At 43.2% G+C, this 72,089-nt stretch overlaps 3 protein-coding genes across 3 annotated transcripts; all 3 read right to left on the bottom strand.

The window, feature by feature from the left end:
* Window positions 1-29,341: 29,341 nt before the first annotated feature.
* Window positions 29,342-30,511, bottom strand: LOC115776717 (trace amine-associated receptor 13c-like). Its single transcript, XM_030724481.1, has 2 exons — window positions 30,339-30,511; window positions 29,342-30,158 (listed from the first exon to the last, which is right to left on the bottom strand). Exons 1-2 carry the CDS (start codon window positions 30,509-30,511, stop codon window positions 29,342-29,344), a joined length of 990 nt encoding a protein of 329 aa, XP_030580341.1.
* A 14,133-nt stretch (window positions 30,512-44,644) lies between these two features.
* LOC115776707 (trace amine-associated receptor 13c-like) lies at window positions 44,645-45,815 on the bottom strand. Its single transcript, XM_030724469.1, has 2 exons — window positions 45,643-45,815; window positions 44,645-45,455 (listed from the first exon to the last, which is right to left on the bottom strand). Exons 1-2 carry the CDS (start codon window positions 45,813-45,815, stop codon window positions 44,645-44,647), a joined length of 984 nt encoding a protein of 327 aa, XP_030580329.1.
* Window positions 45,816-59,193: 13,378 nt separating this feature from the next.
* LOC115776708 (trace amine-associated receptor 13c-like) lies at window positions 59,194-66,710 on the bottom strand (the record flags this gene model as incomplete). Its single annotated transcript, XM_030724470.1, has 3 exons — window positions 66,538-66,710; window positions 65,603-66,347; window positions 59,194-59,223 (listed from the first exon to the last, which is right to left on the bottom strand). Coding segments are annotated over exons 1-3 (948 nt in total), but the record flags the coding sequence as incomplete, so codon positions are not given.
* Window positions 66,711-72,089: the final 5,379 nt, after the last annotated feature.

Here is a 72,089-nt window from a genome sequence, read left to right as displayed (position 1 = left end):
GTAGCTCAGATAGTGCAGTGTTTGTGTCCGCCTGAGGTGGAATATAGACGGCGCTGAAGATGACCGAAGTAAACTCGCGGGGCAGGTAGTGGGGACGGCATTTCAGGGTTAGGAGCTCCAGGTTAGGTGAACATGATTGTTTCAGAAGGACAACATTCCTACTGTCACACCAGTTGTTATTAATCATTAGGCACACACCTCCTCCTCTTGATTTTCCAGACTCACTCGTTCTGTCCGTGCGATGAACACTGAAGAACTCCGACGGCTGTACGGCGTGGTCCGGTATGAGGGGAGTCAGCCATGTCTCCGTGAGACAGATGATGTTGGTATGGTATGGTGGACTGGAAAGAGAAAAAAAAAAAAAAAAGAGTATACCCTCTGTATACCCTCTGGGAGGAGGTATATGCCTGGAGAAAACGCCAGGCATCATGGACACTAAATTCAGACATAAGGGATTTGATGATTTTAGATGAGCGTGAGGGTGTGGGTATGTTGTTTAGGCGCAATCCAATTGCAGATCAAGCCAACAGTTAAAATCTCCACCCAATATTAAATGGTATGTGGACGGATAAGATAAGATAAGATAAGATAAGATAAGATAAAACTTTAATGATCCCACGATGGGCAAATTTGTGCATTACAGCAGCTCAGTACAGAAAACTAAAAATAGAACAGAATAAAATAGAAAAACACTATACACATATACATAAGCACTATATACAGAAAATATATAGTCAATACACACATGTACATATACACACATATACACACACATCAAAACACTATATACAGATATCAAAATATTATATACATTTGTAGCCGGTAAGGTACACAGCATACACGGTATGCATTATATGGGTGAGTGTAATAAATAAAATGTATCTGGACTGTAAGGATAAAGTGATGGCAGAGGAGGTAAAGTGTCCAAGTGACTCAAGACATTATGATGTGTTGTACAGTCTAACTGCTGTTGGGATGAATGACCTGCGAAAGCGCTCCTTCCTGCAGCGAGGATGTTTCAGTCTCTGACTGAAGGAGCTGCTCAGCTCACCCATGGTCTCATGCAGAGGGTGATGGGGGTTGTTCATGATGGATGTCAGCTTTGCTAACATCCTCCTCTCACCCATCACTATCACAGACTCCAGAGGACATCCCAACACAGAGCTAGACCTCCGCACCAGTTTGTCGATCCTGCTCCTGTCCCTTTCGGTGCATCCACCCCCCCAGCAGGCCACTGCATAGAAAAGGGCAGATGCTACCACTGAGTCATAAAAGGTCTTTGACAGAGGATCAGGGAGTAACTGAAAAATACACGTAAAAAAAGTTCGTCGTCACAGTTGGGAACATATATATTGGCCAATGCACCAGGAATATTGCAAATGGCACCAGTGATGATGACATATCTACCAAAAGAGTCAGAAATGGTGTGTGAGTGCACATAAGGGACCGATTTACTAATAAGAAGGACCACTCCTCTAGATTTACTGTTAAATGAGGAGTGATGAACCTGACTGACCCAGCTGCGCTTTAGTTTTACATGATTTACATTCTTCAGGTGTGTCTCTTATAGAAAAGCTATATGCGCCCCAGTCGTTACATGTGGTGTAGTACCTTACTATGCTTTATGGGATTGTTGCGCCCTTTGCAGGTAAAGCTGGTGAAACAGATCTCTTGTCCTACAGAGACAAAAAGACAAAGACAGCTAAACAACCAGAGGTGGCAAAAGTACTGACATTCTGTACTTAAGTAGAAGTACAAGTACTTATGTTAAAAAATACTTTAGTAAAAGTCGAAGTACTGGTTCAACTTCTCTACTTAAGTAAAAGTAAAAAAGTACAGGCTCTGAAATGTACTCAAAGTAAGAAAGTAAAAGTAGTTCTTTGGAGGATGTTTCTACCTGCTATTTTTGTGTAAAACAAACCGAACCTCATTATATATTATTGTAATAACATAAAATAATATTACATGAGAATACAAATGTTATTCCAATCTAAATTTTAATCCTAATGAATGCACTCAGCTTGAAACTGTTATGTAGGACACAAACTGTGAAAGTGAATTTAAACACAGCTCTGTTCTCTGTGTCCTCCATAGTAGAGGGTGACTGTGCCTCCACCTAAACACCAACATGAGGATACTCATGGGTTACAGTGGGATTCAGAAGGTGGAGGAACCCTAAGATCAGCTGTAGTGGCTCTGCATGGGGAGAAGAATCACAGCTTTCTATTGTGAGCTGCAGTAAATGATGTTGGTGTGCAGGCTGTGATCAGCTGACCTGCTGCTGCTGCTCTGAGGTTTACTGCTCTGTGTGGATGAACTGAAGTCACAAAGATGTAACCCAGTATTTCACAGCTATCTGCTGATCTCCATCCCCTACACTGACAGCATACAGGCTGTAGAAATGTTGGATTCAGTGATTGAATCTCAGCATCAGCAGCTTTGATTCAAACTCATCTCTGCTGCACTGATGTAACCTGTAACTCTGACCATGAACACAAACACTGTGCTCCAGTCCAACACAGAGCTTTACTGTAAATACAGTACAACAAGCTAACCTATTTATTACACACTAAACTGCGGCATTTTCATAGAATCTTTGAATTACACAAAGTCAGCATACTTCAGTTTGTTTTCAGTCCTTACCTTTAATTCTAACCTCTCTTCTTCCTCTCCTGTCCTCTTTCTCCATCTCTGAGTGAACTTCTCTCTCTTTGCTCTCCCTGAAATACAGCAGCTCTTCTTTTAGCTAGCAGACACACTGTGTGACAAACTGCACACACTTTGTGTGTTTGCTGATATTTGTTGAGCATTTAGAAACGTTGCATTTACCTGCCACACGTTACTCCCTTCATGCTCGCTCCTCTTCAGTAGCGCTAGCTAAGCTGTTTATGTGCCGCAGCGCAACTTACGGACTCGATTATAGCGCTATAAATGATACATTAATTATATGGGTTTGCGTATTTAATCCCTTTGTACGAGATCAGCCCCGATGATGGAGGATACGCCAGTACGATTGTCTCTTATGTGTTATTATTCCTCCATTTAGGCTCAGATCGCTTGATGACTGACGGCGCACTGACCGGAAATGCAAACTTCTCTCTGACGTGTTAAAAAGTAACGAGTCTGTTTGAAAATGTAAGAAGTAGAAAGTACCGATACTTGTGTAAAAATGTAGGGAGTAAAAGTAAAAAGTAGTCAGAAAAATAGATACTTAAGTAAAGTACAGATACCTGAAAAATCTACTTAAGTACAGTAACGAAGTATTTGTACTTCGTTACTTCCCACCTCTGTAAACAACACATACACACTCATACCATAACCCCATCTGAGAACCAACCCATTCACAGAAGCATCCCCCCAAATGGGATGCGTGAAACCCAATCAAAAAACAAAATGAAACACAAAGTCCAGCCTACTTGAGGCTAAGAGAGTAGTCTCTATTACTAACATATTCTCCTGGGAATATGATATATATATAAAAAATAAAAAATTGCACCACCTATAGAACAAGCAGTTTTGTAGGAACATGAAGGAAAGAACAAAAAGTATATATATATATTTTTTTTTTACATAGAATAAGTAAATAAATAAATAAGCAAACAAATTGCTAAACAGACTATGAGTTGTAGATATAAATATGAGGGAAAAGAGCTCACATGAAGAACATCTGCATATCAAATATAAACCCCTTAAAACCAGGGTTATAATAGTTTTGGATTTTACATTATAGTTTAGTTTTAGTTAGTTTTTACTTTTTTTTCTCTAATTCAGTTAGTTTTTAATTAGTTTTCAGAGTGGTTTTGGTCGTTTTTATTAGTTTTTATTTTTGGTTTCATGCTTAGTTTTAGTTAGTTTCAGTTAGTTTCAGTATTAGTTTTAGTATTTTTATACCTGATCAGGTGCAAGATTCAAGGCGCAAAAGTGACTATTGTGTAATGAAAACTTGACAAAAGATACCGTTTAAAGAAATATATTCAACAACCAGCTGTTCACAAGACATGCTAAATGTGTGTAATATTAAGGACACACATGAACATCAACAGGGAGAAACAAAGAAAAACATGAATTCCCAAACTCAATAAATTCTACAATAAACTCCACAATAAACTTCAGCATCAGTGCAGCAGATTAATAACAGCTACATGTGGTGTTAAACAAAAACAAACTCTTTGAAGGAGTCAAAGCTCAAATCCATCTGCATCCTGATGTTCTCACCACCTGAAGCTGCTTCTGTTTTGGAGCTAGCTTGGTTAGATGCTCGCTAATTAAACTTGCAGGGTCTTTGCGGCCTCTGTACACAACCTACAGAAGTTGCCGACCTCATGTCCGCATTTATGCTTGTGTAGCTGGATTGTGTGTGTTATTACCTTGTGGTCGTGTGCAGGTGTTTGTACTCAAAGAACCTCCATACGGGACTCTGCCGCTTTCTCGGCAGACCGCAGCAATTACTTTGCAGACCAGCGCGTTGAGCGCACGCACATGCGCACTCACACAGTTGTCCTGTGGCGCTCCCAGCTTAAACTCCGAGAGCGGAAACAATGATTTCATATCAATCCACAAGGCTTAAAATGAAAGTCAGTTTATCGATAATTTCAGTTAGTTTTAGTTAGTTTTGTAAACTCACAATTCAGTTTTAATTAGTTATCGTTTTTTCCTTTTAATTATAGTTTTTATTTATTTCAGTTAACGACAATGTTTTTTCAATTTCAGTTTTCGTTATTTCGTTCGTTTTCGTTAACTATAATAACCCTGCTTAAAACAGGAAAAAAAACTACTACACAGTAAGGCACATAAGGGCCATCTGGATTTTATCAACAAAATTACAAAATTACAAGAGCCAAATAAAGGACCACAATTGGAAACATGACCACTATATATCAACAAATTTCTCAAAGGGCACTTTCAGGGGTAGTAACTGAAGTACTGTATTAATTACACAATAGTGCCCAAACAAAATACTGTCCAGTCATTGTGTGGGTGGCAGCACCTTTTGAGTCAAACTGTAGCTGGATCAACCCAATTTTTTAAAAAGTTTTTCTCTACAAAGCAAGAACAGGGTCTTCAAATTTGCAGACTTGCCCATCATGAAGAGGGATCCATAGCGTTGCAGAGAACAGAAGACCAAACTTCACCTCAGGACAGAAGTGGAGTTCCTTCTTTACTTTCACAAAAGATGCACATTTTTTGGCAACTGAGGCTGTGTAATCAGGGAAAAAGAACACACGTTTTCCCTCGTAGAGCTAAGGAGATGACTCATGAGCCTTTCGCAGAATCTCATTCTGCACTTGGAACAGGTTGACACGGGAAATGAAAGGGCGCAGAGAGTCCTCCTCTGCCGGCCTGGCCCGCAATGTACGATGTGCCCGATCTAGGGCGGGTTTAGCATCATGGCCAAGCAAGTCCTGAAGCAGAATGGACACAAACTCAGTTAGCTGATGTCCCTCTGGCACCCCCACTAGACAGAAATTATTTAGTCTGGAGCGACCCTCCAAGTCTTCACACTTCTTGGATAACATGCTCACTTGTGCATTTAGCAAGTTAACTGAGGCCTCCAGGGTAGATAGCCTCCCATCCTGATCACTAGCAGCGTGCTCCAAGTCTTGAATAGCAATCCCAAACAAAGTGATTTTAGGCTCTAGTGGTGCCATGGCCGCTGCAGTCTCCTTCTTAACCACGTTCGAAACAATATTCTCAAACCTGCTGATGAGATCAGTGCGTGAATCATCCAGCATCTGCTGCATCTTGGTTAGCAAAATGCTTTTAGCATCTGGTTCAGCAGGAGCCACGTGGTCAGCTTTGCTGCGAGTAGCCTTGTTAGGGTCGTTTTTTCCCCATGTTTAGCACCAGTACTTGCAGGTTGCACAACAGTCCTGAAGTTACATTCACTGGTAGACCCGACGGTTCCCGAAAAATGTATTCAGTGGTGCAAAAATATATATAAAAGACATATCCCATCGGAGCTGTGGCAAAACACGTCCTACATAGTGAAGGAAATGATTTTTTATGATGTTTCATGAGGTTCATGGCAGGGTTATTATAGTTAACGAGAATGAACGAAATAACGAAAATTGAAAAAACATTGTCGTTAACTGAAATAAATAAAACATACAATTAAAATGAAAAAACGATAATTAACTTAAAACTGTATTGTGATTTTAAAAAACTAACTAAAATTGTAAATAGAATGACCTTCCTTTTCTTGTTTGTCATTTTATTTAAAAGCCTTGCGGATTGATCTTTTTTCCGCTCTCCGAGTTTAAGCTGGGAGCGCTGTCGGGCAGCTGTGTGCGCCCGTGCGCGTGCTCACCGCGCTGGTCCACAAAGTAATGGCAGCGGTCTGCCGAGAAAGCGGCAGAGTCCTGTATGGAGTTTCTTTGAGTCCAATAATACAGATAGAAGAGTGTCTTGTTGTGAATGATGAAAAATGGAACACGTCTCAGTGAGGAAAAAACAGCAACGTCAAAGTCCACCTGAGAAGCGCACACAAGGCAGCTACGGAAACTGCTCTGAACCGACGGAATCTGGCGTTCACCTCCAGAGAAATGTGACTACTCGGTTGCTGCCACGCAGCCGCAATGTTGTGATGAACCTGTTCCGTCCTTGTGCGTTTTCGGCCACTTTATCAGTGAGAGAATAACAATCAGGAACAATCAATATAAGGACTCACAAATGTCAGCAAATTCCTGGAGGGAGCTGCTAAAACTGTCGAAATGGACGCGAGGAAATGAAGCCAAAAAACTGAGCAGAAAGAGCGAGGACCAAAAGAAGTCCCAGCCGGCACCGCTTAAAAAACACCAGCTCACTACCACACACAATCCAGCTACACAAGCAGAAATGTGACATGAGGTCGGCCACATATCAGCATTTAACCAAGCTAGCTCCAAAACAGAAGCTGTTGTTAATCTGCTGCACTGACGCTAAACTTTATTGGGAGTTTATTTTAGCATTTATTGAGTTTGGGAGTTCATGTTTTTCTTTGTTTCTCCCTGTTGATGTTCATGTGTGTCCTTAATATTACACACATTTAGCATGTAGTGCTTCTGTCTTGTGAACAGTTGGTTGTTGAATATATTTCTTTAAACAGTTTCTTTATTTGAGTTTTTGTTAGTTACTCTTGTACCTTGAATCTTGCACCTGACAAAGTAAGAAAAACTAAAACTAATACTGAAACTAACGAAACTAAACTAAAACTAAGCAATAAACCCAAAGTAAAAACTAATAAAAATTAGCAAAACCGCTCTGAAAACTAATTAAAACTAACTGATTTAAAGAAAAAAAAAGTAAAAACTAACTAAAACTAAAAGATAATGTAAAATCCAAAACTGTTATAACCCTGGTTCATGGTATATGTTTGTCTTTACCAAATTTACACTTATTTCCTTGAGAAATTTGTCTGGAAAATAAACATAACTGATTAAAACTACAGAAGCTTATAATGTTTTGTGTCATCGGGAACTTTGTGTCTGACTGTACAACAAACCACACTGATGGAGACTACACAATGATAGAAATGGAGACTTCGAGGTCACCCTGCTGTTGAAATTCTCTGTTTTCCACATTCTGTTTTCTATAATAATGTAACCAAGACTGATAAGCTGTGACTATATAAAACTGTAAGCTGAATTAGAATCTGCTAGCACTTCATGTCATCCCCAATGGCATGCAGTCCTGAACCAGATTCATCTGTAAAACTGTTTGAAATGGCTTAATTAAATTTAATAATTGGACTCCTTATTCCGTTGCTTGGTGTTATTCCTGTTCGATAAACAAACATGCAGAAACCTAAAGGCTTAGACAGCACACACTCATGTTATTTAAATTCCTTCAATAGTCAGTGCTCAGCAGGATTTTTGCAGCTCATTAGCACCTGCAATTAGCATGCTAATAGGTTAGCTTTAGCCCATGTGTTGTATTAAACATTAGTTATTAACTTAGCATAAAGCGACTAACCAAGATGGTGTTTTTGCCTAATACAGTAAGGAAATTGTCATGCAGCATCTGTGTCCTCAGAAATTGGAAAATTATTACACTTTATAAGCAAAGTGGGTGGGTGAAACTTACCAACTTACATGACTGTTAAAACAGGATGTCAACTAAAAGAGAGGATCAAAAATGATTTCAAAAGAAGTGCTTTTCAAAATCAAATGTGTAAATTTAAACAAATCGAAAAAGAAAAGTTTTCACTACTGGGTTACACCCTCCCCTGTTACATCATGTTGCATCCAATGTGCATCCAAAAGTACTCAACCCCTGAAACAGATATTTTACTACAGTCACTAGGGGATTTTCTGATGATCAAGTTTTCTGGGTGGTTGTCTGTTTCACTCTCATCTTCTCAAAGGCTGAATTGAATAATTGGATCATCACTTTGTAATTCCTTAGATACGACATTGGGATGGTATTCTTGTTCCTCTCCTGTCATGGTGTTGTGTGGCAGGAGCGGGTAGACCCCAAAATGCAGGACTCAAGAGAGGGTGAACTTAAAGTGGTTTATTAAGAAATAAAACAGAAGACATAAACAAACCTACACTGGGAAGGAAGCTAAACCAAAAACCGGAGAAGAGCACGGAGACACAGAACAAGGGAACACTGAAGACAACGCGACAAAGGGCAGATGAAAACTGAGGGCTTAAATACACAATAGGTAATCAGGGCAAGAGGAAACAGCAGGGCACAGCAGGTGAAGCAAATGAGACTAACAACATAGAGGAAGCAAAACTAAACACAAAGCACAGGGAACACAAGACTTGCAAAATAAAACAGGAAGTGACTAACCAAGGTGCACGCAGAGTACATACAGGGGACTGGCACACAGACATGGGACAGAGACACAGACTAGTCACAACACTAGGAAAAACTCAACATGAAAACACAGGGGGTCAGGGTCAAGACAAAATGACAAAACAGACAAGACCATGGAAGCAGAGGAGACCGGGACAAAGGGAACAAAAGTATCAAAACAAACTGGGAAATAACAAAACTCAGGGAAAATAAAACTAAACACAAAACGCTGGGCAGACGGCCCAGGACCATGACACTCTCCTACCTCCTCAGGAGGTTTATTAGGTAAGGTACAGTTAAACACAGTAACCCATTTGTATGGATGAATGTGTCCAAACTTTTGACTGGTATTGTACCTGGTTCATCATTCACAGGTTTGTTAGGGGTTATTTGATTACCACCATCAATTCCAGTAGTCTCTCCATCTGGCAAGTTGTCTGAAGGTAAGTGATTTTCAAGTTCTTTAGGCTCAACATTTTCCTCTGAACCAGATAAATCTGATTCTTCAAAGTGGGATGAAAAACTCATCCATTTCATTAGATTCCTCAAGATCAGTGTTGGCAGTTTGATTAATCTGGGGACAATGAACAGATTTGGGCTCAGGTGTCTCCTCAGTTGAAACAGGGAGGAAACTACATTGGGTCTCTGTGTAGTCTGTGAGAGGGACCTTCTTTTGATTCTGGTGTTAAAGTCTTATGCACATTTGACTACAGCATGTATATCTGCCTGCCATTTATCTGCAAGTTTGCCATGTAGTCGCACTTTACAAACTCACACCCCATTTCTGGGTTCAAGGTCAGAAACTGACTTTGTGATCAGATTTGTTCTTGATTCTGTCTCCAACCTTTTGTACAACTTCTTGTCTGTGATTTTTTGTGTATTTTTCTGCAACTTGTGGTGGCTAGATTTCCTGTAGCCATTCAAAGAAAGTCCATAAGCAAGATCAACTGACAATCTGGGTTTCCTACCAAATATTAATTTGTAGGGAATGAAACCTGTCACATTACTGAGTGTGGAGTTATATGTACGCACTAAAGGGATAACAGTCATTCCAGTGTGATTGCAAATGTCGTAAAATGATCAATTACAAGTATGTCTCTCCTCCTGTCTGGTTCCAGACTGAGAAAGTCCATATGAAGTAGCTCTAATGGTCTTGAGGTGGTTATGTTGACCAGGCTTTTTTTTTCAGGAAGACAGGTCCATCTTGTGCAGCAATCACAATTTTTTACTCCCCCCCCCCTACACCTATAGGTATTTGAGGTCAATAAAATCTTGTCCTGACCAGGTCAAAGGTCACGTCTAAATGTAAGAGTTTACTGCATTTGAGATGACCAGTGTATACACCAGAGAGAAGTTATGCACATACAAATCACTGGATGCTTACAATTATGTTGTCTGTGGCCATGTAACAAATGTCAAATATGACATAGACTCTGAATTGAAGGCAGAAGTTCTTCAAGACAAGGAAATGTATGAGGCTTGGGTCATTGTGAACAAGTCGGAGAACTACATCCTCACAGCAAATTGTACCTTCATGGCATGGTGAGTACTTTGTCAAATTGATTTTTTTTAGCTTGCTATGAGTTAAATGTTGAAGTTATTGTGAAAAGATTGAATCCCATTTTAATGAACTACACACAGTGTCTAGTAGGTTCAAGCTGGTATCGGCAATACAGATACAATACCGATACTTTGTGCAAAAACACAAAAGTGGTGTAATTCAAATCTTGGCTTCATAAAGAAGACATCACTCTGATTTATTTATTTTAAACTCAGTACACGGTGGAACAGTGGTTAGCACAGCTGCCTCACAGTTAGAATAACATCTGGAAGGTCTGCATTTGATTCCACCTTGGCCCAGGCCTCTCCCTCTCTCTGTTTGGAGTTTGCATGTTCTCCCCGTGCTTGTATGGGTTTCCCTTTTTTTTTTCTTTTTTTGTTTTTCTTAAAGCCTGTCATGTCTGGCAATTTTTGCAATCAGAATGATGATCTGAATGCACTGTTGTACCAAACATATTTGCTTTTACAAGAAGAGCTCTTTTTGTTTTTTTTTTCTAAAGTCAATTCTTGTCAATGTTTGTATTTTTTTATTTTTATTTCATTTATTCAGGCCAGGTCTGAAAGGCAGGTAGGGAGGGGAAAGAAGATAAAGATAGACAGAGAATGGGAAAGGGATAGAACAAAAAAAAGGGGGGGGGGGGACAGAACCAAAAAAAAAAATACACACACACACACACACATATATATATATATATATATATATATATATATATATATTTATATATATATATATATATATATATACACACACGCACACACACACACATACATACACACACACACACACATACACACACACAGTCATGCTGTAGTTTGTAGCAATGTGTATGTGTCTCTCTAATTGAACATACTCACTAATGAGGGCAAGAAGCCGCAACCACCCCCCTGGAATCCAGAGGCAACCAGGGAAAGACCTAAGGGACCCGGGCCACCCACGGCCCTCTAGAACTCAGAAAATCCAAGGCTACACATCCCGATGGCATCCACGCACAGACCCCAGAGGAGGAAGGAGGGAGACGCAGACGGAGCCGCCACAGACGATGAAGAAGAGCCCAGAGAGCAAGAGGCAATGAGCAGCCCACCCCCCCAGCAGACCGCCCCCCCCAGCACGAGCCGAGAATACGGCCCCAAGGCCCGAGGCACCCGAGAACCGCCCGGCACCAAGCAGAGCCCCCCCCGCCCACACCAAAGAGGCCCGAGCCACCCCCAGGCCACAACCGTTAAGGAAGTGGGCCAAGAGCCACACTAAGACATCCAGCCATGCACCCCAAACCCACACGCGCCCACATCCCAGGGGCAGCAGTGACGACCAGCCGGGGGCAGCGGGGGAGTGGTAATTCCCGCCCTCCGCAACCGTGTCCCACAGACGCCAAGGCTCAGCAAGTCGAAGACCCAGAACCAGCTGTCCACACACACACACACACACACACACACACACACACACACACACACACACACACACAGATCTTGTACTCATACACACACACGTCAGTTTTACACTCATGCACACACAAACAGACCTTATGTGGGCGAGCCGGTACCAGCACAGAGCCAGCGGCATCCCGGGGAAGCAGCCAACCCAGCCCCGAACCACTGGCCAGTCCCCATCCCAGTGTCATGGTCCTGGGCCGTCTGCCCAGCATTTTGTGTTTAGTTTTATTTACCCTGAGTTTTGTTATTTCCCAGTTTGTTTTGATACTTTTGTTCCCTTTGTCCCTGTCTCCCCTGCTTCCATGGTCTTGTCTGTTTTGTCATTTTGTCTTGACCCTGACCTGTGTTTTCATGTTTTTCCTAGTGTTGTGACTAGTCTGTGTCTCTGTCCCATGTCTGTGTGCCAGTCCCCCGTATGTACTCTGTGTGCACCTTGGTTAGTCACTTCCTGTTTTATTTTGCCAGTCTTGTGTTCCCTGTGCTTTGTGTTTAGTTTTGCTTCACCTATGTTGTTAGTCTCATTTGCTTCACCTGCTGTGCCCTGCTGTTTCCTCTTGCCCTGATTACCTATTGTGTATTTAAGCCCTCAGTTTTCATCTGCCCTTTGTCGCTTTGTCGTCAGTGTTCCCTCGCGGTGTGTCCCTAGCTTCCTTCCCAGTGTAGGTTTGTTTTTGTCTGTTTTACTTCCTAATAAACCACTTTAAATTCACCCTCTCCTGAGTCCTGCATTTTGGGGTCTACCCGCTCCTGCCACACAACACCATGACACCCTGGCTGGGTGCATGAAACTCGGGTGTGGGAAGACCCGCCCACCTCCTCCTCCATCTCATCTCATGATTGGGATGATGTGAGTGTATGTAGTTGGAAGAATGTGTATGACTATGTGAAAACTTCAGTGCTATTAAAATTGGACGGACAGATATATAATGAGCACTGAGTAACAGCGCCCATACACAGCACCCCCCAAGGCCCTCAATGTCTAAGATGTAAATAAAATTGAGGAGCAGGCAGCAGTGAACAGAAAAGTGGGGCCACCTCAGCAGCTCCACCCACTTTCCACCATGTGACACCCCCACCCCCCAAGACCCTATGTGTATTATGACGTGTTGTGAGCTGTATGATGTGATTTCTAAGAGGAAAAAAAAAAGGGGGGGGGGGGGGGCAGCATGCAACAACACAGCGAGCAGAGCCAATGGAGTGGCCCCACCCACTGCAGCACAACTGTGACATTTATTTGCTTCCATGTCTAATTCACTTATATCACCTAAAATGCAGAGTTTTGGTGAAGCTGGGATACTGAAATTGAACCATGTGGACAAGTCTTCACATATCCTCTGCCAGAACCTCTGAACAGGCATACAAGGCCAAATAGCATGCATATAGTTTTCAGTATGATTGCCTGCACAGTGGGTGCATATATTTGTGTCTCTGAGGCCCATTTGGAACATTCTGCGTCCTGTATAATGTATTCTATGGAGAGTTTTGTATTGTATAAGTTGTAAATTTGGACTTTTAGTCACACTGAAGGTGTTTAAACATATCTGTGTCCATAAATTTTCATCTGGGTTGATGGAAAGATCTCGCTCCCATTTTGCAGTTGGGAGGGAGATTGAATCATTAATTTTTAACATTAATTTATATATTTTTATGATAATTTAGGAGTATAAAGATTTAGAAATTCTGTTACCAGTACAGGGATTTCTAATTTCAGATTATTTAATTTAAAGCTTGTCTATATGATGGACCTCAATTGCTGGTATTCAAGAAATTTGCTATTGCTAATTCCATATTTTGTAACAAGTTCTTCAAATGAAATAAAAGTCCCATCTTGAATAACATGTTCTAAATTTTTTATTCCTTTCTCTTGCCATGCTGAAAAATTCAGTACTTTGTTTTTCTGACTTATATCTGGATTGTTCCAAATGGGTGTCAGTTTACATGGGATAAGTGAAGACTCGGTTATCTTTAAAAATTCCCACCAGGCTGTCAGAGAGGTGTTTATATTAAGGCTTTTAAAGCAGTTATGATGTTTAATATTGAAGCTAATGAAAGGTAAGTCAGAGATTTTCACTTTTCCACAGAGTGTTTGCTCTAAATCCATCCACGGGCTGTCTAAAGAGCCTGATTTAATCCATCTTGAAATATACTGTAATGTATTGGCTAAGAAATGGTGATAAAAATTTTGGAGTTCTAGACCACCATTGCATTTTAGCTTTTGTAAAGTCTTCAAACTTATTCTTAAGGTTTTATTTTTCCAGAAAAATTTTGAAATGTTTGGGCGTGGGTTTCCTGCGGGTACTCTGGTTTCCTCCCACGTTCCAAAGACATGCACTTACTGGGGTTAGGTTAATTGGCTACACTAAATTGCCCATAGATGTGAGTGTGAAAGGTTGTCTGTCTCTCTGTGTTGGCCCTGCAACAGGCTGGTGACTTGTTCAGGGTGTACCCTGCCTCTCGCCCTATGACAGCTGGGATAGGCTCCAGACCCCCCGCGACCCTGAACAGGATGAGCGGAAACGAATGGATGGATGGATGGATGGACTCAGTACATTGAGGTAGCAGCCTCATTTACTATAGCCAAACTAATTTAACAGCAGCAGACAATCATACAAAATTATGTGAAAATGGTGTTGCAAAATAAAAAAAAATAATATTAGTAAAGTGATAACCCTATTGAAATAAATCCTTGTTTAATTGCATTTTATTATTTAATGACACCTATGTAAACCACTTTCAGTTATCTTACACTTTAGGAAAGCTTACTTGAATAAATCTAGGCTTTTTTTTTTTACCTATGTGAGATTATGTCATGTAGGCATAATACAAATATTGCTCGAGGCTGAAATCATTCAGCTATGTGTTGAAGCATGTGTTTATTTTGTTACTTATACTATCTTAATTAATATGTCCAACTCAAACAGTGACCATGCTTATCGCCCCATAAAGCTCAACATTCCTTTTCCCGGCCCACAATAACAACAATAAGAATCGTCACATTTGCTGACGACACCACAGTAGTCAGACTCATCTCAAGGGGAGATGAGGCAGCTTACAGAGAGGAGGTCCTGAAGCTGACAGCCTGGTGTTCAGAGAACAACCTGACACTGAACACCATGAAAACCAAAGAAATCATCATCGATTTCAGGAAAAAAAGGGCTGACCCAGCCCCCTCCACATCAATGCAAACGTGTGGAGAGGGTCCACATCTTCAGGTTTTTTGGTGTCCTCATCTTTGCTGCGCCTAGGCATGCAGACTGCTTCTACAAATATTAGTGAAAGTATGGGTCACTCAGGGAGTTCAGGGAATTCCAGCATGGTACCGTGATAGGATGCCACCTGTGCAACAAGTCAAGTCCTTAAATTTCCTAACTGCTAAATATTCCACAGTCAGCTGTTAGTGGGATTATAACAAAGTGGAAACAATTGGGAATGACAGCAAGTCAGGCACAAAGTGGTGTGCCGCATAAAGTGAGAGAACAGGCTCAGCAGATGCTGAGTTGCATAACATGCAGAGGTCGCCAACTTTCTGCAGTCAATTGCTACAGACTTCCAAATTGTGGCCTTCATATGGCCTTCAGATTATGCCAAGAACATTGTGTAGAGAGCTTCATGGTGTCATTGTCCTGGGCCGGTGGCCCAGTGTTTTGTGTTCTTTTGGTGCTGCGCACATATCCCAGAGGAGGAAGGAGGGAGACCCCAGACTGACCCCCCCACGGCCAAACGGCAAGAGTCCAGAGAGCGAGAGGCAATGAGCAGCCAATCCCCGCCGCAGGCCGGCATCCCCCGCACGAGCCGCGAATGCAGCCCCAAGGCCCCAGGCGCCCGAGAACCACCCAACGCCCAGCAGAGCCCCCCCCACGCCAAAGAGGCCCGAGCCACCACCAGGCCACAACCGCCAAGGGAGCGGGTCAAGAGCCACGCCAAGACATCCGGCCATGAACCCCGGGACCCACGGGCACCCGACACCCCAGGGGCGGCAGTGGCAACCAGCAGGAAGCGGTAGGGAGTGATAGGGAGGGGTGACTCCCACCCTCCGCAACCATGTCCCACAGGTGCCAAGGCTCAGCAAGCCACAGGCCCAAGCCCTGCTGTCCACACACACACACACACACACACACACACACACACACACACACCCATACACATGCACGCACGCACGCACACACACACACACACACACACACAAATCATATACTCATACTCACACATATGACATATGACAGATTCATGCGCACACACACAGAACTTACATGGACACCAAGTGTGGGTGAGAGGGTACCAGCACAGAGCCAGCGGCACCCCGGTGAAGCAGCCAACCCGGCCCCAAACCACTAGCCAGTCCCTACCCCAGGCAGCGTGCATGAAACTGGGGTGTGGAAGACCCGCCCTCTCCCTCCTTCCACTCAACGTGTTTGGAGTGATATGTTGGGTGTATGTGAGTGTATGGAGTGGGAAGAATATGTATGTGTGTGTGTGAAAGCTACAGTGCTATTAAAGTTGGAGGAACAGATGTAATGAGCACTGAGCAACAGCGCCCATCCACACCACCCCCCCCAAGGCCCTCAATGTCTAAGATGTAAATAAAATTGAGGAGCAGGCAGCAGTGAACAGAAGTGGGGCCACCTCAGCAGCTCCACACACTGATCACTGTGTGACACACCTGCCCCCCAAAGCCCTATATGTACTATATGTACTATGTACTATGTACTATGACGTGTTGTGAGCTCTATAGTGTAATTAAAAAGGGAGAGTGGGACATCACGCAACATAGTGAGCAGAGCCAGAGAAGTGGCTCTACTCACCACAGCAGAAGCCCCCCTCACCCAAGACCCTACGTGTGTGTGATGTAATGTTTGACTGAGTGGGAGGAGGAGAAGAGCCAGGATATGTAAGACCGGGAGGTAGAGAACTACCCCTGGAAGAAGAGAGCCAAGAAACTGCTGGCTCACTAAACACCCCAGTTCCCTACACCCAACCACAGTGCAGGGAAGGCAGGTCCAGGGCCTGAAGTGGCCACACCCCCAGGGCAGCACCGTGCCCAAGGCCAGCATCCACAGTCCACACCACAGACAAGCACAACACAAAAACACCCCCCACACACACACACATACAAAAGACAATATATCACACACACACCCACCACACACATACAAATATCTCTTTCTCACATACATACACACACACACCCACCCACCCACCACACACACAAATATCCCTCACACACACACACACACACACACACACACACACACACACACACACACACACACACACACACACAAATACAAATGTCTCTCACACAAACACACACACACACACACACACACACACACACACACACACACACACACAAATACAAATGTCTCTCACACAAACACCGACACACACAGACACAAAAACACACACATAGACACACACACACACACACACACACACGCACAGTGGTCCTGAGTCCGGAACCAACGGCCCCCTGTGGGAAACTATTGCTCCCTCCCCTGCGTGCCCAACCACCCCAAAGAATGCGCGGGCACCCCAGAATCCCGGAATGAGGGCCAGACATCCCGACGTGGTCCAACCCACCCCACTCGGCGGCACGCTCATGGGGGCACAGACCCCCTAAACGCAGGGAGGAGCCCAACTGGGAAACGGGCAACCCCGGGCACCAGGGCCCCAGACCCCACACCCCGACCCCCACGGAGAAAGCCGGCCACCCGGCCCGGAGCCAGTTCCTTTGACTCACTGCTGTACTGAGCCTGTCAGTATCTGCATTAAGTACCAGGTTGAAGTCTCCTCCTATTATAATTGTGGTGTCAGAGTGATCAGAGAGTGAGGTGAAGAAGCTATGAAAGAAGGAGGGGTCATCAATATTTGGTCCATATATGCTAGCGATACATAAATCTGTATTCTAAATAGATAAATTAAGTATTATAAATCTACCTTCTGGGTCTGATGTAGTATTTCTAATAGTGAAATTTATCTTATTGTTAATGAATATAGCTACACCTATTTGTCTGGAGTTGTAGCAGGGTGATTACATGTAAGGGAACTGTGGAGAGGAGAGAGTGTGCGCCGTCCTCCAGTGCGCTTCAGTTAGTGACTATTTACCTAATATAAATTTTATAGCCTTTAAAGTTGTTTATAACCAAGCTCGCTAAGAAAATTGCTCACTACAGTGTCTAACAATGACTGACTTGCAGCCTTGCTCGATATTGCCGGTATTCGCGTTGAAGTCTCGCGTTACTACAGCATAGTCTCACACCCCAAACAGTCAGATTTGCTGACTAGGCTACTGCAGATAAAATAGAAAAAGGGATCATCACCTGTTTATTTCTAGTCCCTTGTTCCCCGTGTCAAGTCTACGTGCACCTTGTCTAGTCACTTCCTGTGTTATTTTGACAGTCTTTTGTTCCCTGTGCTTTGTGTTTAATTTTGCTTCCTCTGTTATTAGTTTCATTTGCTTCACCTGCTGTGCCCTGGTGTTTCCTTTTGCCCTAATAACCTAATGTGTATTTAAGCCCCAGTTTTCTTCTGTTCTTTGTCGTGTCGTCTTTGCCTTCGTCGTGTGTGTGTGCGCTTCGTCTCTTGTGGTTTAGTTCTGGCTTCAGCCCAGCCCAGTTTTGTTATTATCTTCATTTCATTAAAATCACTAAGCTCATCACCTCCGAGTCCAGCATTTTGGGGTCTCCCTGCTTCTGCCACACACAAGCCATGACAGAACGACACGACCATTATGAAGACCCCGTGGACTCAGACCTGTGGGAACGGCAGCGAGTTGTTCAATCCTACCTGCAGGAAGAAGTGAGGTGGAACCCATGGCTCGCCCCAGAGCACAAGCCACAGTTCCAGGGAACTTGCTGGGAAAAGGAAACTCAGCGTCATCGCTCGCCACGCTCTCTTCCCCTGCAGCCTCAGCTCCACTCGCTAGCTTCGCCGCAGCAGCTGTGCGATGCGACTGCCGCACAGCATCCTCCCGAGCCTCTGGGGATTTGGCTCAGTGGCTTCACATTTGGCGTCACCTGCCAGCTCCGTTCCCCTTTCGGGACCTGCGGCGGGGGCGTGGAGGTGGAGCTCTCGGCGCCGGAGGAAAAATACGGAGTCAGCCAGCCACGACCCGACTCCTGCATCAGCTACAGACAGTATAAGCTTGAAGACAGTTACAGATCCTCCACATAACACGAACTCCTCTTCCGACTCTGTCCCTCCAGACACTGGCATTCCAGACGCCTCTCATACAGTGAGTAACAAGATTCCACCCTCCATGAAAACCAGGTCGGACATTTTTGATTTGGTGTACAAGCTGTGTATCTTGTGGTTCCGGCTACCTTGTGAGGAGCTGGGGAAGACCATCGCCCACAGGATTCACAATATGTTAACAGAACACCACTGGCTTATGGTTTCCTTGCCTGCTCTAACCCAGTGTTATGCCGAGGAAATTCTTCGTTCAGCAGCCCTCCCATTTCCTTTTGAGTCTCCCAAGGTGACTGGGTCCAACAAACCGGCAAAAGAAAAGACTGTGTGTTTCACACCTGGACTTAACCCCAGTAGGACAGCTGCTCCATCCTCTGTGCCTCATGCTCCTGCACCTGTTCTTGCTCCACGGGTGGGGGCAGCCACGGATGAGCCTGCTCCGGCACCCATTTCTGTTCCGCGGGTGGGAGCACCTTTAGCTCCCTTGGCCTCAGTTCAGGCCCCCTCGGTCCCTCGGGTCCCCTTAGTTTCCTCCTCTACTCCCACCTCTAGTCCCTCGGTCCCAGTCCCGTCAGCTCCTGCTCCCTCTGTAGTTTTGGTCCCCTTAGCTTTCCCGCAGTCAACTTCCCCACAGTCAGCTTCCCCGCAGTCTCAATTACCTGCACCTAGGTTATCCCCCAAGCCACCCCAGCTGTTTGACAAAGCAGCTGTGTGCCCTGCACCGCAGTCCCAGCCTGCACATCTGGAGCCTCTGGGCCCTGTTCATCCCAAGGGTCCGGCTCAGTTGGAGCCGCGTCTGAAGCCCAAGGGTCATGCTCGGTCCGAGCGTCTGGCTCAGTCCAAGCCTCCTGTCTCATCTTGCCGCCGCCACTTGTGCCGCGGTCGGCCCCCTGCCTCGTCTCCTCATTGCCGCCTCAGCCGCTTGTGCCGCGGTCGGCCCCCTGCCTCGTCTCCTCGTCGCCGCCCCTGCTGCTTGTACCCCGGTCGGCCCCCTGCCTCGTCACCTCGCCCCCTGCCATTTGCTATTTTTGTTTTGTCTTAGCTCGTGGACTGTCCCTCGTTCTGGCCCCCTGTTTTGGACATTAGAGTTCTTCGGCCTTGTGCTGTCGCCTTTTTTTTGTTATGGTCCTGAGTTTTTGTTTTTGTCCCTTGCCTTTGGCCCCTCTTGGACTGCTTTCCCATGCCCTGTTTTTGTTTTTTGCTCTGTTTTTGTTTTTTGGGCTGTTTTCGGCTGCATCGTTGCCTTTTGTTTCTCCCCTGTGTTTTTGTTTTGTTCCTGGGCCTTCTTCCTGTGTGCTCCCTGCCTGGTTTTGTTTTGATTTCGGTCCCTCTGTCCTGGTCCCCCGCCTCCCTCCCTGGTTTGGTTTTCTTTTCTGCTTTGGGCCGTCGGGAGCTGGCCTTTGAGGGGGGGGTGCTGTCATGGTCCTGGGCCGGTGGCCCAGTGTTTTGTGTTCTTTTGGTGCTATTTCAGTGATTTTCTTGGATTATGTTTAGTTCTCTTTTGTATTCCTGTTTTATTTCTTGTCCCTTGTTCCCCATGTCAAGTCTATGTGCACCTTGTCTAGTCTCTTCCTGTGTTATTTTGACAGTCTTGTGTTCCCTGTGCTTTGTGTTTAGTTTTGCTTCCTCTGGTATTAGTTTCATTTGCTTCACCTGCTGTGCCCTGGTGTTTCCTCTTGCCCTAATTACCTATTGTGTATTTAAGCCCCAGTTTTCTTCTGTTCTTTGTCGTGTCGTCATCTTTGCCTCCGTCGTGTGTGTGTGCTCCTTCTCTTGTGGTTTAGTTCTGGCTTCAGCCCAGCCCAGTTTTGTTATTATCTTCATTTCAATAAAATCACTAAGCTCATCACCTGAGTCCAGCATTTTGGGGTCTTCCTGCTTCTGCCACACAAGCCATGACACATGGAATGGTTTCCAAGGCCGAGCAGTTACATCCTAGCAGTGGTGTAAAGCACACCACCACTGGATTCTACAGAAATGATGACGTATTTTTTGGAGTTAAGAATCACGTTTCTCCATCTGGAAATTTGATGGATGAGTCTGGGTTTGGTAGTTGCCAGGAGAATGGTACCTGTCTCACTGTATTGTTCCAAGTGTAAAGTTTGGTGGAGGGGGATTATGTTGTGGAGTTGTTTTTCAGGACATGGGTTTGGCCTTTTAGTTCCAGTGAAAGCAACCGTTTCAGAACATTTCATGCCCTCAACTTTGAGGGAAAAGTTTGGGGATGGCCCCTTCCTGGTCCAACATGACTGCACACCAGTGCACAATGCAAGGTCCATAAAGACATGGATGAACAAGTTTTTTGTTGAAGAAGAAGACTGGCCTGCACAGAGTCCTGACCTCAGCCTGGTAGAACACCTTTTATTAGAGTGGAGACTGCGAGCCAGGCCTTCTCGATTAAGTTTGTATTTAATATGGTCTGTTGTTACATTTGCATTTTCATGTAAGCACGTAATATTTTGGGCTGTGTTAAATTCTTTCTGACTGTTCTGACCTTTTGTACATTTCAAAAGCAATTAAAATAGTTTATTTTTTATTTTAAATGCTTTGTTTGCTGCTTTATTTTATTAGTTACTCCAGAACACTAGTTAGTCAGGATAATCGTTTTGTTCGATGTAGAATGAGCAAATCAACCATCAAATCAAGCACAGACAGCTTGCTGAGTGATGGGTTTAGCTGGAAATGAGGGATCCCAAATCACATTCTGCTTCAAGCCCCATATATGTGGACAGCAGAGTGAGCAATAATTCCAAATACATCTATTTTGGTACTCTGTTTTTAATGGTAAGCTATAATTCTATTGTATGTCAAACTTGGCAGTGAAATTGTATTTTTCAAAGTGTGGTCCACATTTACTCCTATTCCCCTGCAGAAACTGAGACAACTAGGGTGGCCAAGTACTCTTCTTTGCTCTATATTTTTATCAATTATCACTACAAATGTTTAGCGAGATGACAGTAAAGCACAGTGTAAGAAACTAGAAGATCCTACCTTTGAAATCAAATCTTACATGTATTTTGGCATTGCGTTCTTTCTTGATAAGAAAACTAACCAAAAAGCAGCAGATGTGAACATAACCGTAACTCTGCTGCTAAACCTAAGCATGACATGTATGTTGGCAGGCAGACTCAAAGGCAGGGCTTCGGATAAAAGTTAACAGAGTCAAACAGGTCAAACAAATAATGCAGTTGTCTTATAACAGTTCAGATGTCCATGCCAAGACTTGATAATCCTTGACACCCTTTCCTCTTGAGACCCGCCTCTCCTCTTTAGTCTCCAGGTATTATGAGTACAGGAAACAATCATGTAAGCAAAGGAGAAGGTGAGCAAAATAACATCACATTTAGTACAGGAGCCAGCACTGTGGTTCAGTCAACGATCCAGCGAAGACTAACTTCAGCACGTCAGCTTATTAGTCTTGATGAGATCATCAGGAATAGGTGAGTCTCATCATTTCCAGGTGGATGAATGCTCAGAGCCGAACTGGGTAGGACCCACCCTCCCACACACACACACCATCCCACCTTAACAGGAGCCTCCCAGCAACCTGTTAAGTCGGGGTGATAGTGACGACCCTCCCACAGCATCCCCGCCAGCAGTGCTGGAGATGATGCTAGACGGATTAGATTAGATTAGATTAGATTGTCAATGTACACAAGTGTACAATGAAAATTGCTGTTACAGAACACCGATCCAAGATGGTACCGAGAGCTCACCTTCAACTGCTGAGAATAAAGTTGGTTGAAAACCGAAGGATGCATCAAACGGACACAGTCTGGTGCCCTTAGAGGTCATGGAATTATGTGCATATTCAACCCAGGCCAGCTGGGTGCTCCAGGTGGACTGGTTGGATGAAACAACACAACAGAGTTCCACTTCCTGGTTTGCTCTTTCGGCTTGGCTGTTAGTCTGTGGATGGAATCCTGATGATAGACTAACCATTTTTGCAGAACAAAGTCAAGTCAAGTCAAGTTTATTTATAAAGCACATTTAAAACAACGACGTTGACCAAAGTGCTGTACAAGATCTGTAACCCCAAGGACTATACTAAATAAAAATAAAAATAAATAAATAAATAAATAAAATAATAAAATAAAAATAAATAAATAAAAACATTAAGAACAATAAATAACATAAGAAAATTAAAAATTAAAACGTTTAAAACAAGTACCATAAAATACCATAAAACAATCATCTAAAAGGAGGTAGCACTGCAGCCAAATGCCAAGGAAAAGAAATGTGTTTTTAATAGAGATTTAAATGTGTGTATCGTCTGAGCTGTGCGGATATGGAGAGGTAGATCATTCCATAGCTTTGGTGCTGCTGCTGCAAAAGCTCGATCACCTCTCTGTTTTAGTCTAGTTTTAGGCCTCTGTAAGAGCAGCTGGTTCGATGACCTCAGAGCTCTTACAGGGGTGTGACAGTGAAGCAGCTCAGACAGATACAAAGGTGCCAGTCCGTTTAAGGCTTTAAAAGTAAGCAATAAAATCTTAAAATCGATTCTAAAACGGACAGGGAGCCAGTGAAGGGATGACAGGACTGGGGTAATATGTTCATGCTTTTTTAAACCGGTTAAAAGACGAGCTGCCGCATTCTGGACTACCTGCAGGCGGCGCACAGATGATTGATCTATGGTTAAAGAATTTGGCATAGAACAAAACTCCCTCCAGACACGAGACATGAACTGGGGTCCTCAGTCAGAGACAATGCCTTCAGGGATCCCATGCAAGCAGAAAACATGCCCATTGCAGGACTTAGTGGGTACATAAAGGCGGATGGGAGGCCTGTTTCTGGGTTACGGTTTCTGGGGTATGGCTGCTGGGTGGCATGAATCAGAGACTTGACCTCCCACATCATAGTTTCACTCTATGGGGTTTAAGTGACGAGAGAAAAAAGCACATGTCAGCAGTTTACCTTTGGACTGTTGTGATAAGATGCTCCAACTCTGGAAGCTGAGGTGTCTACTTCCACAATGAACTGCTTAGTGAGGTCTGGCTGAGTGAGAAAAGGGGCTGTGGCAAAGCATTCCTTAAGAGTCTCAAAGGCTTTTTGGGCCACCGGCTTCCACTGGAAGGGAAGCTTAGGTGAGGTTAGAGACATAAGAGTCAAGGCAATCTTACTGTAGTCTCAGATGAAGCGACGTTCAAAGTTTGCAAATACTAGAAACCTTTGCAGTTGCTTTCTGTCAGGTGGTTGGGCAAGGTTATCATGGCCTGAACCTTAGCCTTCATCTTCTCTACAATAAACCCAAGGAAAGAGACTGACCCCACATGAAACTCACAATTTTTGGTTTTGACATACAGCTTATTCTCAAGGAAGTGTTGCAGGACTTGGCGAACATGGAACTCATGTTCCTGTTGAGACCTGGAGAAAATTAGAATGTCATCAAGGTACACAAACGCAAAATGATTGAGGAAGTCATGGAGAACATCATTGACTAGGGCTTACAAAATGGTCAGTGCATTAGTTAAATGAAACTGCATGACCAAGTATTTGAAATGTCCGAGATGTGTATTGAAAGCTGGCTTCCACTCATCTCCCTCTCTGATTTTCATCAGATGGTCTAACTTGTAGAAAGCAGTGGCACCTTGTAGCAGTTTGAATGTGGATGACAATAGGGGCAATGAGTATTTATTCTTAATGGTTATCTTGTTCAATCCTGGGAAGTCAATACAGTGGCGCAGTGTTTTACATTTCTTTTCCACGAAGAAAAACCTCGACAAGTCTCTTCCTCCGTTTGGAGGGGGGACAAACATGCTCAGCCAAGCTGCATAGGTTGTTCCTCCATTACTCATCCAAAATTCTGAAGTCTACTGAAAACAATCGGCAACACTCTTACCTTGCTTCAGGTTAAACAGTTTATGACAAGAAAATCAGAGAATGATACATTGGCATCAGATTTTAAGACCGCCTGTTCAGATTGACCATAAATCCAACTTTGGAACTGTCCGTGCCTTCTGTTGTTGCCAAAATACAAAAAAACACAGTGTAAGAAATCCACCATATTTCTCCAACTCACCGGAGAAGACTTCAGGGGTAGCCAGGGGCCTTTTGAGGGATTCATGCTGAAATGGATGAGACTGAGATGGAAGAGGTGGAGGGTTAGTTAAATTTAGCCAATTAAACAGTTGATTCAAGCATACCTTTGCTAACTGCTGAGTAGACGTGCCCAAGTGGCTGGTGATAAGGCACAGTCTTTTGAGCCTCTCTTCCTGAATGGTGAGCGCACAGCTGACAGAGTCCATGTCTGCTGAGTCCATTTTCTGGCTGGATCGTTCTGACATGTATGGTCGGCAGCCAGACTCAAAGGCAGGACTCCAGATAAAAGTTAATAGAGTTTATTTACAGATTCCAGGTCAAACAAATCAGATTTCCATGCTCCAGCCCAGACTTGGTAATCCTTTCCTCTTGAGACGACCCTCCCCTTTTTAGTCTCCAGGTAATCTGGGTACAGGAAACAATCATGTAAGCAAATGAGAATGTGAGCAAAACAACATCAAACTTAGCACAGGAGCCAGCACACTAATTGTGGTCCAGTCAATGATCCAGCAAAGACTAACTTCAGCTTGTCAGCTTAACCCTCTAACGCCAGGCAGTTACTTGCCCTTACTAGCGGCGAACAGCTGGTTAAGACGTAACATATCAGTGCGGAGTCGGCTGATCAAAGTTCCTTTGATCAGCTGGCTTCTTACCATAACTCCACGAGCATTTGTCTTGGTGGAAAAAGTCAAACAGTTCCTGAAAGCTCAGAAAATGCACTTCACAGCCATATAGTGGTATTACGGTATTTTTTTGTCGAAGTCCACGAATGGCGGCACTATTGATTTATGGTGTGTCACATTCAACATGTTCGGAGGTATAAGGTTAGATAATGGTCTTGACAAGATCATCAGGAACAGGTAGGTCTCATCATTTCCAGGTGGATGTGTGCCCAGAGGTTGGAGACCCGAACCGGGCCCCGTCCCTGAGCCACCAGAAAATAAGAGGAGAGAGAAAAAGAGAGACAAGGACTGGCAGGACACACACAGGAAGACCGAGGGCCATGACAACACAGCAATCTGGGGAATGTTAAACAGTTAAAACAGTCTGTAAGTGTGAGAAGATTTGAAGATAAATATTTCCGATGATTCTAACAATAATAATCATGTATGCTGTATGTATACTCACCAGCCAGTGTGTTAGGCAACACCTTGCTCCTTTTTCTTTCAGAACTACCTAAATTTTTCAATAAGGTACACAGAGGTCATAAAGGGATATAACTGGTCAGCAACAATGCCCAGATTGGCTGTGAAATTTAACCAACATTCACTTGGTATTAACAGGCCCAAAGTGTACCAAGCCAATATCCCCACACCATACATCACAACCAGCCCAAACCTTGGAAACAAGTCATGATGATCCTGCTTTTCATATTGTTTGCTGAATTCTAACTCTACCATCTGAATGTTGCAGCATAAACTGAAATTCATCAGAAATTCCAATCTTCAATTTTGGTGAGACTGTGTGAATTGAAGCCTTAGACCCGAATTATGCTTTTGACTCAGGCCTACATACATACCCCGAAATCCCCTGTGAACCCTTAGTGGTAACCTACAACGTAACCTGACGTGCACCTCTCAAAAAACGTAACTACATGTCAGGGCGACGCAGTCCACAAGGATAGTGATTAGTGCGTAGGGTTCAGAGGGCATTTCGGGTTACCTACATAGGCCCCGCAAAGACCTGACACAGAAGTCAAAATTATGCCTTAGTTTCCTGGTCTTCTCTGACAGGAGTGACACCTGGTGTGGTCTTCTGCTGTTGTAACCCATCTTCTTCAAAATTTTACATGTTGTGCATTAAGAGATGTTCTTCTGCATTCCTTCTGCTATTTTAATTCCTTGACCTCCAGCATCTAAGAGACCTTTTGCCCAGTCACTTAATGGATTTTTTTTTTTCTTTTTTGGCTTGTTCTCTTAAAACGTAGAGATGGTTGTGTGGGAAAATCCTAGTAGATCAGCAGTTTCTGAAATGCTCAGACCAGCCTGTCTGGCACCAGTACCCATGCCACATTCAAGGTCACTCAAATAGCCTTTCTTAACCATTCAAATGCTTATTTTAAACTTAAGCAGATCATGTTGGCCATGTCTACGTGCCCAAATTCATTGAGTTGTTGCAGTTGGCTGATAGTTGCTTTAACCCTTATATGCGTGCACTTTTTTGCTTACGTTTTTAGTGACCTGGGGTTAATCTGTACCCCGTGGATTTAATCAAAGAAAGCATAGATATAACCATAAAATTAACTTTATTTCAACCAATAAACGAACACTGCATGCATCTAACCACCAAAGAAACACTGCATGCATTTAACTACCAAGCAAACACTGCATGCATTTAACCACCAAACAAACACTGAATGCACTTAAACTGAATTGCAATATTCTGCAAAACATTTATCATTAGCAACCTCATTCTGGATGAACATACCTAAAATGAAGTTACACAATACCAGGTAGCTGATAAGACTTGGGAGCAAAAATATCCAGATATATGTATAGAAAGACTAGCTAATTTCATCTAAATTTGTCTGATATGAAACCTTTTCAAAATATTTTTTATTACGACAAATCACTTTTTTCTGTGTTCACTGTACAATAACCTCCTCAAGTCCAAGGTCAATGTCCTGTATTTCTAGCCATGCCAGATGTGCTGACACGTTTTGTATGTCTTACCCCTACTTATTCTCCCAGATCTTTTACAGTTGCAGCTGGATGTATATAGGATTTGATTCAAGTATTCTAGTCCTATCTATGTATATATATCTATATATATATCTATATATCCTACCTATATAGAGAGGTAGCAGTGCTGCATCAAAAAGAGACACCTTTTGGCAATGATGGAAACCCTGGGGTACAGAATTACCCCAGGTCCATAAAACTGTAACTTTCGCAATTGAAATGAAAAAGTTGATAAGTGGCTATTGATTGATGAGGGCAATGCATAAAAAGAGGACCAGTAAGGACCAAGGAACAAACTCCTAAAAGGATTGCTCGATAACATTTACTCCAATAATATTATTTTAAAAAATTGGGACTTGGGGTACAGATTTACCCCAGGAACGCATAATAGGGTTAATGAACAGTTGAAAAGGTATACCTAACAAAGTGGCCAGTGAATGTAAATTTTTACTTTAATAAAACATTATTGAATTCTTGTACTGTGATTTGTGCTCCTTAAAGTGTAAGGTGAAAAAAGGTAGCGGTGCAATCCTTTCCTCCCCCATCTCTGTTTCACTTTGATAATTATGGGTGTTACCTTTGAAATGTAGACAGAGCTGGCTCTGCCCATTTTGGTGCCCTAGACAAGTTAAAGGTGCCTGACTTGTATCTGTATTCAAACATACAGTACATGCTTACTCTTAAACCACAGCATTAAGTTCGTTGTGTCATGTTATTTGATTGTGACTTAATTAGTAACAAAGTTAAAGTATAAAATTCAGTAATAAAAATATATTATATTATATTATTATATTATATAAGCAATATATTAAAATAATAATGACAATAAAAATAGCAGTTATAGAGACCCAAATAATTGTCTAAACTTACATTCTTCAGGGAGTGGTGAAGATGTGAGTGAAGGTCCATGTGCATCAGCTTCTACAGGTGTCCACGAGAGGACAAATAGAGCAGATTCACCTATTAAAAATAAATGATAGTATTTTTTGTTTGTTTGTTGTTTTTGTTTTTGGTGGCCCCCTAAGAGATCACCTATATTGCCTATGCCCAGAGCCGGCACTGATTGTACTTTTCAGTTTTGCATCTGTAGTGTCTGAAATGCCTATGTGAAACTCCATTTATGTTGTCTCCTAAAAGTGTAGGAAAACTCCAGCAAGGGGCCTTTCAGTTTGGGAGCTCATCTGCATTGCTTATCTTTACCAAAAAAGGAAAGGTATTTATTGGGGGTCTTTGAGTCCCTCTAAAAACTGGTAGAAACCAGTCTAGGTGTGACAACATGTTTATCAGATGTTAAAGCCTATTTAAGGCTGTAAGTTTCTTTGTTCAGGGTGTAGAAGATCATTGGCTTTCCTTCTTACCCAGATGTCTCGAATGTCTGTTTTGACATTGCCTTTTTTGTAACGTTGACCAAGAATTCCTTCAAACACAACATCATGGTATCAAGATCAAGAAACCACACATCACATATAATATGTCTGAATTCACTGTCCTATTTTTTTCAAAATATACTTTTAAAGTTTTAATTTACAGTTAATGTAAAACAGATCCTGCAGCTGATAAAATTTGTGGTACTTGTTACAGTAAGAATGAAACAAAAAATTGGGCACTGAAAATGAACAGGACATCCAGACAACAATTGTTTGTGAGTGCTTTAACTCTGTTCACATGATGTTGGCCTCACAGGAGCCAGACTTGAGTATTTCAAGTGTAACGATTTGTTTAACAGATTTTCTGAACCAGGGGTAAAACAAAGCATAGATCAGAGGGTTTATACAGGAGTTTAAATAGAACAGACATACTACAAATGTAGCAGATGAAGCACTGAGCATGGCATCTTGATCTGAGACTGTAACACAATAATATGGACACAGACATATTAGAAACACAATAATAACAACACTGATAGTCCGTAATGCTTTCATTTCAGATTTCTTAACATTTGTACTTACTGACCCCTCATGTGTCACAGCTGCAATATGAGACCGCAGGGCGCGAGCTTGAGACACAGCCACAACAAAAACTCTAAGATAAAGAACTACAATCACAATGACAGGCCCAACAAAGGACAGCAAGAGATCTGCAACTCCAAAAGCATGACCAACAACAACTACACACTCTCCATAGCAGGAATTATACCTGCCTGGTTGCACCAGATTATCTTTCAACACCAGACACTGGAAGAGTGAAGAACAGATCCAACACAGATAAACACAGGCCTTTGCTCTTTTTGGAGTGACTTTGGTGGAATAATGGAGAGGGTAACAAATAGCCACATAGCGGTCAATTGATATGAGCACCATGGTTCCTACTGAGGCAGAGGTAATAATATAGTCCAAAAGAAAATACAAACTACACATGAGGTCACCAAGGAACCAGCACCCATCTATGATCATAATTTGAAAGAACATCAACAGACCCACAAAGCAATCAGAGACAGCCAGAGAGAGGAGGAGGAGGTTGGTGGGGGTGTGCAGCTTCCTGAAAAAGACAGACAGCAGTACAATTATTTATAGTAACAATTACAATTTTATACAGATAAAAGTGTAAGAGAAAGACATTATTTAGAAACATACTTTTTCCCTCATACTCTGATATCATATAAATTACATTTTTCTGATCCATATAACCCAACTGCTTTATCTATAATGAAATGATTACTTGAAGTGGGAGATGGAGATGATGAGCAGCAGATTAAGAATCACAGTGAGTAGAGCAATGGAGGACAGAGTAATATAAATGAGTACAGATAAACAGCGAGGTCGAATGGTTTTCCTGCAGGAGGAATTGAGAATCTGTGGAAAGCAGAGCTCAACTTCTTCAAAGATTTTCATCATTAGGAAAATGAAGAGATGACTAACTGTTGAGCTCTGCCAGCTTTATGTTAGAAGCTCTTTGTCACATCCTGGTTTATTTATTTTTTTTGCTCCACATTGCTCCACCTACCTTCCCTCTGGAGGAAGTTTTCTTTCAGTAGGTTTACTGCTGTGCCACAATCTTGAATAGTTTCAGTGGGTATGAATGTATTTAAACTTTTTTGATCTTTATATATTCCATGGCCTTCCCTCCTGTTAATAAGTTTGATTTATATTGTGCCACTTCATTGGAATAATTACTGATTTTTGTATGAGTGGCGTGTTAGATCCCAGCTACCCCTGTTGCCAATATCGCTAATTTGGTGGGGCGTTAGCACACAGTGCCCACTCCGGGTCCAAAAAAGGTGCTTGTTTCAGCCATTGTTTTACAACATACACATGTTTCACAACATGTGTATGTGTTTTACAACATACACATGTTGTAACATACACATGGCATGTGTATGTTATGAAGTGCCTCTCATGTTAGCTTAGTCTGTAAAAATGCTCCGCTTAGTTTACAATCTGTTGCCAAGTGACTTATGATGACTTTAGTGGATGGTTGGTGACAAGTTTTCCCCAAAATACACTTGGAGAAAATATCGGCGATCCATTTTAAAATTTGCATGTCATAAAGTTAAATGTAAGCGTGAAAATAAAGCCAGTCATGCAGCAGAACATTTTATTAAATATTTTACACCTACTACATCACTAAAGTCAGTTGGTCTTCCAAAGTTTTTAGCAACCATGACTCAGTCCTGACTGTGGCAACCTTTAAAACCCCCATGTAAAACATGAATGATGCATGACGCCATATACCATGCTCATCTGGATACACTCAGGAGTGGGCCCGCCTTCTTCAGCTCTCCTCGGACGTGATAGAGGCCTGGCTACCTGAAATCTTATCTTCTCTCCCATCCGGGCCCCCTCTAGGCTCGAGCCGGGGGCGGGCTGTCCTCCCGGCCCGCCTGCCAGAAGCTCTGCCCCTGGACAAGATAATCTACCTCACTGGGAGCAGAGTTTAGGTAGCTGCTCTGCACTGTGTTGGCACATGGCACTGAAGAGCACAATAATGAAGGAATTAGATCCTTAAACTTAGTTACAGCACTTTCAGAAAGACTTCTACTGTAGTAAAACTTATTCCCCACTGCTGTGTAATCCATTAAAGTAAATGTAAATGTTACTAAGAAATACTAAGATGTCTTTGGCTGGTAAGGTACCAGCAGAGTTCAAGATGGCTGTTGGGGCGACACGCAGTTTGACTGGCTCTGTGTGGATGCCTCGGAAATCCTTTAATAACATCGAAAGGAATCGGCTTTTGCCTTTGGCTGGTCTCTTCTTTTTTCTTTTGTGTTTTTCTTTATCTGTATGTCATGCTGGACTGAAGGGAAGGGATAACCAAATCCTGTACCCAGCACAGGCGAGTCAGCATGTCCTCTTCACAATATTATTGGATAATGGTCATGCTAGACTCACCTCACCCTCAGGTAAACATGGACAGTTGGATGATACTAAACTAGTTCATGTTTTAATAATACTTCTTTTGGCTGGTGACATTGAAGTAAATCCGGGGCCACAGCCAGCTGCTGTTTGGATTGCCAACACTGCTCTTTGGGCTGCCTTCGAAACTGCCTTGTTCTGTTCCTGGTCTTCCGCCGCTGCTCCCCAGGCCTGTTCCTGGTCTTCCCTTGTTGCTCCCCTGGCCCGTTCCTGATCTTCCGCCGCTGCTCCTCGGGCCTGTTCCTGGTCTTTTGCCGCTGCTCCCCGGGCCTGTTCCTGGTTTTCTGCCGTGGCTTTCCGGGCCTGTTTCGGGGCTGGCGCCGCTGCTTCCTGGGCCTGATTCTGGGTTTCCGCCGGTTTGCGCCGGGCCAGCTCCTGGATCATTATCGCTGCTTCCCGGTCTGGCTCCTGGGCTGACTCTGCTGCTCCCCGGTCTGGCTCCTGGGTTGACACTGTTGCTCCCTGGTCCGGCTTCTGGGCTGACACCGTTGCTCCTCGAGCTTGCTCCTGAGCTTTCGCCTTCCATGAGGAATAAAACTACAAATGCACTACGTAAAGCCAAAGCAAATTTCTTTTTAGATGTAATCAAAGGTGCTAATGGAAATGTCAAAATCATATGGCAAAATATAAATAAATTGATAGGTAAGAAACATAAAATGATCAATGATAGATTGGAAATAAAAGTTAATAATAAGCTGTTGATTAATCCAAAAGAAATAGCAACTGAGTTCAATAATTTTTTCATTAAGTCTATTGATGAAATAAGACAAATATTTAGTCAGTCAGAGATAGCTTTCAATTCTAAAGACTCTGGACAGCCTCTTTTTAGATTAGATCAAATTACAGATATTGAAGTCGCTAGTATAATTCAATCAATGAGGGCTTCAAAAACTAAAGATGCATACGGGCTTGACACACACTTTTTAAAAACACACAAAGATGCACTGGTCTGTCCAATAACACATTTGATAGATCTATCCAGTAGAATGGCAACAGTTCCAGCAAGTTGGAAAGCTGCCATAGTCTCACCAATTTTTAAATCAGGAGACAAATCAAATATTTCTAACTATCGTCCCATTAGCATCCTCCCTGTTGTCTCTAAGGTTGCAGAAAAATGGATTGCGAAGCTGCTGAATAAACATCTCAGCCACCATTCTCTTCTGCACCCCATGCAGTTCGGGTTTCGCCAGTATCATTCCACAGAGACGGCAAATTGTGTCTTTACAGAAACAGTGAAATCCCTAAAACCACCTGTGTTGGTGCAGTCTTTCTGGATTTAAAGAAGGCATTTGATACAGTAGATCATCAGGTCCTTCTGTCCAAACTGACTTATTTTAACTTTGTCGAAGATGCACTAGCTTGGTTTCAATCTTACTTATCGAACAGGAGACAGTCTGTGACTGTCAGGGGCACAATGTCGTCATACCTTGACTGTCCAGCAGGGGTTCCCCAGGGCTCTATTTTGGGACCAGTTTTGTTTTCTTTGTATATAAATGATTTGCCAAATGTGTGTCAAAGCATCCACTTCCAAATGTATGCTGATGATGCTGTTATTTTTACACCTGCAAAAAGTCTACAGGAAGCATCTTCTATCCTTACATTAGCCCTGGAGAATATACAACACTGGCTCCTTCAGTCCTCCTTACTGCTGAATAAGAAAAAAACAGTTACAATGATGTTTACAAAAAAAACCTATAAAACTGGAGCGGTCTAGTGTGTTCCTGGGGGGAAAAGAGTTTGATCTTGTGCAGGATTTCAGGTACCTTGGGGTCACACTGGATCCCACACTGTCTTTTAAAAAACATATAAAACTTACAGCAAGCATAATTAAATTTAATTTAAATAACTTCAAACAAATTAGACCATCAATGACAATTAATTCAGCTAAGATTTTTCTACATTCAATGATATTTTCACATATAGATTATTGCATTACATCTTGGTCACTCACTGGAGATACGTTCTTAAAACCAATAGAAATATTATTTAAAAAGGCTATAAAAAATCCTTGATCAAAAGCCCTTGTCATATCATCAGTGTAATATTTTGGAAAAATACAACATGCTCAATTTTGAAAATTTTATTGAATTTAAAAATAGTTGCTTAATTTATAAAGTTCTTCATGGACTAGCTCCACTTCCACTTTCTACATACATTAAATTAAGATCTGACCGAGGTTTTGGCACCAGAGCCTCTTCCAGAGGAGACCTTGAGATCCCCCGTAGAAAAACAACCTTTGGACAAACGGTTCTGTCAGTCAGAGGGGGTCATTTCTGGAATAATGTACCGACTAACATCAGAGAATGCTCCACTTACAGTACTTTTAAAAAGCACCTTAAGCAGTTTATTAAAAGTTCCCAGACATGTTCGCACTTTCACTGATTTTCATTTTCACTTGTATATTGTTCGAATGTTTGTCAACGTGTTGTCTTTTTGCTGTTATTGTATACTCATGATGTCTTCTGTTGTTTGTCCTTCTGCCTAGGGACTACAGATGCAAATTAGCAAATATGCTATAATCTGGCTCATTTACAATCTGTACAAAGTATTGATTGTTTTATTATTGTGCATTGTCCCAAATAAATAAAATTGAATTGAAAAAATTTAATCAGACAGGAGGGGGCTTTCAGGGAATACTGTTAAATCTTCAGTTTAAAGGCCATATGTCAGGACAAGATCCAGAGTATATTAAAGTGGTGGGTGGGCTCCTTTACATTTTGAGAGAAGCCAATTGAGTCTAATAATAGATTAAATGCAGTGTTGAGGCTGTAATTTTCACCATCTACATGGATGTTAAAATTGCCCACTATAATTATTTTATCTGAACTGAGCACTAAATCAGATAAAAAGTCTGAGAAATCAGACAGAAACTCTGAGTAAGGACCAGGTGGATGATAGACAATAACAAATAAAACAGGTTTTTGAGTTTCCCAATTAGGATGGACAAGACTAAGAGTCTGGCTTTCAATTAAAAGTTTGTCTGGGTCTTTGATTAATTAATAAGCTGGAATTGAAGATTGCTGCTACTCCTCCTCCTCGACCTGTGCTTCGAGCATTCTGACAGTTACTGTGACTCGGGGGTGTTGATTCATTTAAACTAACATATTCATCCTGCTGTAACCAGGTTTCTGTAAGGCACAATAAATCAATATGTTGATCAATTATTAAATAATTTACTAGCAGTGACTTCGAAGAGAGAGACCTAATGTTTAATAATCTACATTAAACTGTTTTATTCTTTGGTGCAGTCGAGGAAGCTATATTATTTATTTATTTATTTTTATTTTTATGCTTAAATCATTTTTTGCTGATTTTAGCTTTGTTTTTTTGGTGGTCTGGGAGCAGGCACAGACTATATGGAGATGGGGTTTTGGGGGGATGTCAGGAGGAGAGAAGCTGCAGAGAGGCATGTAAGACTGCAACTCTGCTTCCTGGTCTCAACACTGGATAGTCACATTTTGGGGGGTTTAATAAATTCAGCCAGATTTCTAGAGATGAGAGCTGCTCCATCCAAAGTGGGATGGATGCCATCTCTCCTAACAAGCAAACAGTGACAGGGTTAATGAATTAATTTCACTGATACCAATTAAACTAGGAGACAGTTTGTTTGATTCAGATCATAGTTAAATTTTTTTTTCTGGACAGCCAAACCGTTTGTCTTGGGGAGTACTTGGGTGCAGGAAGACGATGACAGTTAACCAGCTGTTTATTCAATGCAGTGGTCGGATCCCTTTCCTGGAAGATTCAGTCATTGTTTCGAGTTGCCCAGCTGGATGAACGCGACCCAGGAGCTGACCCTGTCAACCATCCAACCTCAGTCTGGTCCAAGGTGCTGGGCTGGGCCGACACAGCCCATTTCACCTGCCACCAGGACCACCAAAGATTGCTTTGGTGGCCCTCTCTGGCCTGATATGTTTCGGAATACATTGGCCCCTGTACCATCTGTGCCCAGAGCAAGGTATCCTCAAGTCCATCACCCAGGCACCTAAGACCTTTGCGTGTTCCCGGACATTCATGGGCCTATATCTCCATCAATTTCATTACAAAAGCCTCTTTCCCACAAACAGGGTTCTGGAGCCAATGCCTTTATTTGAACTGTTAGGCGGGTTTTCCACCGCTGAAGCTCCGCCGAAAAAGCAGTTCCACTCCGGCCCCGTAAACTAGCTGGTCTGGAACCAAGAACCCATGACGAAAGCGGCAGAGAGGCATGACTCTGCCGTCTCAACATCAAGTTTTCTACCATATTACATGTGTATTACATGTACGTGTATTAATACTGTCATAATGACTATTATTGATCAATTCTCTAAAGCTGCTCACCTTGCTGCTCTGCCCAAACTTCCTTCTGCTCTGGAGGCAGCCCGTCTACTCACGGACCAAGTTTTTCAACTTCATGGAGTCCCTCAGGATATTGTCTTCAATCAAGGGCCACAGTTCACAGTTCCTGTTGTGATTTGGTGCTATATAAATAAAATTTCAAAAAGTTCAGAGTAGTGAACTGGTGAGAGAGGGCATCAGGCTTAGTATTGCAGGAACCTGGGTGATAAGAAATCATGAAATTAAACCTGGCAAAAAACATAGACCACCTAGCTTGATGGGCATTAAGTCTCTTAGCCTTTTGAATGTCCAAGAGATATTTATGGTCAGTCCAAAACAGGAACAGCTGCTCTGCCTCCTCCAGGCAGTGTCACCACTCCTCCTTTGCCAGCTTGATCGCCAACAACTCTCGATGTTGTAATTCAGTTCTGCAGAAGACAACAACAGGTTACCCTGCCTGGGATAGGGTTACCAGGGCCCCATCCTGGAGCCAAGCCTGGGGAGGGAGCTCAAGGTAGCCTGGCATTAGCCCATGGTTCCCAGCCGGGCACAGCCCAAAGAGATGACATGGCCACGCCCTCCTGTAGGCCCACCATCCGCAGGAGGCATCATAGATGTTGGGTGCAGTGTGTGTTGGGCAGTGTCCAAGGGCGGAGGCCCTGGTGGACCGGTCCCCGGCTATCAGGACTGGCTATTGGAACATGGAATGTCTCCTCTCTGGTGGGGAAGGAGCCTGAGCTAGTGCATGAGATTGAGAGATACCAGCTAGATATAGTCGGGCTCCCCTAAATGCATGGCCTGGGCTCCGGAACCAGTCTCTTAGAGAGGGGCTGGACTCTGTTGCGGTCTGGAGTAGCCCTTGGTGAGAGGCGGTGAGCTGGGGTGGGTATTCTCCTATCCCCCCGGCTTGTACATCAGAGTTTTCACCGGTGACTCCATTGTCTTGCTGGGAGACCTCAATGCTCACGTGGACAATGACAGTGAGACCTGTAGCGGCATGACTGGGAGGAACAGCCTGCCCAATCTGAACCCGAATGGTGTCTTGTTATTGGACTTCTGTGCAAACTACAGTTTGTCCATAACGAACATCATGTTCGAACATAAGGATGTCGAACATAAGGATGTGCACGTGGCACCAGGACACCCTAGGTTGCAGGTCGATGATCAATTTTGTAATCATATCATCAGATCTATGGCCGTATGTTCTGGACACTCGGGTGAAGAGAGGAGCTGAGCTGTCAACTGATCACCACCTGGTGGTGATTTGGATCAGGTGCCAGGGAAAGATGCTGCACAGACCTGGTGCACCTAAACATGTTGTGAGGGTGCGCTGGGAATGCCTGTCAGAAGCCTGAGTCTTCAACTCCCACCACCAGAAGAATTTCGACAGCATTCTGAGGGAGGCTGAGGACATTGAGTCTGAATGTACCATGTTCCACACCTCCATTGTTGAGGCTGCTGCTTCGAGCTGTGGCTGCAAGGTGGTTGGTGTCTGTCATGGTGGTAACTCCCAAACCAGATGGTGGTCACCAGAGGTGAAGGGAGAGATCAAGCTGAAGAAGGAGTCTTATTGGGCTTGGATAGGCTGTTGGACTCCGGCGGCAGTTGACAGGTATCGGCAGGCCAAGCGGACGAGATTCACCCTGAGATCCTGAAGGCTCTGGATGTTGTAGGGCTGTCTTGGTTGACACACCACTGCAACATTGCAGGGAGATCTGGGGCGGTGCCACTGGATTGGCAGACCGGGGTGGTGGTCCCCATCTTTAAGAAGGGACGGGATGCTCCAAATTTTGGGGAATAACACTCCTCAGCCTCCCTAGTAAGGTCTATGCCAGGGTGCTGGAAAGGAGGGTCCACCCGTTAGTCAACCCTCAGATCCAAGAGGAACAAGACGGTTTTTGTCCTGGTCATGGAACCCTGGACCAGCTCTTTATCCTCTCAAGGATATTCGAGTGTGCATGGGAGCTTTCCAAACCAGTCTACATGTGTTTTGTGGACTTGGAAAAGGCATTTGACCGCGTCTCCTAGGGTATCCTGTGGGAGGTCCTGCAGGAGTATGGGGTGTCTGGCCAATTGTTATGGGCGATTCAGTCCCTGTACAACCGCAGTGAGACCTTGGTCCATATAGCCGGTAAAAGTCACACTCATTTCGTATGGGTGTTGGACTCCGCCAGCGCTGCCCTTTGTAACAGATTCTGTTCATAATTTTTATGGACAGGATTTCTAGGCGTAGCCAGGTGGCGGACAGCTTCTTACTTGGTGGCCTCAGAATCTCGTCTCTGCTCTTTGCGTATGATATGGTCCTGTTGGCTTCATCAGGTGGTGGCCTCCAGCACACAGTGGAACAGATCACAGCCGAGTGTGAAGCGTCTGGCATGAGAATCAGCACCTGTAAGTCTGAGGCCAGAGTGGAGGGTGGAGTGCCCTCTCTGACTCAGAGACGAGTTCCTGCCCCAGGTGGAGGAGTTCAAGTATCTCAGGGTCTTGTTCATGAGTGAAGGGAGAAGGGAGTGGGAGATTGACAGACGGATCGAGGCTGCAACTGCAGTGATGCGGACACTACACTGTTCTGTCGTGGTGATCAGGGAGCTGAGTGTAAAGCCAAAGCTGTCGATTTACTGGTTGATCTACGTTCCTACCCTCACCTGTGGTCACGAGGTTTGGGTAGTGAAGGCTGGGCTTCTCTGCTTAGGCTGCTGCCCTGCGACCTGCCCCGGATAAGTGGAAAAGAATGGATGGATGCATGGATCCCTTTAATATTTGTATTTTGTCAGATTGCTGCTGCTAGTGGCTCAGTGAAAATGACCAAAAGAGAGGGAGAGAGTGGGCAGACCTGAATGCTACCCCTCTGCAGACTGAAGCTTTGGGAAATAAGATAATTTGTCCTAATATGTGGATTTGGGGAGCTGTGTAGTGTTCTGATCTAGTTTATAAAGGATGAACCAAGTCCAAATTTTTGTAAAACTGCTAATAAAAATTTCCAATTTACCCGGTCAAATGCCTTTTCTGCATCTAAAGAGACAACTGTGTCTCTAATTTGTTAATAGAACAGTTGTCTATTATATTTATTAGTCAGCGTGTATTATTTGCGGAGTGCCAACCCTTGATAAAACCTGTTTGATCTGGATGTATTATAAATGCAGTAATACTTTCTAATCTTTTGGCAAGGACTTTGCAAATTATTTTAAGGTCTACATTAATGAGAGAGATTGGCCTGTAGCTGGATGGGAGTGCGGGGTCTTTGCCTGGTTTAAGAAGCCGGGCCTGAGGATCTTAACCTTTTTCTCAACAAAGAAAAAGCCAGGTCTCAAAGGAGAGGAGGACAGATGGATAATACCTGCTTTGAGAGAATCATGAATATAGGTCTGGGCAGGATTATGCTTTTGTAGCCAGGGGTTCCTGAAGACAAATGGTGTTTGAGGTGAATTCACAATTTAGAAGGAAAGGTACTCAAAATGGTTGCCAGACAGAAAAAGAGGAACAGGCTTTTTTTGATGTGTGATGCTTGCCAACACTGCACGAAAAGAGGGATTTTCGTCCCTGTATACTGACGCGGGCGCCACTAGTAAACGACAGCTTACGGGGAAGCGCATTTTCGTTCGCCTGAGACAGATATGGTCGTTTACGTACCACCAGAAGCAGCGGGGGGTAAAGGTACGGGGGGAGCCGGCTGGCGGGAGGTGTTAACGACTCTACTTTACATATGAATAGCAGCGCTACAAGCTGAAGCCGCAGCAACAGACCAACGTGGCTTCTCAGTCACTGGATGAAAAAAATGACATCACAATTCATCGCTCACATGTGATTGGCTGGTAGATCTGTCCCCCATTGGCCTTTATAAAGACAGGCCTGGGTAAGCCCCTCCCTAATAAATAATAACCCAGTAATAAAAATTTTTAATTATTATTTCTGTGATATACCTTGTATGTTATGTTGTATTCATGCCATGCTAATAACCTCAACTAAAAGGAATTCAATTAAGAGAAACAAATTATGAGGCACAAGTTTGAATTTCTTTTTTTTTTTTATTTACAGAGCAATATGCACATACACACACATCATATAATGTATATATATATATAAATAAAACAAAAACATTATGACATATAATGCTTTGCTACTTCTGGGCCATGTGGTGGTGGCTTTCTCTCAGAGCATGGTCCAGCATACAAACACTTATGGTGCACAGTGTTGTATTTAGGGTGAGCTTCTAGTCTGTCTTGCAGTTTGGCTCAGAGGTCACTGAGCTCCTGGCTGGGGAAGCTTGGGGGTCTTAATCCAGCCCGATACGCCCTCTGAGACGCCATCCTCCTCATCCAACATGAGGTCAGTGGGGACACCGTCCCAGAAGGCAACCTCCTTCACTGCCAGGACACTCGCCCTCGCCTCCAGCAGCTGTTGACACATTAAGTCATTATGAAACTATATGAAATATTGTGAAAAATCAGGAAACTACACTGAAAGTTTGAGTCTCTTGACTTTGAATGCACACATAGCAGATAAGACCCTGAATGCAAAAAAAAAAAAATTAATCAGCCCATCTTTGTCATCAAAAACAATGGTTATGTGACAAAGTACCAACTCCTGCATCCTGTGAATAAAAGACAAATGAACAAGTACTTTGAAAAAATGTAGTATTGATAAAAGTACTTCAGTGATTTTGGTCATAAACCCTTGAGGCACCTTTAAACTGATTATACATTTTTTATCTTTAGGTCCCAAAATGTTACAGCTGCTGAAACTATAAACATTCAGTGTTAATTATTTTCACCTTCACTGCATCATCTTTTTATAGACATTTTGGGTTGTTCAAAAGAAGCCAGATTTTATATAAAGTTAAAAAAACAATAAGTAATATTTCCCAAAAATAAAACTGCATTTACAAGCTAACTACACAAATACAGCAGACCAACAATACAATCCAACACGTCTTACTGGCTTCCTTCTTGCACGTCACCGGGCAGGATTTTTAATGGCTGCCGCCTTTTCCTGAACGTGAGGCTGACTGTAGCAGAAGCTGCGGCGGACCGTCTGTAGGTTTAACAAGAAGCTGGAAAACATTTTTGTACATTGTAAATAAAGAGCATAAACACAGTGTATACATAAACATATCCAGGCAAAAAACACACAAACAAACAACACCAATAGATACTTACACACAATTATATCACGGTCCACGCATTAGGAACACTCACACTCGCGTTGTGAGGCGAACACAGTCTGTGGAAAATAAGGGTGAAAATAAATAAGAGTAGAAACATTTGAAGTTCTTCTCTCCTCCACACATTGAATACTGCTGCTTTGTTTCTGATTCTTACCTCTGCAGAGGATCATACCGGCTTTTATTGGATTCAGAGCCGTGCAGGAACTGCTTCCTATAAGATGAAACCAAATAAAAATAAGAAACCAAATCACAATACGTCTGTCAGCTTACTGTGACCATTCCTCCACTCTTAGTATTTATGTTTTAGAAACGACCAAGTCTTACCGCAGTTTTCGGATTGTGCTGCCGTCTTTTCTTTGTTAGAGTCCAGAGCATCGAGTCTCTACACAATAGACGCCATCTTGTCTTTAAGTTGCGAAAAAACAGGAGATAACCCACTCATTGCAGCCAGCAGTGTCTTCTCGTCTGCAGCGGGGCTGGTTGAAGCTGGCCGGTAGAGAGGCCCGCTTTCACGAGGAGCTTCTGGGGTGTTGAAAATATAGACGACCTCCATTGTCGTACCAGGAAAGCAGCGTAGACAAAGAACGCCATTCAGTTTGAACGGAAGAGAACGACCGCACTGGTTTCCTTTGGTCTTGCGAGACCTTCAGCGTGATCCTGCACGTGATCTGTATTGTCCAATCACAGGCGAGGAAGCTGCCACACGGAATTCAATTCATTTTATTTCAACTCAATTAAATTTTATTTATATAGCGCCAAATCACAACAAACAGTCGCCTCAAGGCACTTTGTATTGTGGGTAAAGACCCTACAATAATACAGAGAAAACCCAACAGTCAAAACGACCCCCTATGAGCTGGAAGACACACATCCACTGCTGATATCTCTTATGTACATCCATGTATAGCAAAATAAAAGTTTATATGTTTTATATGTTTATATGTTTTCTTATTACATCTGCCTTGGTAGTCTTTAATGTCATTAATGCATGTGAACATTCACTGAACGTTTATAGCAGCGTTCATGGGATGTTGTCTGAATGTTCAATGCTAGCTGGGAAGCCACTGCACAGGAGAGGATGATGGTGTGACAGACTTTTAGTTACAGTGAATTAGACTGAAAACTGAGTTTGCTTTTTAATGAAAATAATGCTTGTGGTGTCACCAAAATCAAGATATAGCCTTTGTTTATCTCCCTCAGTCCACTAAAGTTCAGGGTTCACAAAAAACTCCATGACAAAGGCTCACAGACAGAAGCTCACAGACAGAAGCTCACAGACAGAAGCTCACAGACAGAAGCGCACAGCCTTATTGGAAAAAGGGACAAAAGCTGAAAACGTCCAAAAGTATATTTCTAACTAGATAATACTAATTTATAAAATAGAATGACTTCTTCTGAGTTTAGTCTTGTTTGAATGTTTCGCTGTATAATAATTTATGTGTAGTCACATTGTAATGGAAAAAGGCTTAAAAGATGATAATGTAAATTTGATTATATATATCTCAAAATAAAAATATGCTGCTTACAACTGTTGGGAGGGGTAGACCTCTGCTGAGTACTGGTGACCACTGGTGAGTACTGGTGACCACTGGTGAGTACTTGCTTTGCATTTGTATGACTCACAGAAACCTCCTTTACATATGAGAGCCTGCCCTAGACCTGAGGAGAGGGGGGAGCTGAGGGAGCACTGACACAGAGAGTCCACGGCAGTTTCCCTACAGTTTACTGTTCTGGCCAAAGCCTCCTGCTGAGAGCCCTAAAGCTCAAGGCGCGCGGCAATATTACATACAAGAAACTGTCGAAAAACCCACTTTTCATGCAGTGTTGAGTGCTCAAAGTAGAGTAGAAAAGTGCTATGTAAGAACCAAACCATTTACCATTTTTGGGTCGATTTAGAGGAGCCTTTGGATTTGGACAGCCTCCCCTGTCTCGCTGTGAGAATGTAAAAACCCTTGCCTGGAAAGCACCATGGATAAACTTCTCTTGTTCTAAATTCTCATTCTATATTCTATTATATTTAGAAATCTTTATAATTCACATTTTAAGTATATTTTTCACAATAAAATAATTTTTTTGAGTAATTCATGTTTCAGTGGGCTGAATATATTGTTTGAATATCTGAATACAAATTATACATAACTGGTCTATGAAAATAACAACTATGGTGACCAGTAACACAAATAATAACTAATGCTAAAGATCTGGCATGAGTTATGACTGAAACATTACTTTCACTGCTATGTGCAATGATAGCCCTAACTGGACTATCATTGCACAATGTAATTATTATAATTTATAATCTATAATTCCACGTAAAAGTGTGTATAGTGTATAGTATATAGAGTATAGTGTATAGTGTGAATTACTTATTTTTATTTTTATTCTTCTTATTTATATGTGTGTGTATATATGGTTGCAGGTACAAAATACATTTCACTGTTTATTGTACTGTGTATAACTGTGCATGTGACGAATAAACACGATCTTATCTTATCTTATCTTATGTAAGCTACCTGGATATTTGCTTCGCTCAAGCTCTGTCCAGGGGTTTGGGTCTGGCTGACAGATTTCTCTCCTCCTCTCTTTGTTGTCTTTTTTGCAGCATGTTTTTAATGTGTTTATATGATCTGGTGGTCTTATCACAGTAGAGAATTTTCTTTCTAGGTACATCACTCTTTGCAACCTCTTCATTTATAGTTGTATATATATATTTCTACAGAAAGTTCCTCTTTCTCAGTCACTGTGCTTGCTCTGCACTGAGTCACATGACTCAGTCACATGACACGGCAGAGCAATTAAAATATTGTACTGTGATTTCTTTTGCTCCTCAAAATATATCCGAAATGATGTCAGTCAGTACTGTTGGGACAGTCTTTTCCTCACAATCTGTAAGCATGGAATAGAAACATGTATGGCTCAGAGGTGTTACTTTCATCTATATCTTTCAGTTTTATATCAAGCATAATATGTCTGAACTCACTGTCCCATTTCAAATATTTAATTGACAGGTAATGTAAAACATAGAATAAAATTCATGGTGGTTGTTATAGTTATGAATGAAAGAAATGGTAGGAAACTGACAATGAGCAGCACATATGGAGAATATTTGTATGTGAGTCCTTTAACTCTGTTCACATGATGTTGGCCTCACAGGAGCCAGACTTGAGTATTTCAAGTGTAACAATTTGTTTAACAGATTTTCTGAACCAGGGGTAAAACAAAGCATAGATCAGAGGGTTTATGCAGGAGTTTAAATAGAACAGACACATTACAAATGTAACAGATGAAGCACTGAGCATGGCATCTTGACCTGAGACTGTAACACAATAATATGGACACAGACATATTAGAAACACAATAATAAGAACACTGATAGTCCGTAATGCTTTCATTTCAGATTTCTTAACATTTGTACTTACTGACCCCTCATGTGTCACAGCTGCAATATGAGACCGCAGGGCGCGAGCTTGAGACACAGCCACAACAAAAACTCTAAGATAAAGAACTACAATCACAATGACAGGCCCAACAAAGGACAGCAAAAGATCTGCAACTCCAAAACCAACAACAACTACACACTCTCCATAGCAGGAATTATAACTGCCTGGTTGCACCAGGCTATCTTTCAGCAGCAGACACTGAAAGAGTGAAGAACAGATCCAACACAGATAAACACAGGCCTTTGCTCTTTTTGGAGTGACTTTGGTGGAATAATGGAGAGGGTAACAAATAGCCACATAGCGGTCAATTGATATGAGCACCATGGTTCCTATTGATGTAGAGGTAATAATATAGTCCAAGAGAAAATATATACTACACATGAGGTCACCAAGGAACCAGCACCCATCTATGATCATAATTTGAAAGAGCATCAATAGACCCACAAAGCAATCAGAGACAGCCAGAGAGAGGAGGAGGAGGTTGGTGGGGGTGTGCAGCTTCCTGAGGGAGAAAAGGAGCAACAAAATTATTATTTAAAGTAAAAAGTGTCATTTTATGGAAATAAAAGTGTAAGATAAATACAAACATTATTTAGAAACATACATTTTCCTTCCTTCTCTGATTTATTGTTTACATTTTCTTGATCTATGAAACATTACTGTCTGCATGTCTATAATAAAATGCTTACTTGAAGTGGGAGATGGAGATGATGAGCAGCAGATTAAGAATCACAGTGAGGAAAGAGATGGAGAACAGTATAATATAAATGAGTACAGATACTGAGTAAGGACGCATGGTCTTCCTGCAGGAGGAGTTGAGGAGTTGTGGAAAGCAGAGTTCAGGTTCTTCAAAGGTTTTCATCATTAGGAAAAGGAGGTGCCAGCTTTCTGCCTGAAGCTCTTTGTCATGTATTTATTTTCTTCATCCACGTTGCACCTCCCTCTTTCCCTTTGGTGACACTTTTATTTCAGTACATTTATTGCTATACTATCATCTTTCATAATGGAGGTTTTTAAACTGTTTTCCAATGAAATTCATGAATTGATAGGTTACATGACTTTTTACAAATGTTGATTTAGATTTAAAGCTGATCTGGTTACAAATGGTGCTCATTAAGCTTATATAAAAACACTTTTCTTTTAACAACACAAAACCGTTAAACCACCTGACTAATATCTAATATTATGAAGGTCCACCAAAACAGCTGTGACCTGAAGTTTGAGCCTAGACAGTTATAATTCCTTTTTAAGAAAAATTGCCCTTAATGGTGACAGTGCAGGGGCTCCATTTTTGTATCTGTGAGTGTGGTGGGGGTGGTGTCGACGCCTGGGGGCTGTGCAGCTGGGGGATGAGTGTGGGTGGATGAGTCTTACTGGCTGGGCTTATTGCCTTTCCCTTTCCTCTATCCTTCTTTTTACCTGCAGACCCGGTGCATTACCCCTGCACCGGGCTCTCTGGGGTAGGGTGGGCACCTTTTGCTCTAACAGGGTGTGGGATGTTTGGGTGGGATCTGGTCATCATGTGCTGCTGGGGCTGTGCCCGGGTTGTGCTGGTTTGTGTCTTTCCTGGGCTTTGGGTCTGTTTGCTGTCCCTTGCCTGGGGGCTGTGCAGCTGGGCACCTCTTTCTGGTTGCCCGTGTTTCCTGGGTGGGAAGGGGTTGTGCTCTGCGGCCTCTGTTGGGTCTTGGCAAGGGCCCCAGGAACTGGTGGAGACCTTCCTGCATGTTTTTGTCTTGGCACACAGGTGTCCACTACTTTTTGGCCTTTCATGTAGGTTGTAGCCACTTGGGTTCCTATCACCATCCTATGTTGTGATGTTTGGACTCTGGTGACTCTGGTGACTTTCTTGAAAGTGGGGTGCCAACAAAATCTTCACACTGCCTGGTTTGGGTTTTGCTAGTCTCTGTATCCTTGTTTAGGTGTCTGGATGCTGACTTTCACTGAGGTGTATTTTGCTGGTGACCTTTAAAAAAAATGTTCATTTTCAGCATCTAAAAGGATGTTAAAATCCCCCACTATAATTATTTTATCTGAACTGAGCACTAAATCAGATAAAAAGTATGAGGCCCTCTTTCCACCGACTGGGTGCCAGTGCCCGTGCCAGTATTTGAACCGTTCAGTGGTTTTTCCACTGCAAACTCACTCAGTGCTCGGCCAAAAAATGGGTCCAACTTGGACTGAACAAGGTAGCTGGTAGTGATAGGTCGGTCGCGAATGATCCGGCTCTAAGAGCCGGCTCTTTGAAGTTAACGATGGGAGCCGGCTCCTGGTAGTGAGCCGTTTCTTTTTTCTTTTCACTTTTGATTTTCCATCCATCCATCCATTTTCTTCCGCTTATCCGGAGCCGGGTTGCGGGGGCAAGAGCCTAAGCAGAGAAGCCCAGGCTTCCCTCTCCCCAGCCACCTCCTCTAGCTCATCCGGGGGGACCCCAAGACGTTCCCAGGCCAGCCGAGAGATATAATCTCTCCAGCGTGTCCTGGGTCTGCCGCGGGGCCTCCTCCCACTGGGACATGCCCGGAACACCTCACCCAAGAGGCGGCCAGGAGGCATCCTAATCAGATGCCCGAGCCACCTCAACTGGCTCCTTTCGATGTGGAGGAGCAGCGGCTCTACTCTGAGCCCCTCCCGGATAGTTGCACTCCTCACCCTATCTCTAAGGGAGAGGCCAGCCACCCTTCGAAGGAAACTCATTTCTGTTGCTTGTATTCGCGATCTTATTCTTTCGGTCCCTACCCAAAGCTCGTGACCATAGGTGAGGGTAGGAACGTAGATCGACCAGTAAATCGAGAGCTTCGCTTTTACACTAAGCTCCCTCTTCACCACGACAGACCGGTGTAGCGTACGCATTACTGCAGAAGCAGCCCCGATCCGTCTGTCGATCTCCTGCTCCCTTCTCCCGTCACTCGTGAACAAGACCCCGAGATACTTGAACTCCTCCAATTGGGGCAAGAACTCGTTCCTGAGCCGGAGAGGGTACTCCACCCTTTTCCGGCTGAGGACTATGGCCTCAGACTTAGAGGTGCTGATTCTCATGCTGGCCGCTTCACACTCGGCTGCGAACCGTTCCACTGCGAGCTGGAGGCCACCCCCTGATGAAGCCAACAGGACCGCATCATCTGCAAAGAGCAGAGATGAGACTCTGAGGCCACCAAGGAAGAAGCCTTCCGCCACCTGGCTACGCCTAGAAATTCTGTCCATAAAAGTTATTAACAGAATCGGTGACAAAGGGCAGCCCTGACGGAGTCCAACACCCACAGGAAACGAATCTGACTTATTACAGGCTATACGGACCAAGCTCTCACTGCGGTTGTACAGAGACTGAATGGCCCGCAACAACGAGCCAGACACTCCATACTCCCGCAGGACCTCCCAAAGGATACCCTGAGGGACACGGTCGAATGCCTTCTCCAAGTCCACAAAGCACATGTAGACTGGTTGGGCAAACTCCCACGCACACTCGAATATCCTTGAGAGGATAAAGAGCTGGTCCAGCGTTCCGCGACCAGGACGAAAACCGCATTGTTCCTCCTGGATCCGAGGTTCGACTAACAGACGGACCCTCCTTTCCAGCACCCTGGCGTAGACCTTTCCGGGGAGGCTGAGGAGTGTGATCCTCGAAAGTTGGAGCACACCTTCCGGTCTCCCTTGTTAAAGATTGGCAGACCGGGATCGTGGTCCCCATCTAGTGGCACTGCCCCAGATCTCCACGCGATATTGCAGAGGCGTGTCAACCAAGACAGCCCTACAACATCCAGAGCCTTCAGGAACTCAGGGCGAATCTCGTCCACCCCAGGGGCCCTGCCACCAAGGAGTTGTTTAACTGCCTCAGTGACCTCACCCCCAGCGATGGCCAGGTCATCCCCCTCGTCCCAAGACTCTGCTTCCACTAAGATTAAGATTAAGATAGTGTTTATTTGTCACATGCACAGTTATACACAGTACAATGCACAGTGAAATGTATTTTGTACCTGCAACCATATATACACACACATATAAATAAGAAGAATGAAAAAAAAAAAAAAAAAGTAATTCACACTATACACTATACTCTATATACTATACACTATACACACTTTTATAAATTATAATATTTACATTGTGCAATATTGGTCCAGTTAGGGCTCAGAGTTGAGCAGACGGATGGTTTGTGGGTAAAAACTCTTCTTCAACCTTTCAGTCTTAGCCCTCAGGCAGCGGTAACGCCGGCCTGATGGGAGCAGGGAGAAGAGAGAGTGTCCGGGGTGGCTGGGCTGTTTTAGGATCTTCATGGCCCTCAGCCTGCACTGCTTGGTGTAAATGTCCTGCAGGTTGGGGAGGGTGGTTCTGATGGTCCGTTCAGCTGAACGAACCACCCTTTTTAGGGCCATGAAGTCCTGCTTGGTGCAGTTTCCCATCCAGGTGGTGATGCTCCCACGCATGATGCTCTCGATGGTGCAGGTGTAAAAGTTCCTGAGCAGAAGGCGTGTCAGTTCTACAGAAGGCGTGTCAGTGGGATTCAGGAGGTCCTCGATGTATTCCTTCCACCGCCCAACTATAGCCTCAGTTGAGGTCAGCAGCACCCGACCCGCACTATAAACCGTGTGAGTGGAGCACTGCTTTCCCCTCCTGAGTCGCCTGATGGTTTGCCAGAATTGCTTCGATGCCGTCCGAAAGTCTTGTTCCATGGCCTCACCGAACTCCTACCACACCCGAGTTTTTGCGTCGGCCACTGTCCGAGCTGCGTTCCACTTGGCCTGTCGATACCTGTCAGCTGCCTCCGGAGTCCCACAGGTTAACCAAGCCCGATAGGACTCTTTCTTCAGCTTGATGGCTCCCTTCACCTCCGGTGACCACCATCTAGTTCGGGGGTTACCACCACGACAGGCACCAACCACCTTGCAGCCACAGCTCTGAGCAGCAGCCTCAACAACGGAGGTGCGGAACATGGTCCTTTCGGACTAAATGTCCTCAGCCTCCCTCAGAATGCTGTCGAAGTTCTGCTGGAGGTGGGAGTTGAAGATCTCCCGGACTAAGGCTTCTGCCAGGCATTCCCAGCGCACCCTCACAATACGTTTAGGTGCACCAGGTCTGTCCAGCATCTTCCCCTGCCACCTGATCCAACTCACCACCAGGTGGTGATCAGTTGACAGCTCAGCTCCTCTCTTCACCCGAGTGTCCAAAACATACGGCCGCAGATCTGATGATACGATTACAAAATCGATCATCGACCTGCGACCTAGGGTGTCCTGGTGCCATGTGCACTTATGGACATCCTTATGTTCGAACATGGTGTTTGTTATGGACAAACTGTGGTTTGCACAGAAGTCCAATAACAAGACACCTTTCGGGTTCAGATCGGGCAGGCCGTTCCTCCCAATCACACCCCTCCAGGTCTCACTGTCATTGCCCACGTGAGCGTTGAAGTCTCCCAGCAAGACTATGGGGTCACCAGATGGAGGACTCTCCAGCACCCCGCCCAGTGACTCCAAAAAGGGTGGGTACTCTGAACTGTCATTCGGTGCATAAGCGCAAACAACAGTCAGGACCCGTTCCCCGGCCCGAAGGCGCAGGGAAACTACCCTCTCGTCCACCGGTGAAAACTCAGACGTACAGGCAGCAAGCCGGGGGGATACAAGAATACCCACCCCAGTTCGCCGCCTCTCATCGAGGGCAACTCCAGACTGGAACAGAGTCCAGCCCTTCTCCAGGAGACTGGTTCCAGAGCCCAGGCCATGCGTTGAGGTGAGCCCAACTATATCTAGCTGGTATCTCTCAACCTCACGCACTAGCTCAGGCTCCTTCCCCACCAGAGAGGTGACATTCCATGTCCCAATAGCCAGTCTTGATAGCCGGGAATTGGTCCGCCAGGGCCTCCGCCCTCGGCCACCGCCCGACACACACTGCACCCGACCCCTACGACACCTCCTGCGGGTGGTGGGCCTAAAGGAGGGCGGGCCCATGCAACCTCTTCGGGCTGCGCCCGGCCGAGCACCACGGGCTAATGCCAGGCCACCAGACGCTCTCTCTCGAGCTCCCTCCCCAGGCCTGGCTCCAGGGTGGGGCCCCGGTAACCCTGTCCCGGGCAGGGTAAACTGTTCCCTTGCTTTTATAGACATAGGGGTCTTCTGAACCGCTCTTTGTCTGGACCCTCACCCAGGACCAATTTGCCATGGGAGACCCTACCAGGGGGACAAGCCCCTGGGCAACATAGCTCCTGGGATCACTGGGACACACAAACCCCTCCACCACGATAAGGTGGCGATTCACGGAGGAGCACTTTTGATTTTTATTTTATTATTTTTTTTTTTTTGTGGAAGCTGCACGGGATTGGTTAAGATGAATGGTAGCATATGATTCTCTACACTGAGCGGGAGGGGAGGGTCCACGGACACACTGCAGTGAGTAAACAAACACCAGAGAGGGAGGGGCTCCTGCAAAATTCATTCGGAGACAGGAAAGAGCTAAAGGAAGTTGCTAGAGGCTACGCTCAGAACGGTGAGGAAAATGAGTGACAGAAAATCTAGTAAAGACTTGACACATTTTAACCTTATACCTCCAAACATGTCGAAAGAGACACAGCATACTTCAAAAGTGCCGGCGTTTGCAGACCAAATACAGTAATACCACTACATGACTGTAAATTGCAATTTCTGAGCTTTCAGGAACCGTTTGATTTTTTTCCGATAGCACGAGTGGTCACGGAGTTACGGTAAAAAGCCAGCTGATCAAGTTCCTTTGACCAGCTGACTCTGCAGTGAGACGCTGTATCTTAATCAGCTGTTTGCAGCTAGTAAGGTCAGGAAACCCGCGATTCAGCAGCGATTGCCTGGCGTTAAAGGATTAATGTGATAGACAGACAGGGTGTAGACTGCAAATTTAAAATTTAATATCGAGCAGGCTGCACAAACAACCTGCACAGGCATATACGAATTGTTCATCCGTCAGTGTAATTAGAAGAACAAAACAGGGCAGGTCATCAGGCAGTAGAAACAGGATCAACTCCTCAAAGGCCCTTGTTTTTTCTGATTTCCAATCTTTTGTTTTATAATTTGTATTTAGAGCACTCTATTATATGTTGAGTATATAAAGAAATGTTTGATATAGGCCTAATGTATGTTTTTATAAGTAATTCATTTTACACTTCTTTTTAAAAATAAAAATCTAAGGAGCCATTTGGGAGCTGAAAGAGCTGGCTCTTCTTTGGGAGCCGAGCCAAAAGAGCCGGCTCTCTGAAAAGAGCCAGAATTCCCATCACTAGTAGCTGGTCTCAAACCAAGAACCTGTTTCTTGTGCTGAGAACTTGAATTGCCACCTTATTGTGGTGGAGGGGTTTGTGTGTCCCAGTGATCCCAGGAGCTATGTTGCCTGGGGGCTTGTCCCCCTGGAAGGGTCTCCCATGGCAAACTGGTCCTGGGTGAGGGTCCAGACAAAGAGCAGTTCAGAAGTCCCCTATGTCTGCAACAACGAAGGAACAGTTTACCCTGACCGGGATAGGGTTACCGGGGCCCCACCCTGGAGCCAGGCTTGGGGAGGCAGCTCGAGGGAGATTGTCTGATGACCGGGCATTAGCCCGTGGTGCCCGGCCGGGCACAGCCCGAACAGGTTACATGGGCCCACCCTCCTGCAGGCCCACCACCTGAAGGATGCATTGTAGGGGTCAGGTGCAGTGTGTGTCAGGTGGTTGCCAAGGGTGGAGGCCCTGGTGGACCGATCCCTGGCTATTCAGACTGGCAATTACGACATGGAATGTCACCTCTCTGGTGGGGAACGAGCCTGAGCTAGTGCGTGAGGTTGAGCGATACCAGCTAGATATAGTTGTGCTCACTTCAATGCATGGCCTGGGCTCTGGAACCAGTCTCCTCTCCAAGTGGAGGAGTTCAAGGGTCTCAGGGTCTTGTTCACGAGTGACGGGAGAAGGGAGCTGGAGATCGACAGATGGATCTGGGCTGCTTTTGCAGTGATGCGGATGCTGCACCAGTCTGTCGTGGTGAAGAGGGAGCTTAGTGTAAAAGCAAAGCTGTCGATTTACTGGTCAGTCTAAGTTCCTACCCTCACCTATGGTCCCGAGCTTTGGGTAGTAACTAAAAGAATAAGATCACGAATACAAGCGGCAGAAATGAGTTTCCTTCGGAGGTTGGCTGGTCTCTCCCTTAGAGATAAGGTGAGGAGTGCAGCCATCTGGGGGCTCAGAGTAGAGCCCCTGCTCCTCTGCATCGAAATGAGCCATTTGAGGTGTCTCGGGTGTCTGATTAGGATGCCTCCTGGGCTCTTGGGTGAGGTGTTTCGGGCATGTCCAACCGGGAGGAGGCCCCGTGGCAGACCCAGGACACGCTGTGGAGATTATATCTCTTGTCTGGCCTTGGAACGCCTTGGGATCCCTCGGGAAGAGCTGGAGGAGGTGGCTGGGGAGAGGGAAACCTGGGCTTCTCTGCTTAGGCTCCTGCACCCACGACCCGGCCCCGGATAAGCAGAAGAGATTGGATGGATGGATAAACACAACTAATTCAACATCTGTCTGCAGCACGGAGAGAGAATGAAAGACAATGATTAAGAGCAAGATGAAAGGTACGTGCTTTGCAGCCTTTTATAAGTTATGAAGCGAAGCAATATTGAGCTACAATTAGGCTATGGGGCCCTTCCGAATTCACAACCATGACCATCGTGTCAAATTAGCCTTTTGTCATGTTTTATACACCTTGCAGAGAAAAGCAATATATTTGTGGTTGCTTTTTCAGTGTCCACTTTACTTTTTTTCTTTTAATTGTAATTTTTGTGGTGGTAAACGATGATGTGTTTGAAACAAAGCACGTTCCATGTGAATTCCATATGGCCCTACATAAGGATTTCTTTTAAAACAGATAACTTGCACTTATTAATGTTAACAACGCAGTAAAATTGTTTGTTTTAGATAATCTTGTGTATGATTAGACGACAACGACCTCCTGTTGAATGGGCTCATCCGTGTGCTCGTCACTGGTGGGACGGTTTCTGAGCCAAGTTCATCCACAATTTTACAGTTTCACCGGAGTCTTTTGGTTGTCTGAGGCATGCAAAAGAAAAAATACCAACTACAGACTATGCGCGCCCATACGACAAAGAGTCGCCATTTGGAAGCTTGCCACAACCAGTGCGTACAGAACAGTCAGTCATCTTTTTGGAGTAGGCATTAGCACAGTATTCAATTGCGTGCAGGACTTCTGAAATGCCATAGAGAGCCACGTAGAAATAAAAGCACCAGAGGACTATCCTCAGGATTATTTCAACCGTAAAGGATGGCATTCTATTATACTATAAGCAGTTGTGGATGGTAAAGGCCTCTTCTGGGATATGTGTGTGTTTGCTATCCAGGAAGTGTGCATGACGCTCGTATTCTACGACAGTCCCAGCTACGGGAAATGTTGACTGATGGGCAGGTCTTGAGCCAAAACAAAAAGAGCATCTCTGGGCATGACGTTGGACAGTTCCTAATTGGAGACCCAGCTTACCCCCTTTAATCTTGGCTCATGAAGCCTTTTTCCGACATTTCGCCTTCCCCTCCAATTAAGAGGGTTAAGCGAAATGTCAAAAAAGTAACTTAAAGGGCCAAATTATATGTTATTTTTGACATCAATTCGTGGACCGGAAGTGGGCAGGGCCAGAAGCGGCCCACGGACTGCAAGTTTGGACACCCCTGATCTAATGTGTCCCAGAGTGCTGTCTCCTTCCACTAATGGGTTTGCAGAAATCACATAAAAAGCATACACAAAAACATAATCCAGATTTTTTAACGATCAGCTGTTAAAAGCATTTCCTACATTTGAATATCAGCCACCATGTTGTGAGCATAAACTATCACATTTTTAATGGAACAACAGGAAGTGACATCTTGCTGGGAACTGTAGTTTTTATTCTTGAAGGCCTTTCATAGCTCCACTGTTGCTGAAAACTAATGTTTGATTATGGCTTTCTGAATACAAGTCAGACTGCAACTATCAATTACTTTAGTAATCAAATATTCAATTTATTACTCTGTCAATTAAACAAGTAATTGGATAAGAAATAATTTTTCATTTTAACAGTTCAACTGCACATTTTAACTTCTGTACTGCAGATGTTTCTCTGTGTGAAGGAAACAGCGGTGGATGGAGCAGCTACAAAGTTCTCTGTTCTTCATGTTGCTGATCAGGTGGTTGATGAAGGACCTCCAGCTGTTTCCCAGTAAAGGTTTTAAGGTGGTTACAGGGACCACCTTCGCTCCACCTGAGCTCATCGTCTCTGCCTATTTGCATTTGCTGTGCCTGTGCAGACTGACTGCACATAAAACAGCTGCTGTTGTGTTTTTGTTGAAAAACTGGGGGCTGCATGAGCTTAATGTAATGCTTTTTATTCACAAGCATCCTCCTAATTAAGTTTCTACTGCAGCTCTATTTTTAGTTGCTAATCTTAAAGATAAAAAACATTTTGACGGAGCCACTCGGTACTGAAGGGGGTGGAGGGGGGCAGGGAAAGATGGCTAATGCTAATGGCAGCCCCTGCTAGCAAATTGGTGGTTATAGATTCATTCTTGTGGTTACAGCTGACATAAAGAAAAAATAACAGCTGACATTCTCGGCACAACACGCGTGCACATTCAAACACGTGCATTCACAGCACAGAGCAGTGAGGTGTGGAAAAACTTGTAAGCAATGATCCACTCGTGTTAATGGGTTGTTTTTTTTTTTCAAATGACGGAAATTAGTTGAAGTGATGGAGAACTAACGTGGATGAAATGCTCCGCTGACACAGAGACACCTGAGTTGTAGAGTTAAAAGGAAACATCAAAGCAACAAATTTATGTCGAGGATTTTTAATAATCAAATTGAGTTAATCCAAGAATCGTTGCAGCCCTAAAATTTGCATTAATTTTTCAGTTTGTGTATCTAAATACATGAAGGTTGGTATCTACCTTTCATGCTGGGATTTTTTTGTTGAATAGGAAGCCTGAAATTTTCCTTTGATCTTCATTTTCCCTCTTACTTTTCGTATTCATACCGGTTGTCATTTTAATTTCTGTAGCCCAAGAAATCAAGTGCACACACAACCGCAGTGAGACCAAACGTGCACATTGTGAATGAAACTGTCCGTGCTCTGTGGTAGATTGCAAACTGCATGTCCACACTGACATTTGTGTCTGATTTTCTCCTCCTACTCTAATTTTCATTAGTAACCGGGTTAATAGTCACGTCTTTATAGAATAGTCAATGCCGAATTAATCAGCATAGTGTGTTGTTGTCATTTGCTCATTTGTTTTGTTTTCTCCCCCATTTTCTACATTGTTGTTTTAGATCACCTTTGGATCTTCTTTTTTCTCTCTTTCAGTGTTTGCACTGTTTTTTCACTTATGTTACACCCCCCCCCCCCCCTTCCCGCACATGTTTAATGCTGCATTTTACCACAAAAACATACAGCACATACACAGCTATGCAGGGCAGACATACACTGACATACAGCGCAGACGCATGCAGGCATGCCGCACGCGCACACATACACGTACACATACAAATAGCTTTAGCAAACATACAACACTTCACCAGTTAGTTTATACATGACTACACTGAGGTTTGTTTCATGGAATGTACGCGGAGTTGGTTCGAGGGAAAATAGACTAAAAATTGTTAATCAGTTAAATTATTTACAGGCTGACGTGTTTCTTCATGAGACACATCTGTCTAAAACATCTGCACACACTCTCTCCTCTCCACAGTTCCCTCACATGTTCTCAGCCTGCTACAACTCCAAACAAAGAGATGTAGCTATATTGATTAACAGGAAGATTAGCTTTAACATTAACAAAACCACAATAGATTCAGAAGGTAGATTTATAATAGTTAATTTATCTATTCAGAATACAGACCTATGTATTGCTAGCATATATGGACCAAATGTTGATGACCCCTCCTACTTTCACACCTTCTTCACCTCACTATCTGATCACTCTGACTCCATACTTATAATAGGAGGAGACTTCAACCTGGTACTTAATGCAGATACTGACAGGCTCAGTACAGCACTGAGTCAGAGGAACTGGCAGTCTGCAGACATTCTTAAACAGTACATGAAGGATTTTGGTCTTTGTGATGCTTGGTGTTCACATCACCCTACTCTGAGGGATTATCCCTTTTTCTCACCAGTACATCACTCTCACTCCCACTTAGATTACTTTTTAGTTAGCAGCTCCATGATGATGGATATCACAGAAACTCAGATCCACCCTATCACTATCAGTGATCATGCGGTGTCTATGTCTCTATGTCACCGGTGCCTATGTCTCTGACACAGAAAAGAGTCACACCACCAATCAGGAACTGGAGATTTAATACATCATTACTTAAAGAACAAGATTTCATTAATTATTTTAAAAAGGAGTGGGCTATATATTTTGAAAATAATGATCTGCCAGGAATATCACCATGTGTTCTTTGGGAAGCAGGGAAGGCAGTAATGCAGGGCAAAATAATATCTTACTGCTAGCATAAGAAAAGTAAAGAAAACGCACTTGTGCTAGAATTAGAACAAAAAATTAAATCTTTAGAAACTGCCTATGCTGCTTCACCACAAGAACATATAATTACCAACTTGAGAAAACTAAAAGAAAACTAAAATTGGAATTAAATGAAATAACTGATAAGAAGACGCCATTTCTGTTGCAGAGGCTGCGTTTGGAAAACTTTGAACATGGAAATAAATCTGGAAAATTCCTGGCCAACCAGTTAAAACTGAATAAAGAAAATACTCATCACAGATTAATCCATCTGATACTCCTATTGAAGAATTTCTTAATAATATAAATCTACCAAAGATATATGATGAAATGGTTGCAGCTCTGGATTTGCGTCTTTCATTATCTGAATTTAATGAAGCAATACAGCATCTCCCAAATAATAAAGCCCCAGGCCCAGATGGTTTTCCAGCAGAGTTTTAAAAAGAATTTTGGTCTGAGCTAGCACCCATTTTTTTCAGAATGGTACCTCAGATTCAGAATAATCATATGTTATCTTCAAACATGAACTCTGCTAACATTAGCCTGCTCCTTAAACCAGGCAAAGACCCCACACTCCCATCCAGCTACAGGCCAATCTCTCTTATTAATGTAGACCTTAAAATAATTTGCAAAGTCCTTGCCAGAAGATTAGAAAAAAATCACTCCATCTATTATACATCCGGACCAAACAGGTTTTATTAAAGGTCGGCACTCAGCCAATAATGCACGCAGACTAATAAATATAATAGATTACTGTTCCATTAACAAATTAGAAACCACAGTTGTCTCTTTAGATGCAGAGAAAGCATTTGACTGGGTAAATTGGAAATTTCTGTTAGCAGTTCTACACAAATTTGGATTTGGTCCATCCTTCATAAATTGGATCATAACACTGTACAGCTCTCCAAATGCACGTGTTAGGACAAATGATATTATTTCCCCAAGCTTCAATCTGCAGAGGGGCACCAGGCAGGACTGACTGCTCTCTCCTTCACTTTTTGTCATGTTCATCGAGCCACTAGCAGCAATAATCCGACAAAATGTAGATATTAAAGGAATTCAAACAGAAAACACAGAACATAAGATAAGCCCTTTTGCTGATGATGTTTTACCTTTCCTTGGGAACTCAGAAACCTCTCTTCTGAAGACAATCACACTTATAGATAAATTTTCAGCTATATCAGACTACTCCATCAACTGGAGTAAATCAACAGTCTTTGAGTTGTAACTATCAGAATACCACCACTACCTCACTACAGTCAGGCAACATTAGATATTTAGGTATAAATGTTTCCAAGAGGCTGTCAGACCTGGTACGATTGAATCATATTCCTCTACTTAAAACAATAGAGGATGACCTCACATGCTGGAACTCTCTACCTATATCTGTCATGGAAAGAGTTGCCACAGTAAAAATGATGATTTTGCCTAAAATCAATTATCTGTTTTCACTGATGCCTAATAAACATTCTGTTGCTTGGTTTAAGTCATTAGACTCATACATTTCAAAATTTTTCTGGAAAAATAAAACCTCAAGAATAAGTTTGAAGACATTACAAAAGCTAAAATGCAGTGGTGGTCTAGAACTTCCAAACTTCTATCAGTATTTCTTAGCCAATAGATTACAGTATGTTTCAAGGTGGCTCAAATCAAGCCCTTTAGACAGCCCATGGCTGGATCTAGAACAAACACTCTGTGAAAAAGTGAAAATCTCTGACTTACCTTTCATTAGCGTCAGTATTAAACATCATAACTGCTTTAAAAGTCTTAACATAAACACCACCCTGACAGCCTGATGGGAATTTTTAAAGATAACTAAATCTTCACTTATCCCATGTAAATGACACCCATTTGGAACAATCCAGATATATGTCAGAAAAAGACAGTACTGAATTTTTCAGCATGGCAAGAGAAAGGAATAAAGAATTTGGAACATGTTATTCACGATGGGACCTTTATTTCATTTGAAGAACTTATTTCAAAATATGAAATTAGCAATAGCAAATTTCTTGAATATCAGCAATTGAGGTCCTTCATACAGGCAAGGTTTAACTTAAATAATTTAAAATTAGAAATCCCTGTACTGGTAACAGATTTTCTAAATCTTTTTACCCCAAAATTGTCATCAAAAATACATAAGTTATTTTTAAAAATGAATGATACAATATACCTCCCAACTGCAAAATGGGAGCGAGATCTTTCCATCAACCCAGATGAAAACTTCTGGACACAGATATGTTTAAACACTTTCAAAATGACAAAAAGTCATACATAGTTCTTACTGCCTTATGCATCGCTAAGAAAACTATCCTCATGAACTGGAAATCAAACAATGATTTATGCATTGCTCACTATAAGAATCTAATTTCAGAGCATATTAGTCTGGAAAGAATGTCTGCCACCTCCAAAAACCAATAGGCCAAATTTAAATCTCTCTGGTCCCCACTGATCAGCTCCATCACATGATGGGGTTGACCAGCTGTGGTTTTATCTCGCGGTGTACCCGGCAGGTGACTGGGGTGGGCCGGGGGATTCGGGTGTCTAATGGCTCTTGGACTGGAGACCGTGGCTGCCATTCTGTGGTTTCTGTGCCGGCCCTGGTGGGGGCTTTGATGGATGCACTTATGGTCTTGGGGTGTGGGCTGGGGGGCCCGTAGTGGTGGGTGCTGGCCCCGTCTGGGTGACCGGGTTCCTCTGCGGTGCCAGGGTGCCGGGTCTGGAGCCCTGGTGCCCGGGGACGTCCATTTCCCGGTTGGGCCCCTCTCTGTGCTGGGGGGGTCTATGCCCACTTGGGCGCGCCGCCATACGGGGTGGGTTGGCCCGCATCGGGATGTCTGGCTGGCATTCCGGTATTCTGGGCACCCCTCCCTGTGGGGGTGTGGGGCGATCAGGTGAGGGGGCAGCAGTAGAGGGGTAGTCCTCTACCTCCCAGTCATATTTATCCTGACCCTTCCCTTCCTCCCACTCAGTTAACCATCACATTACACACACGTATGTTTTTGGGGAAGGGGGGGGGCTCGTGCTCCAGTGAGTATGGCCACCTCCTCGGCTCTGCTCACTGTGTTGCTTCATGTCCCACTCCTCCTTTTTAATTGCATCAGTCAGTTTACAACACATCATAGTACATATAGGGCCTTGGGGGGCAGGTGTGTCACACAATGGTTAGTGGGTGGCGCTGCTGAGGTGGCGCCACTTTTCTGCTCACTGCTGCCTGCTCCTCAATTTTATTTACATTTTAGACATTGAGGGCCTTGGGGGGTAGTGTGGATGGACACTGTTATTCAGTGCTCATATTACATCTGTCCCTCCAATTTTAATAGCACCATAGCTTTCACACAGTCATAAACATTCTTCTCATTACATACACTCACATCACCCCCCCACACATTGGGTGGGAGGAGGGGGTGGGCGGGTCTTCTCACACCCCAGTTTCTTGCACCCTGCCTGGGGTGGGGACTGGGTAGTTGTTCGGGGCTGGGTTGGCTGCTTCCCTGGGTTGCCGCTGGCTCTGTGCTGGTACCCGCTCTCACACACTGGGGGTCCATGTATGGAATCCTTATGTGTGTGTGTGCATGCATGCGTGTGTGTGTGTGTGCGTGCATGCGTGTGTGCGTGCATGTGTGGACAGCTTGGCCTGGGTCTGTGGCTTGCTGAGCCTTAGCACTTGTGGGACACAGTTGTGGAGGGGCGGAAGTTACCCCTCCACGCTGCTCCCCACTGATCGTCACTGCCACCCCTGTGGTGTGGGTGCCCGTGTGTCCCAAGGTATGTGGCCAGATGTCTTGGCGTGGTTTCTGGGCCTCCTTGGCATTGGGGGGGGGGCTCTGCCGGGTGTCGGGCGGGTCTCGGGCACTTGGGGACTCGGGGCCCACATGCTCGGCTCGTGCTGAGGGTGCCGGCCTGCGGGGGGGGGGGGGGGGGGGGGGGGGCTGCTCATTGCTTCTGGCTCTGTGGACACTTGCCCTTTGACCGTGAGGGCTCCGTCTGTAGTCTCCCTCCTTCCTCCTCTGGGGTGTGCTCGCAGCTGCCAATGGGATGTGTGGCCTCAGGTCTTTTGAGCTCCTTGGCTGTGGAAGGCCTGGGCCCTCTGACTCCTTTCGTATTCGCCTCTGGATCGCGGGGGCCATGGTTGCAGTTTCTTGCCCTCATTATTGATTACATTGCATGACAGAGGCACATACACACACATTACTGCAAACAATAAAATTATGTGTGTATGGATGTGTGAGTGTGTGTGTGTATATCTACTTTTCTTCGATTTTTCTTTTTTTTTCCTTTCTTCCTCTTGCCCCCCCAACCTCTTGTTCTTGCCCCTTGTTGCCTGTCAGACTTGGCATAAATAACTAAATAAAAAGATAAATAAACAAAAATACAAACATTATCAAGAATAGAATATAGAAAACTTATAGAGCTGTTCTTGTAAAAGTAAATATGTTTGGTACATCAGTGCATTTGGATCATCATTCCGATTGTGAAAACTGCCAGACATGACATACTAAAAAAAAAAAAAAAAAAAAAAAAAAAGACTGTAAGATATCAGGGCATTTTTTATTTGTGAAGAAAGACACCTGAAACACAACACAACAATTAAAAAATTAAGACATTTAATTTATTAAAGAATCAGAAGATATCACATGTACATGTGGCCAATCTTGTTCAGAGAGACACAGGCCTTTCCCACCAGCTGCCTGTGCTCCGAGAAGAGCACTGCTCTAAGGTAAACATAACAATTTTATACTACCAGCACTAGCTACAAGCACTATCAATTCAAAAACAGATGGAGAGAGCCGTGGTTTAGACTTGGCCTTCTTAGATTGGTTTGTCCAATGGCACAAGCTTCTCCAATCAGCAAAAAAGCTCTATACAAGAAACACACATCTTCCCCTCTGACATGTTCCTGTGATGACTTGGCAGTTTTATTCTCCTTAGCAACATGGTGCGATGACCTAAGCACACCCTTCCCTCCTTAGACACAGATGTACATGTTTTGGCAAAACCTTTAAGGATAAAATAAACATATTCTTCTCCTAGACAAGAAGGTCATAAATAAGATAAACATATCAGCCAAAAGGCTTCCTTTATGATCAAGCTTATAGTTAGGGCTGGATCAGGTGACCCTGAACCCACCCTTAGTTATGCTGCTATAGGCCTAGGCTGCTGGGGGGTTCCCATAATGCACTGTTTCTTTTCATTCACCTTATTTACTTTGTTTATACTCCACTCTGCATTTAATCAATAATTGTTATTAATATCTGGCTCTCTTCCACAGCATGTCTTTTTTTCTCTCCCCTCAGCCCCCTCACAGCAGATGACTGCCCCTCCCTGAGCCTGGTTCTGCTGGAGGTTTCTTCCTGTTAAAAGGGAGTTTTTCCTTTCCACTGTCACCAAGTGCTGCTCATAGGGGGTCGTTTTGACTGTTGGGTTTTCTCTGTATTATTGTAGGGTCTTTATCCACAATACAAAGTGCCTTGAGGCGACTGTTTGTTGTGATTTGGCGCTATATAAATAAAATTGAATTGAATTGAATTAATGATTAAACAAAACAAAATCTAAAATGTGACAACACTGAACAATAGATTTTTTAAAAATACATTTCTGTTGTCACCATTGTTCCCTGTCAAGTTGTTGAGTGCAGATTTTATGTGTAAACTAGTTGATTGCTGTTGTGTCAGGGAAAGTTGGTTTAATTAGAAGTATATTGAGTTAGAAACAGATGGTTAGAGAGAGTCTTGTGTTCAGTGGAAAGACTGAATTATCATTGGACCACAGTTCATTTCCATTAAATTTAAGTACTGACCCTAAAGACCTACAGTGCAGTGCATGACTCAACTCTTTAGTTATAGAGAGCTAGGGAAGAACCAGAACTGTACTTCAATGGAGTGTCTTTTCCCACCAGTACCTGTCACCAGTCTCTTACACTTTATGCCCTCTAGGAAACTACAGCTGCTTCACAAGGAACAATATATCAGCCATAAGGTGTAGGGCATTTGTTTCAGGGGGGGTGGAATCACTCTCTAAGTGACAACTGCTAACACTACAGTGGGTTGATAACTTCACTTCTAGTTCTGTTGCAATAACTGAGGCCCTGCTGCAATCCCCTCATCATAGGGTTTGAGACTGCAATGACCAAGACCCTAGCAGGCTGTCTGTGACAATGACAATGAGGATGTGAGAAGCATATCCCACTGTCTAATCTCTCTATTTCTGCACCATGATGTCGAGAATGGACAGTGAAGTGAAAGGTTATATTAAAGTCAGACGCCATACCAATGCATGTTTTTATTGTAGCTACAGAGAAGTGTATAAATAGTTTTCCAGGAACTAACTCTCTCTATCTATCTATCTATCTATTTATCCATCCATCCATCCATCCATTTTCTTCCGCTTATCCAGGGCTGGGTCGCGGGGGCAGGAGCCTAAGCAGAGAAGCCCAGGCTTCCCTCTCCCCAGCCACCTCCTCCAGCTCATCCGGAGGGACCCCAAGGCATTCCCAGGCCAGCCGAGATACATAATCTCTCCAGCGTGTCCTGGGTCTACCACGGGGCCTCTTCCCGGTGGGACATGCCCGGAACACCTCACCCAGGAGGCAGCCAGGAGGCATCCTAATCAGATACCCGAGCCACCTCAACTGGCATCTTTCGATGTGGAGGAGCAGCGGCTCTACTCTGAGCCCCTCCCGGATGGCCGCACTCCTCACCTTATCTCTAAGGGAGAGGCCAGCCACCCTTCGAAGGAAACTCATTTCTGCCGCTTGTATTCGCGATCTTATTCTTTCGGTCACTACCCAAAGCTCGTGACCATAGGTGAGGGTAGGAACGTAGATCGACCGGTAAATCAAGAGCTTCGCTTATACGCTAAGCTCCCTCTTCACCACGACGGACCGGTGCAGCGTCCGCATCACTGCAGAAGCAGCCCCGATCCGCCTGTCGATCTCCCGTTCCCTTCTTCCATCACTCGTGAACAAGACCCCGAGATACTTGAACTCCTCCACTTGAGGCAAGAACTCGTTCCTGAGCCGGAGATGGCACTCCACCCTTTTCCAGCTGAGGACCATAGCCTCAGACTTAGAGGTGCTGATTCTCATACCGGCCGCTTCACACTCGGCCGCGAACCGTTCCACTGCGAGCTGGAGGCCACCCCCTGATGAAGCCAACAGAACCGCATCATCTGCAAAAAAGCAGAGATGAGACTCTGAGGCCACCAAGGAAGAAGCCTTCCGCCACCTGGCTACGCCTAGAAATTCTGTCCATAAAAATTATGAACAGAATCGGTGACAAAGGGCAGCCCTGACGGAGTCCAACACCCACAGGAAACAAATCCGACTTATTACTTATTATCTATTTATATTTATATATATATATATATATATATATATATATATATATATATATATATATATATATATATATATATAATACATATGCTTTAGAGCCTCTCTTCACACAACTTCCAAACTGGAATTTATAATTATGGATCTTGTCAGCCATTGTTTTTGATCAATTTTTCACCATGAGGAGATTGGGGGAAGGAGAACCCTATTCCCTCTTATCAATTGACATTCCAGCTGGCTACGTTATGGATTCCTGTGTGGTGTGAAAGATGACGTGCCTGGCTGTATTGTCAATGGAATACACACACATTCGGCTTATTGACACTGGGGTTTCTCCGAATTGGACCGGGAGATACCTGGTTTGTCGTTGCAATTCAGGAAGTCTAGGCAGCTGTCTGGCCTTGGTAAGGCTGCTTATGACGGAAATGCGGGAAGGTACAGACTCAAACTCAGACTCTGTATCTGGAGCTGATTCAGAGGGGTAAGATCTTGGAGATGTATGTATCTGTTTCTGCACGGCGAAGGAACGAACCAAGAAGATTCGGATGAATTGGATTTTTCGCCACAGAGAGGTGCCAGTAAGACTGAAGGCTGTCAACAAATGAATCAGTACAGTCTGAACCAAAACAAGTCCTAGAATCAGGAATTTGGCTCCCTGATGTTCTTGGACTGCTGCTTATCAAATTGTCTCCGGGATGTTTGTAAACAGATGCTTTACGCCCCGCCGTCCTGTCTTCTTGTGACCTGTGTTGGACTGATCTCCCTGACCTAGCCGCTGATGAACTCTACATCTTATCAGAACTGTTAGCTGAGGAGGGAGTTTGAGTCAGCCCCACAGTACCCCACTGAACCAGGGGTAAAACAAAGCATAGATCAGAGGGTTTATACAGGAGTTTAAATAGAACAGACATACTACAAATGTAGCAGATGAAGTATTGAACACGGCATATTGACCTGAAAGTGTAACACAATAATATGGACACAGACATATTAGAAACACAATAATAACAACACTGATAGTCCGAAATGCTTTCATTTCAGATTTCTTAACATTTGTACTTACTGACCCCTCATGTGTCACAGCTGCAATGTGAGAACGCAGGGCGCGAGCTTGAGACACAGCCACAACAAAAACTCTAAGATAAAGAACTACAATCAAAATGACAGGCCCAACAAAGGACAGCAAAAGATCTGCAACTCCAAAACCAACAACAACTACACACTCTCCATAGCAGGAATTATAACTGCCTGGTTGCACCAGGTTATCTTTCAGCAGCAGACACTGAAAGAGTGAAGAACAGATCCAACACAGATAAACACAGGCCTTTGCTCTTTTTGGAGTGACTTTGGTGGAATAATGGAGAGGGTAACAAATAGCCACATAGCGGTCAATTGATATGAGCACCATGGTTCCTACTGAGGCAGAGGTAATAATGTAGCTCAAGAGAAAATGCATACTACACATGAGGTCACCGAGGAACCAGCACCCACCTATGATCATAATTTGAAAGAGCATCAATAGACCCACAAAGCAATCAGAGACAGCCAGAGAGAGGAGGAGGAGGTTGGTGGGGGTGTGCAGCTTCCTGAGGGAGAAAAGGAGCAACAAAATTATTATTTAAAGTAAAAAGTGTCATTTTATGGAAATAAACGTGTAAGATAAATACAAACATTATTTAGAAACATACGTTTTCCCTCATACTCTGACATCATATCGTTTACATTTTCCTGATCCATAAACCATTACTGTCTGCATGTCTATAATAAAATGATTACTTGAAGTGGGAGATGGAGATGATGAGCAGCAGATTAAGAATCACAGTGAGGAAAGAGATGGAGAACAGTATAATATAAATGAGTACAGATACTGAGTAAGGACGCATGGTCTTCCTGCAGGAGGAGTTGAGGAGTTGTGGAAAGCAGAGTTCAGGTTCTTCAAAGGTTTTCATCATTAGGAAAAGGAGGTGCCAGCTTTCTGCCTGAAGCTCTTTGTCATGTATCTGATTTATTTATTTTCTTCATCCATGTTGCTCCTCCCTCTTTCTCTTTGGTGGCAGTTTTATTTCAGTACATTTACTGCTATACCATTTTCTTTGATAATTGGGGGTTTTAAACTTTTTCCAATAAAATTACTAAATTGATAGGTTGTGTGACCTTCTCTCTTTTTACAAATTTGGATTTAGGGCTTGCTGCTTCATTGCATTAAAAGCTGATCTGGCTACAAGTGGTGTTCATTAAGCTTAAATTTAAAAAAAGAAAAGCTTTTCTGTTAACAACACAAAACATTTAAACCACCTGACTGAATATCGGATATTATGAAGGTCCTCCAAAGCAGCTGTAAACTGACATTCATTGATATGAAACCTTTAGGGGTTCATGTTTTGCACCAGGACATTGGCAGCAGATCCTTCCTGTCCTATTTGTTGCAGTTGTCATGGCTGCTTGTAGGGCAGGCAGAATTTGGACCCATGGGCAGGAAAAATATGACTTTTGAGGTTTTAATTAAGAATCTTTTGCAAAAACATAAAACTCCAGGGAGCAGAACAGGAATTTCAAATTCTGAATTCAAAAATTTCAAAAGAATTTACTATCATTACATGTCAGACATACAACGAAATTACATTCCAGAACACGCCATCCAAGAAAAGACAAATAAATCAAACAAACAGGGGAGATAAGTGTCTGCAGCCTTGCAGCCATCAAAGGCGCTGCTGTTTGGTACAAGGTTTGGTACAAGGTATACACAGACAGCAATTATGAGCCAGGAAGATTTTTATCCTGACTAAACTAACAAAACATGGAGCTGGTTACCACAAAGATGGGAGCTATAGATGATCACACACAAAGTACAAGTAAAAACACAGACAACACACAGGGCGCACTGGACACATGGAGAGAACAGATGAAAAACATTACACTGATGAGACAAGGGAAAGCAAAACACACAGAAGACTGGAAAATAAAACAGAAAATAACCAAATGTAACATACACACATACTTGACACAACACAAAACTCCACAAAGAGGGAGGAATGCTGAGGGAAAACTGACTAAGCAACTGCAAACATGACCAAGACAAAACAAACAAGTAGCTGGAAGTTACGACAGAACCCCTCTAATAGCTTAGCTTGACTCAAAACAGGACAAATCGCGCTGGTGAAGCAGATAACCTCTAATTTCCTGCTTCTAAATTCAGATTAAACTGAAATTCTTGTACTCGGCCCCACAAATCTTAGAAACATGGTGTCAAACCAGATACTTACTCTGGATGGCATTACTTTGGCCTCCAGTAACACTGTGAGAAATTGTTGAGTCATTTTTGACCAGGATTTGTGAAGCAAACATATTGCTGAGTGCAGAAAGAGAAAGGATGTGAAAAAGTGATCTAAATGAGCATTAATTAATGGCCAAATCACACTTGCTCAGTGCTGAAGATTAGATTCCCAGTTAAATGTAGGCTATTAGTCAGGAGGGCTATGTGCTTTACATGGATAAATGTTTCTATAGATGTTTCAGCAGCTTATTTATATTTATAATTATCCATTGCATATGTTACCATTTAAGCTAACAGTTCAGCGCTTTACCTACATAGGAATTCAGATTACATCAGAATACAAGGACCTTTTCAAAGCTAACTTTCCCCCTTATTGTTGCGTGTTAAGGAAGACTTTGATCACTGGACGGTGCTTGGCCTCTCTTTGGTTGCTTGGATTCATTCAATTAAATTAAACATCTTCCCATGTTTCTCCAATCCATTTCAGTGCATTCCTATTTTTCTTCCACAGTCTTTTTTTTTGTCAAACTAGATAGTATTATTATTAAGTTTCTCTGGAATGGGAAGGTCCCTTACATATGCACTCAAGTTTTACTAAGACCCAAAATGCTTTGTCAAATTTTAGATGTTATTATTGGGCTTCAAATATTCGACTCTTTAGATACTGGTTTCAGTCATATAGCTCTTTTTCACCACCTTGGCTTGTTATGGAGGCCAACTCCATAAAACCTGTATCTCTGGCAGCCTTATTATATTCACCATTACAGTCCTCAACCAAACCCTATACCTCTAATAAAATAGTCACTGCATCCTTAAAGATGTGGGTGCAATTTAGATGACATTTTGGCTTATAATCTTTCTCTGTTCACGCTCCTATAGCTGCAAACAATGATTTTCCTCCTCCTCTCACAGATAGTATGTTTCTGTCATTGAGGAGAATGGGAATTTCAACTTTTCCTGACCTGATAATATATTTGCCTTGTTCCAGCAAATTTCGGAGAAGTTTGGTCTCCCGCGCCATCAGTTTTTCAGATACCTGCAAGTACTCAGTACCTGCAAGTACCGCACTACCTATTCAGTTTTCCCCAACTTTCCTGGGGATACACCTCTAGATATATTTTTAAAGCCAACTCTCAAACTGAAACAGGCTATTTCCCTTATTTATAATCAAATTATGTTACTCCACCCACAAACACTAAACTCTGTTAAATCAGAATCAGGTTTTATTGCCATATGGGTGAACAGGTTCACAGCATTAGGAAATTGCTGCGGTACTTCGTGCTTACATAAAAAAACAAATAAGTATAAAAACTATAAGACAATGTTACAAATATACAAATTACAAATATACAGAGAACTATAACACAATATTACAAAATATATAGTGCAGAGAATAATTAAAAGATCACTTTGGGAGATGGACCTCGGGCAGGCCACTTCAGAGGACCCTTGGGAACAAATCCTGTCATTAGTTCATAAGTATTTGTGCCAGACATAATCTACTTCAATGCAAATTTGTGGCTCGCACTTATTATACTAAAGTTTTATACCAATATTTCACCTGCCTGTGATAGATGTCAGTATTCTTCAGCTAATTTGATCCACACTATTTGACTCTGCCCCCAGCTTTTCAAGTGTTGGTCCAAAGTCTTGCTATTCTGTCTGATATTTTTGATAAAAAAATTGGAGCCTAACCCCTTGACTGCTTTGTTTGGAGTTGCACCTTTTCAGCCCATCCTGTCTTCTTTTCAAAAATCCTCCTTAGCTTTCCTGACTTTTCTGGCATGGAGAGTGATTATAATGATATAATGAGATTCGTATGTCCTTTGGCTCCGAGACACACTGTATTTCATTAAATTAGAAAAATTTCATCTCACCTTGAGAGGCTCTACTACTAAATTTCTGGGATTGTGGAATCCATTGACTAAAACTCTCAGAAAAAAAATTTCCCTGATATTCTGCGATGAAAAGTTGTTACATTACACATTGTCTGTAATCTTTTTATGATTTATTTTATTATTATTATTTATTATCATTATTTTTTTTCTTCTTTTATATATATTACTTTTTTCCCAAGTCGAACTAGATATTTCCGTCTTACTCATAGGATGTGTCCCCTGGCCCCCTTTTTGTTTGTGTGTGTGTCTGTGTGTGTGTGTGTGTTTGTTTGTTTGTTTGTTTATTTGTTTGGGCGTGTACAGTTATACTAGTTTTGATTTATCTGTTATCACATTATGGTTATTATTTTATTTTGACTTGATCTCCATCCTGTTTGTGCTCATATTTGTGTATTCAGGTGTGTTCTAGCCCAATTTTGATTGTAAGTAACTAGTACATTGTCAACTGTGTCAGTTATTCTATCTTTACTTTCTACCTCACTTTAAGACTTAAATAAATTTGGAAAATAGTGTTTGGACTAATTTTGAAGTAACTTCAAATGATATTTAAGCTCATAACAATGTGATGTAGCACATAGGGTTGCTTTTGTATTGTTTCTGGTCATTTTTAACATTTAAATTGGTGCTAAAAACAGTGCTAACAGTGCTGTTTACCATACTAGCACATGTTTGGTGCTATAAACAACTAATCTTGCCTTGTTTACTGATTCAAGAAATTATTTAATTTGAGAATTTTGAACCATTTAATTTTATTATCTACCAGGTAAAAACAACAGGTTAATTTTATTTCATTTAACAAAGTAAAGTAAATAATTTAATTAGTTAAAATTAATTCATCATAATTTCATGGTTCATAAATAGATTAAAAACAGAAAATCATATTGTTTATTTACATGAGTAGAAAAACAATTTCATGCATAAGAGTTATTTTGTGTTAGAAAGACAACATGCATGTACATTAATGATATTGGGTACATGGTGGTATGGAAAGATGATGTATTAATGAGCTATAGCTAAGACAGAGGATTCCAGATAAAGTGGATTAATCATTAGTAATTTACAATAATACTGGTATTGTTATACAGGCTTGGTTTCTTATGCTTATTCATAAAATGTATGAAACTGATTTCTCTCTTTAATAGAGATGGCCCTGAACTGGAGTCCTGAAAGGAGAACAGCATTCGTCTCTTCAGTACTGATCAGTATTGAATATAGTAAATACTCTATTACTACTAAATCTGTAACATCACTTGACTAAAGAGAAACTGAATACTACAAGATGACTAAAAGGACACACTCAAACTTAAAGGATGGTGGGCATTGAAAATAATGTAAATTGAATGTGGGGGGGGGGGGGCCTGGAGTCTAACTCAGACATTGGGTGACAGGCAGGGTACGCCCTGTACAGAACGCCAGCCTGTTATAACACAGACAACCATTCACACCAATTAACCTAATCCCAGTAGGTGCTTGTCTTTGGACTGTGGGAGGAAACCCACGCAGACATGGGGAGAACATGCAAACTCCACACACACACACAGACACACACACACACAGAGAGAGAGGTCCGGGCCAAGGTGGAATCGAACCCAAGCCTCCCAGATGGTATTTTAACTGTGAGGGAGCAGAGCTAACCACCGTGCCACCGTGCTGCCCTCAATCAGTTGTCAAACATAAAATTCTTCTCAGAGTGAGATAAATTGATTCATTCACTCAAAGGATGGCATTGCTGATAAATCACCAAATTTCTGTCCTTTAATATGCTTAGAAATTTAAAAGGCAAAAAGCAAATTCAAAATGTGTTGGAGGATCATCAGATTTTTACAGTTTCTTTAATATCAAGTAATCTACTATTAGTTGCTGTAAAAGAATGGCTATGATTAATCATTTTTAATTTTTTTTGAAAGATAAATATTGAAAATTCATATCTAGTAATGTTGGTATAACATTCAAAATGGACTGGAAATATGTTTGGCACAACAACGCATTCAGATCACAGTTCTGCTTGCAAGATCTACCAGACATGACAGGCTTAAAAAAAAAAAAAAAAAAAAATGGACTGGAAAGAGTTGGCTTCAGCTGGGACACATTAAAAAATACGAATCCTCATGTAAATTTGATTACCCCCCCCCACAAATTCCACCTGACAAATTTAG

Source organism: Archocentrus centrarchus, unplaced genomic scaffold, assembly GCF_007364275.1.
Source record: "Archocentrus centrarchus isolate MPI-CPG fArcCen1 unplaced genomic scaffold, fArcCen1 scaffold_36_ctg1, whole genome shotgun sequence".
NCBI classification, from domain to species: domain Eukaryota; kingdom Metazoa; phylum Chordata; class Actinopteri; order Cichliformes; family Cichlidae; genus Archocentrus; species Archocentrus centrarchus.
The sequence above is the reverse complement of the archived record's forward strand: the minus strand, read 5'-3'. Positions and strand labels throughout refer to the sequence as shown.

Coding starts and splice junctions, on each gene's coding strand:
- LOC115776717 (XM_030724481.1), bottom strand. CDS start 30,511: ATGAAAATCTTTGAAGAAGTTGAGCTCTGCTTTCCACAGATTCTCAAT. Junction 30,159..30,338: donor ATCTCCATCTCCCACTTCAA/GTAATCATTTCA, acceptor TGTCTTTTTCAG/GAAGCTGCACACCCCCACCA.
- LOC115776707 (XM_030724469.1), bottom strand. CDS start 45,815: ATGAAAACCTTTGAAGAACCTGAACTCTGCTTTCCACAACTCCTCAAC. Junction 45,456..45,642: donor ATCTCCATCTCCCACTTCAA/GTAAGCATTTTA, acceptor TTTCTCCCTCAG/GAAGCTGCACACCCCCACCA.